General features: G+C 30.4%; 6 protein-coding genes across 11 annotated transcripts in view; 5 read left to right on the top strand and 1 right to left on the bottom strand.

The window, feature by feature from the left end:
- The window catches only part of LOC117919152 (protein LAX PANICLE 2-like), a 6,930-nt gene extending 3,918 nt beyond the window's left edge, over nucleotides 1–3,012 (top strand). The window contains exons 4-5 of one of the 2 annotated variants that reach the window (XM_034836249.1): nucleotides 2,491–2,539; nucleotides 2,709–3,012. In XM_034836249.1, the coding sequence (XP_034692140.1) occupies nucleotides 2,491–2,538 (48 nt within the window). In that variant the 3' untranslated portion in view covers nucleotide 2,539; nucleotides 2,709–3,012. The remainder of the gene's footprint in view (nucleotides 1–2,490; nucleotides 2,540–2,708) is intronic. The other variant, XM_034836248.1, reaches the window with a different exon arrangement.
- A 9,269-nt stretch (nucleotides 3,013–12,281) lies between these two features.
- On the top strand, nucleotides 12,282–22,423 carry LOC117918612. 3 transcript variants are annotated; one of them, XM_034835384.1, is made up of 5 exons: nucleotides 12,283–12,436; nucleotides 12,583–13,236; nucleotides 15,844–15,918; nucleotides 16,731–16,802; nucleotides 19,940–22,423. In XM_034835384.1, exons 2-5 carry the CDS (start codon nucleotides 13,227–13,229, stop codon nucleotides 22,099–22,101), a joined length of 2,319 nt encoding a protein of 772 aa, XP_034691275.1. In that variant the 5' UTR covers nucleotides 12,283–12,436; nucleotides 12,583–13,226; the 3' UTR covers nucleotides 22,102–22,423. The 3 variants fall into 3 exon arrangements, with proteins under 3 accessions (XP_034691276.1, XP_034691275.1, XP_034691274.1); XM_034835383.1 differs by having other exon boundaries at nucleotides 12,283–13,236; XM_034835385.1 differs by lacking the exon at nucleotides 16,731–16,802 and having other exon boundaries at nucleotides 12,282–13,236.
- Nucleotides 22,424–25,575: 3,152 nt separating this feature from the next.
- On the top strand, nucleotides 25,576–26,196 carry LOC117919250 (uncharacterized mitochondrial protein AtMg00810-like). Its single transcript, XM_034836384.1, has 2 exons — nucleotides 25,576–25,738; nucleotides 25,946–26,196. The coding sequence occupies exons 1-2, from the start codon at nucleotides 25,576–25,578 to the stop codon at nucleotides 26,194–26,196; spliced, it is 414 nt and encodes a 137-aa protein (XP_034692275.1).
- A 3-nt stretch (nucleotides 26,197–26,199) lies between these two features.
- LOC117919251 (uncharacterized mitochondrial protein AtMg00810-like) lies at nucleotides 26,200–26,574 on the top strand. Its single transcript, XM_034836385.1, has one exon. It carries the CDS (start codon nucleotides 26,200–26,202, stop codon nucleotides 26,572–26,574), a length of 375 nt encoding a protein of 124 aa, XP_034692276.1.
- A 6,805-nt stretch (nucleotides 26,575–33,379) lies between these two features.
- Nucleotides 33,380–46,717, top strand: LOC117919317 (E3 ubiquitin-protein ligase CHFR). 3 transcript variants are annotated; one of them, XM_034836480.1, is made up of 15 exons: nucleotides 33,383–33,548; nucleotides 35,015–35,165; nucleotides 36,219–36,316; nucleotides 37,909–37,970; nucleotides 38,108–38,199; nucleotides 38,317–38,440; nucleotides 39,229–39,315; nucleotides 40,783–40,876; nucleotides 41,225–41,332; nucleotides 41,750–41,850; nucleotides 43,427–43,492; nucleotides 43,583–43,670; nucleotides 44,468–44,528; nucleotides 45,545–45,608; nucleotides 46,473–46,717. In XM_034836480.1, exons 1-15 carry the CDS (start codon nucleotides 33,482–33,484, stop codon nucleotides 46,602–46,604), a joined length of 1,395 nt encoding a protein of 464 aa, XP_034692371.1. In that variant the 5' UTR covers nucleotides 33,383–33,481; the 3' UTR covers nucleotides 46,605–46,717. The 3 variants fall into 3 exon arrangements, with proteins under 3 accessions (XP_034692372.1, XP_034692373.1, XP_034692371.1); XM_034836481.1 differs by lacking the exons at nucleotides 45,545–45,608; nucleotides 46,473–46,717 and having other exon boundaries at nucleotides 33,380–33,548; nucleotides 43,573–43,670; nucleotides 44,468–44,533; XM_034836482.1 differs by lacking the exons at nucleotides 45,545–45,608; nucleotides 46,473–46,717 and having other exon boundaries at nucleotides 33,380–33,548; nucleotides 43,576–43,670; nucleotides 44,468–44,533.
- A 13,125-nt stretch (nucleotides 46,718–59,842) lies between these two features.
- Nucleotides 59,843–61,455, bottom strand: LOC117919463 (myb-related protein 308-like). Its single transcript, XM_034836671.1, has 3 exons — nucleotides 61,098–61,455; nucleotides 60,873–61,002; nucleotides 59,843–60,611 (listed from the first exon to the last, which is right to left on the bottom strand). Exons 1-3 carry the CDS (start codon nucleotides 61,228–61,230, stop codon nucleotides 60,002–60,004), a joined length of 873 nt encoding a protein of 290 aa, XP_034692562.1. The 5' UTR covers nucleotides 61,231–61,455; the 3' UTR covers nucleotides 59,843–60,001.
- Between the last annotated feature and the right edge of the window lie 10,634 nt (nucleotides 61,456–72,089).

Below are 72,089 nucleotides of genomic sequence, written 5' to 3' on the forward strand. Positions count from 1 at the left end.
TAATTGGTTATTTAAGCATTCATGCCCCTATCACTTGCATTATATATGACTTAACGGTATTAGGACTTGTACAAAAGATCCAAGTTATGAGTTCCTTACAAGATGATAAATTGTTCACGGTCAATTCATAGATTTAGGCTATCCAATAGAGACTATAGCGCACTACCTCTTAATTAAAGAGGTGACTTGTTTTGGTTATCGGGATAGTTTTCGCATGATGAATGCATTAGGGTGTATAGTTACACATTAGACAAGACTTATGATGAATAATGACACTAATTATTTGGTAGTCATGATTAATCAAACTATGATATTGTATGAATTCTCAACCTTGAGAGGATATTGAGCATGTGTTGAAGTCAACATGAGTCTTTGACCTATGAGTGACACCTTAAGGTGATCATATATTACCTATGGTTTGGGTCATTGTTGATGAAAGCTGGTGACAATAGATATTCTCAATAAAAGCACCATGATATCTCTTGGGTTTGAAATAGTGTATCCCTTTGGATGATCCAAATGATATGTGATCAGGAAAACTATAAATGATCATAGTAATTTCTTAAGTGGAATTTGATATATGTTATTTGTGAATTAAAATATGTTAATTAATCACATAATAGGAGGATTTTTAATTTAAGGATTGAAGAGATAATCTTGAGAGGTTGATAACACATACCTTGTTAGATATTGGACACTAGTTAATGGAGAATTTGCATGCAGTGGATAGTAGATCATGAACCTGAGCTTTACCTCATTATAATATCATAAGATACCAGAGTGTAGTTAACTCTCTTTAGTAGAATGTCGAGTCAACTTCATAATTAAATTCTAAGGGACTCTGTAATTTCCTATGGATCCTAATGGTCCCTGTTCGAGCTTCAAATTCATGGTGACACATTTATTTGAGGGTATTTTGCATTTGTAATTCATAAGTGTATATAAAGGTATTTTGGTAAAAACACAAGATTACACTAGATCTTATAAATTGTCTTTCTAGATTGGGCTAATTAATTAATTAGAGCTCAATATGGCTAATTAATCATTTAGGACTTGAGTAGGTTCGATGAAGTGATCCAAACCCAAGTTAGACTCAAGTCACTTAAGCCCACAAGGAAATCTATATAAACTCCCCGTAAGAGTTTAAGACTTCACTTATGCATCCTATCTTACAAACTCTAGAGAGCAAATCCTAACCACCTATTTAGAGAAATAAGACAACCCTTCTCTTGTGCCAAGTTCCTTGAAAAGAGTGATTGGGCAAATGATCATTGGGTTTATGTCTAAGAGATTAAGCAAAATTAGATCATGAAGGATGAAGCTTATTTATGTGGTAAGGTTTAAGACACCTTGAAATTTTCACCAAATGTTGTGCCTTTTTCTCTACGTCTATAAGGAGCTTTTGGAATTTATGAGTTTGGTTGTTAACAGGGTTTTCATCTACCATAATGAATTTATTAAAATTTGAAGCCATGAATCTTTGTATACTTGCATCAACTATATCATACTCGTCATCTAAGATATTCTAAAGTTATTTAGCACTAGTGGTTATATGATATACATCATAAAGGTGATTGAAGAGGCACTAAAAATCCTATTATGACAATCATAATCTATTTGTTTAGGTATTAATGAGGATGAAAACTCTTGGCCTTGGTTAAAGGCATTTCTTTCTTCAAACATCCAAATAAATCCTAAGACAGTTAACAATTCTTCATTTGTTCTTCCTCAGATTTTCCTCACTCTTTCTTGAGGAAAATAGTTTAACATTTTCCTAACTATTTTTTCCACCTCAAATTCCATGTCATTTATGCATTGAAAAATGATTTTTTTTTTCTGGCATTTTTTTTCCTTAGCATTTTCCTGAACCAAACTTACCCTTAGGTTATGTTTAGTTTTTATAAAGTATTAAATGTGTTTCTTCCTTTTTTTTTTCTTTTCTTTTATGTAGATAAAGGTGAGAAAAGTTTGAGGAAAGTGCATTACCTAATAATTTAATTTTATCTTGTTCGACTTTTTCATAGATAATCAAGTAGGATAAAAATATAATAAAGTTTCCTTTTTTTTCTTCATACTTTTCTTTTCATTCTTTTCCTCAAACCTTCTGGAGCCAAACATAACTTTAGTATTTATTTTTCTTACCTCTTGGCGTGGTATCTATGCATAAGTGAACTATTTTCCATAGCATTCTTTTCCCTATGTTACTTTGGTACTTTCAAAATGACCACACATACCACTAGGATATCATTGGATATTTGAGAATCTTCAGCCTTAGGTTCCTCTATTTTCCTATCTAATATTATCTCAAATTTGGGGAAATTTCCCACCAAATTTGAAATTATAATTACTTCTACTTCTACGCTTAAACTTTTGATATGAAAGGTTTAGGCAAATGGCGGCACCTATATACTTGAATGGTATACTATCATCTATTTACAAAGAAAAGACTTTCATGATCATTTTAATATCATTCTCCATTTTGGCATGCAGAGAAGACGGAGGAAAAGAAAAGAAAATTTGGAATCTTGCACTACTTGAGGTACTTAGAACGAGCAATGGGTGTCCTGAGATTACAAATTTTCTCCTCTCTTTCCTTTGTTTTCTTTTCCCATCAACTGGAACTTGTTCTAGATGCATCAGTCTGATTTATTGTCATGCACTCATATCTAAGAAAATTTTCGCGTGTTGGTTTTTCACGTTCATGACAGATTGATATTTCATGCATGGGGGAGAAGCTGTTGCAGTGGCAGACATTGAGGCATGTTTGGGACTCTGTTTGGCTGCCTAGAATCATCGAATCAGAAAATTCGACAGCAGCATTGGTTGGAAATCCAGGTGGCCACAGATCTACGAATTATTTGATGTCTTTGCAGTATGGAAGAAGATGCTTCTTCAACTAGGGTTTTGGCCCGTCTTCTTGTCTTTTGCCAGCTTGTGATGTAAATGAGAAATGCTATCATTCATTGATGTAATATCAATATATTTTGGATTCAATCTTGGACCATTTTGACAGCCTTTTGTTTTTTTTTTTTTACCAATCCAAACTTTGCCAAAATTTACCTGTCTTACATTTTGAAGCAATTGCAACTAAAACTTGTCCAAATGTTAAATAGCTAGACCCACCCTTCGATTAAGATTTTTTGTTATAGTAAATTAATGAATAAATTCTTATGACAATCAGATAAATAAATTGGATATATCCAAACATATCACATAAAAGATCATATCATGTATAAACATGATTTTTATAATTTAGCATTAATAAAATTATCTAAAAATGATTTCTATAATTTACCATGAATATAATTACACATTACGTTTGTCTATTTTTCATTTGGTGATAAAAAAGAAAGGAAAATTTGTTAAAAATTTGATATTTTTATGTCTCATTTATCATGAAAAACACAAAAAAGAAGTAAACAAACATAATTAAAATTAGTTTTAGTAATTTATATATTATCAAATTATTCGATTTTTATATACAAGTGAAATGATTTCAAAATGTTGGAATAAGTCCATATTTTGTAATTATGGTTAGTCTAATATGAATATTATCATAAGAGATTGTGCAACTATTATTTCCTATATCAGGGTTCCTAAAATTGTGGGAAATCTCATGCATATGTAAAGTTTCCTCTATATATATCCCTTTGGGTCTCTCAATAGAAATCATTAGAAAACATGGTTTCTGTAGGCATCTTAGATCTAAGCAACAGAAGTAATACCAATTTTTAAAAAAAATTATTTTTTAGGATTAAAGTACTAAACTTTAGGTTTGGATGTTCCCAAACCTTAATTCCAAGTGTTGAAAATGACATTGAAGTTATTGGAAGTCTCGTAAACCCACAATCTTTCACCCAATTACTCAACCTTGCTCTTGACAAAGTTCTAGTGGGGAGGAATGAGAATGAAGGCTATGACTCTCTTTCTCTCTAGATGGATGGTGGAAGACAAAAGTTATGGAAACCTTAATCCTTATGGGGTATTTATAGGGATCCTAACTAAGCTTAAGTGACTTGAGTTCACATGGGCTTGGGTCAATTAATCTAGCTTAAAATGGGTCATAATTGATTAACTAACTCAATAAGGCCCACTAATTAATCAATTAGCCTAATCCAGAAACCTCACTCACTTACCTTTGTGCAACCTTACATAATCACCAAAATACCCTTATGCACAAAAGTGAACCTAGAGCTAATTTGACCCTCATAATCCATGCTAACAAGATATATGAGCTCAAAGCAAAGACCACTAGGACCCATAAGAATATTGGTTCCCTTAGAATCCAATTCTGAAGGTGATTCAACATTTCACTATAGAGAATCAACTGAACTCTAGTATCTTACGTAAATAACAACGAGACAGTAAGTATTAGGGTTTGTGACCTCCTATCCACTGCATGCAGACTCCCCATGAACTGGTGTTCGTAATCTAACAAGGTAGTGTTATCACTTATCAAGATTACCTCTCAAATCCTTGAATTACATATTTGACTTATTATATGATCAATTGACATACTCTAACTCCAAGGAACATATGTTAAATTCCACTAAATGAATTATTGTCACCATAGATTTCATAATCACATGTCCTTTGGATTACCCAAGGGGATATACTGTCTTAATCCCATGAGATATCTGGTAACTATATTGAGAATACCTATTGCCACCAGCTTTCATCAATAGTGACCTAATCCATAGGGATATTTGACTACTTTAGGGTCTCACCCAAAGGTCAAAGCTTCCTATTTATTTTGGCACAAACTTAATATCCTTTCAAGGTTGAGAGTCCATGAAGCATAGTAGCTTGATGAATCATGACAATCAATATCCTTGCATCATGATTTACTGTAAGTCCGATCCATTGTGCATCACATACACTAGTGCACTCACCATGGGAAACCTATTCCGACGGCTAAGACAAGTCATCCCTCCAATTGAGAGGTGATGCACTATAGTTTCTTTTGGATTGCCCAAATCTATGAACCAACTATGGACAACTTATCTACTTATAAGGAACCCATGACTTATATTTTCTATGCAATTTCTAATGCACTCAAGTCATGTACAATGTCAAAGACATGGACTGAATGCTCAAATCAATATCAATACATCAAAATAATAACAAAGGGATAGTTAAGTCTAACTTTGTTACTTCATGTCTTGCTTTTAGGGATTCAATCCCAACAATTTCATGTTTAGGTTTTTCTCTTTTCTTCTGATCATATAGTTCTGCTACAGATTGTATTTTTTATTGCTTTGTTTTTACTCATCGTCTTGTTTATATCATAATGAGTGATACAAAAAATAGCAATCTAGAATCTTTAACAAAGAAAGCAAAAGTTGATCTTGTTGTTGTGCTTACCATTCATATGCAAAAAATGTCCTCACTAATTACTACAGAAAAACTTGATGGTACTAATACATTTAATGGTCCTTGGATGCTCAAAATAAAATCAAGGATAGAAAGTGATGGGGTTATATTTCTAGTGCTAAGGTTTCTCTAAAAGACATAAGTTTTGAAGAATATGAAGCTTAAGAGGATGGAAATTGCTTGGTCAAGACTCGGTTTCTTGATGCCATGATGAAGGATATCGAATCTTTTTTTCCTCTGCTTATCTACAACCAAGGAAATTTGGGAAACGACAAAATAAGCTTATTCTATTAGTCTAAATGCATCTACGGCTTATTAGTTATATCATGAGGTAATTTCTATTCATTAAAATGATGGTTTTGTAATTTCATATTTTGGCAAGCTACAAAAATTATGGCAAGAATAGTATGCTATTGAACATTTCACTATGGAGTATGCAGATGATATTGAAAAATATGCCACAAAGGTTAACTCTCAATGTGTGTATGTTTTCTTGGCCAGTCTTGACTCTCATTTGGATGGAGTCTATGGTTCTTTTCTTGCTACAATACCACTTTCAAATTTGCAGATTGCCTACGCCATGGTTTGTGCTGAGGTGAATCACCAAGATGCAATGCTTGGTGAGACATCAAATGAATGGATTGCTATGGCTACTCGAAAATCATCTTCTCATTCAAAGAGATGATTTCTTCATAAATATAATTTACCAAACACCCACTTCAGCATAATTTAACTTAAAGTCAATTTAAGTTATTAAGTAATAAGTTTTAAGTTTTACCGAACACCCTCAGACTCTATTTAAAAGTGATTTTCAAAATATTAGAAAGTGATTGTTAATATTTGAAAACGTTTTTTTTAAATGCAACAAATTTTGGAGATTTATATTTAAAAATCTAAAAATTATTTAAAATAATTATTAGACAATCACTTGCAATGTTTATTTTCAAATGATATATTGATTATTCTTGAAAGTATTTTTTAATAAAAACATTAGTAACAAAAACGGTATAGATTAAAATCAGTTAATAAGAATTGTTCGTAAACAAACTCTGATAATGATTATTATGTCATCACCATTGCTTGTAAACAAACTCTAATAATGATTATTATGTCATCACCATGTTATCTTAATAATAATATTTATGGTCGTATATTTTAAAAAATTGATCAATTTTATAATATTTGAATGTTTGACCTTATAGAGGTTAATTTCATCGGTTATATGAGATCATTTTATTGATATTTTTTTAGATTTTATATAAATACATTTATTTATCATTTATTTTAAATTTATAAAAATTATTTATTAGAAAATAAAATTTATTTTATAGAAAATGATTAAACATATTTATATAATTTTTATTTATCTAAAATATCATTAAAAAATAAATCTTATAGATGAAATAAATTCATAGGGTTAGACGAAATTTAAAATAAATAGTAGTTAAGTAGACTTTTATAAAATCTCAAAGGTCCAAATAAAATTAACCCATAGATATACCACTATAACACTTTTAAATTTTGAAAAGAAAAAACATTTAAACTTAATTATTTATATTTTGGAGCATATCTCCACTACAACACACCACACGTGAGAGAGAGGAAAAAAAAACCGTATCTTTTACATGAGTTAATAAGCAAGAACAAGGGTATATATGAAGAAATCAATCCTTTGTAGGGGCCAATAAAAAAAAAAACCAAAATTATATATATATACACGTAAACTTTTAGAAACGTATATAGAAGGTGGCGCTAGAGTCTCTACTGGATTGCCCAAATCTATGAACCAATTGTGGATAACTTATCTACTTACAAGGAACTTATAACTTGTATCTTTTGTGCAACTTGCAATGCACCCAAGTCATGTACAATGTAAGAGACATTAACTAAATACTCAAATCAATGCCAATACACCAAAGGGATACTAAGAAAATAATTAAGTCTAACTTTATTATATCATGTCTTATTTTTAGAGGCTTAATCCTAATAATATTTTCTTTCCAAGTGGTCATTGACATTATAAGAAATGATGAGGATCCCGAACTAGAAACTATGGAAGAATGCCACCATAGAAAATATTGGCCAAAATGGAAAGAATATATCCTAACAAAATTAGACTTATTGGAAAAATGAGAAATATTTGGACATGTAGTCTAGACGCCTAAAGTTGTCAAGCTTACTGGATATAAATGGGTATTTATAAGAAAGCGTAATGAGAAAAATGAAATCATGAGATATAAAGTGTGACTCATAGTTCAAGGTTTCTTGCAGAGACCTAGTATTGACTATGAGGAAACATATTCTCTTATAATAGACACGATTACATTTAAATATCTAATTTGTTTAGCAATTTCAGAAGGATTGAATATGTATATCATGGATGTCGTTATTGCATATTTATACGGATCTTTAGATAATGACATATATATGAACATCCATGAAAGATTTCAAATGCCTAAAGCAACAAATTCAAAACATTATAGCATATACTAATGAAGTTACAAAGATCCTTATATCGATTAAGCAATTTAAAGGCATGTGGTACAATCACCTTAATGAATATTTGAAACGGGAAGTATATGTGTATTACCTTATTTGCTTATGTATATTTATTATGTGAAATATTTGCAATTATTATAGTATATGTGAAATATTTGAATTTTGTTGAAACTCTTAAAGAGATTATAAGAAAAGTTGACTATTTGAAAAGTAAATTTGAAATGAAAGATCATGGAAAATAAATTGCTTTGACCTACAAATCAACTACTTTTCAAATAAAATGTTAGTTTATTAGTCAACGTATACAAAAAAACTCTTGAAGCACTTTCATATGGATAAATCACATCCATTAAGTTCTTCGATAATAGTTCATTCACTTGAAGTGAAAAAAGGACCTCTTTTGTCCCAAAGAAGATAATAAAGGACTACTTGGTCCAGAAATACTATATCTTAGTGTTATTGATGCACTAATGTATCTTGTAAATTATACATGATTAAATATTATATTCCTTGTTAACTTACTTGCGAAATATAGTTTTGCATCAACTTAGAGACATTGGAATAGAATCAAACATGTACCACGATGATATGGGTCTATTTTATTTGAAAGGATCATAATCTCAATTGTTTGGAGATGTAGATGCTAACTATTTTTCAGACCCCTACAAAGCTAGATTTCAAATGGGGTATGTATTTATCTATGGTGGTATAACAACATCATGGAGATCAAACAAGAAAATAATGGAAACATGTGAACTACCCTCCATAAGATGTAATGCTACCAAGTTATATGAATCTCAATTGTTAGGATATATAGATGCTAACTATTTTTCAGACCCTTAAAGAGCTCGATTTCAAATGAGGTATGTATGGTACAACATCATGGAGATCAATCAAGAAAATAATGGAAACATGTGAACTACCCTCCATAAGACATAATGCTACCAAGTTATATGAAGATAATGTCTTATGCATTGCACATATTAAAGAATGTTGTATTAAGAGTGGTAAAATTAAGCACATATTGCCTAAGTTCTTTTACATTCATTAGCTCCAAAAGAATGATGAAATTGTTCTTTTACATCATTTTTCATAACATTTTCATGACCTAAGGAATATTTATGAGAATATTTTTAATAACTTTTCTTATTCTATATATATATATATAATCTAATATTAAAATAATAGAAAATAGAAAATATTCTATACAATATTTTTTTTAATGAATTTATACTAATTAGATGCAACCATTTTTTTACTCGAAAAATAAATGCACATGCTAATCAATTTTATCATTCTTTAAAAATGATCTATTTTAAAAAAAATAACTTTGAATTCCAACATATTTTTTTTTCTAATTAACGTTTAAGTCAAATTTAATTTGAACTTTGAGAAATGAGATTAGATTAGACTTGAATTAAGTACATCAAATCCGAGATCGGATTTGATTGGTTTGAATTAATTTTTTATTTTATTTTATAATTTGAGTTAGGTTTGGGTTTGTGGAAAAACTTGATCTAGTCCACCTGCTTTGTACGATTAGTTGTAAATCTTAGAATCCATCTTATTAAATGCCAATTAATTTTAATACAAAATACTTAGGTTGCCAACCATGTGATAAAACAAAAAAAAATACAAGCAACAAAACTAAGAAAAAGTGAAAACCAATCAAAAATCATACATGCTCCAAATAAAGAAATCAAGAGTTGGGGCTAATGATTGAGTTAGGCGGCATTCACAAGTCTCATTCTCATGCCAAGGAATGAAACAATTGATTGAGCATGCACATAAAGAAAAATACAACTCCAATATGATAAGGTCAATTTTAGGTGAGCCTACATGCCTTTGGATTTTCTGTCCTTTTCCCAGCTACCAAACGATATTATAATCAACTCATCACTTTTTACTTCAATGTATATAAAATATTCTGCTGAAGGTTTAATTCAACTAATTTGTTTATAGTTTTTGTTGGGTTATGTGAGCATGCTCCAGGGGTTGCTAATCTTAATTTTTAGATTAATTATTTTTAAGAAATAATAATCAGAGTTAGTACTTAAAAATTACTAAAGTTTGGTCTTATTTGAACTAATATTCTTCTATGCATATCCATCCAGCTACTAAAGCTATAAAAAAGATAAAAAGTAATGGATACTAAATGGATTTTATGATTTTTTTTTTGTCTTTTTTATTTATTTAATATTAGTAAAATTAATCTTATAATTCTAATAAAATTAATTTTTATAATTTTGTATTTGATATTTTATTAAATATTTTTTCGGTGGGTTTAAGTTGGATTCTATTTTGATATTTTCTAAATATTTAGACTTTGAGTTTTTTTTTTTATAAATATTTAGATGTTTAAATTTAATCAAATGGTATTAATTTACAACTGATTTTCTAAGTTTAATAATGGTGCTATATTTATATCACTATGTTATAGATAACTTTTAAATAAAAAATTTATATTCATTTATTTCAAAATTTTAACAAAAAATTATTAGTAAAATTATTAACTTTTTTGAAAAATATCTATAGCAAAAAAATTTCTAAATTTTTAAAAAATTATTAAGATTTTTTACTTTAAAAATGTTTTTTGAATTTCTTTGATAAATTTTAAATAAAATCTATGATTTTTATTAATTTTTTGGAATTTTTGTTGATTAATTTGTTACACTATAAAAAAATATTTTTGTTTAGAAAATGTTTAAAATTTAGAAAGATTCCTCATAATTTATTTTTATTTTATTTTTACTTGTTATATTATCTAAAATCAGTATCTCAATTATGCACATTAATTAGGTGGACAGTTATACTCCAAAAATGGTTGATTTTATTTATACCAAAGAGTGGCCTACGACTACATACATTTATCCAAAAATGAAAACATTAAATGCTACCAACTCTACAAAGGCCACTCTCCATGATGGCGCGTACCATCCACTTTTCTTTTTTCATTAGATGTTATAAAATTAATATACATAAAAATCTACAATAATTCACAACTTTGATTGAATAAATAGATGTGATTAAATATGGATGAAAAATATAAATTCATGATGTTAACAAATTAATGATCTTAACAAATAGTGTTAGTGTGGCCTGTGTTTTTCACTAGCATCCTACTCGCATGGTGAAACTCATTTTTTATTTATAAAAATTTTATTATTTTTTTTAAATTGAAGTTGTCACTTATTTTAATAAGAAAAATAAAAAAAAAAAGAAAAGTTTATATTCTTTATTTAGAAAAGACATGTCTTTACAAATTAAGTACAAAAATATAAAATATAAATAAGTAAATAAAAATTAAAAATTAAAAAGGTGTAAGCGGGTTAAAACATTTAAATGTAATTGAGTTTGAATTTTAAGGATAAATTTGAGTCAAAATTAATATAAAAATAAACTTAGAGCAAATTTTGGGGTGTACAGTTAGTAATTCAATAATGTATTTATAATTATATGAATTCATAAAGTAATAAATTATTTATTTATTTTTTATCTTAAAATTATTTATATAGGCTTAAAGTCCTTAAAAAGTATATTCATCCAAGGACTAACAAATCATTTTAGGTTAGGGTATTTAGTACACAAATTTTCAGATGATTTTATTAAAAATTAATTGATAATTTTTTCTTTTTATAAATAATGTATCATTTAAGCATGACAATGGAGAGGTTATTTTCAAGTATATGTCCTATTTCAACTCTAATATACGAGTTCTAAAAAAAGATATATAAGTCAATTCGATCGAGTAATTTATTTATTTTTATAATTTGGATCGAGCTAATAATTTATTTTTTGATCAAGTAGTAAATATGTTTAAATGGTTGAGACATGGTAAATAGGAGGGTAGCAACATCAACCGAGGGACATCTTAATATTATTAAAAGTTCGTTTAGTAGTAATTTTTGAAAATATTTTTAGCATTTCTAATTCTTGAAAGATAAAATTTTTTAAGTGTTAAAAATACTAAGAGTGCGTTTGATAATAATTTTAGGGAGTGTTTTTAGCATTTGATAGATACAAATTTTTAAGTACTAGAAATATTAGAAATAACTTCTAAAATTATTATCAAACACGTTCTAAAAATGATTCCTATAATCTTCGGGTGGTAGTTGTTTTTTATTTTGCTCCTTATATATTAATTGCAATAGGTAGAAAACTATTTTTATTTTTTAAACAAGATTTTCAAAACAGTCCAAGGACGAGTAACTTTATTTTAGGCGCGTGCAGAAGACGCATGGAAATGGGGGGTGGAAAGTGTAAGGAGAATGAAGGTGGCATCAGTTTCAGTGGGGCCAGGTGGGCGGCATGAACACAGATGTAGACTTGGGTGCTGCTTTCAGCTTTTATTGCTATTATTATCACTATTTCTCCTAATAATTCTTCATTATTATACTGACTCTTTGCCTTTTTCTCCCCCTTTTTTTTTTTCTTCTCTTCTCGATCCTCCCTCTTATATCCTATATATTGGCCTTTTTTTCCTGTCAAAAAAGGCATCAATTTCTCCTCTCTCAGCTATGCAGCAGTGATTATGAGCAGAACCCTCCTTCTAAAATCATCAAAGGTGATAAACCCAGTTGAGCAATATCTTCTTCCAGTTGGGTTTGTGCCATTGAAGTGGTCTTCAGCATATACATAAATATATGTACATATATGCTTTTTATTTTATCTTAATTTCATTCTGTTCTATTCTATTATGTATTTCGACAGAGTAAGTTCTTTAGGAGGAGCTGCAGCAACAAAACCCAGTTGTGAAGTCAGAGGAAGTGTTTGTGTATCAGTTTAGCAATGTGGGTTTGTTGGGTTTTTGCCATTTGAAAGGCTTTTGAAGATCTTTATTTTGTGCTATTTCTTTGCCCTTCAATTTTGTCCCACATTTGCCCCCTGCTTGTGGCAGCAAAACCCTAGTTGCAGAATCAGGAAAATGGGGTTTTTTCTATTTTGAAGGCTTTTGAAGATCTCTTGTTTTCTCTCATCTGTTTATCTCTTCCTTTCTGTCCCACATTTGCCATCTTTGCGGCAATGAGACCCTCGAGAAAGTGCTTATGTATCAGATTACCATTGTTTGTTTCTTGGCTTTTTGCATTTTAGGAGGCTTTTCATAATCTTTCTTCCGCCCTCATTTCTTATCTTATCCTTTGAATCATGTCCCACATTTGCCCTTTTCTTGTGGCTCTACATGGGTTTGGCCATCCTCATTTGTTGTCACATTGCCAAAATTGGCTTTGAAATTAAAGAATGCTGCAGCTGCTGCTACTTCTAGGCTTTGAAATCGAAGAATCTCCACAGATCTCTCTGTCAAGTTCTCACAATCTGGTGTTCTTTCCGGTTTCATATTCTCCGTTCTCGCAGCAATGAAATTGGGTAACTTTTGTTTTTCATGAATTATTGTTAATGCTTTGACATTTTCTCGTGTATGGCACTGAACATGTTGAAGCAAATTGCACTACATTGGTTGTTTACTGATAGGGTTTGATGTTCTTGTGGTTATGATTCATGGAAACAATCAGTTTTGCTCAAAACATGGTTGAATTAGTGTGGGTGTTTGTGTATCCCGGAATTTGTAGAGGTAATGGTAGCAATGGGTGTATTTTAGAGGTTGAATGCTGTTTAAAGTCTGAATTTGAAGCATACAACTGTATATCTATGTGGAATGTACAATAATGCAGCTACCTTGTAATGAGGCATTGTAATCAATTGGTAGAGACAAATACGAATACAAATTCTTCATTTGGGTTTTAGAGTAGTAGAGGGATTAGAGTGGGGGACTGTTATGAATCTTAATTTTTTACTAAAACATAATCTAATGTTGTGGAGCTCTTGCTCGGGTGGTAAAAGTTGTTGATTGGCCTTCTCTTTATTTGAACTTGGTCATGTATGTCATGAATGGCTTAGAGGTAGAGCCTAAATTTTTCCTTAAGGTAGCCTTTTTTACTTGATGAGAAAGAATTTACTAAAATGATGCTAAACTGCCGTAACGAACATGTTAAATAAAAGAAAATCAACCAAAAGAGCCTTTCCAGTTGGGTAAGGTGAACTCCAGTAATATAAGGTCTTCAGGATAAAGATCAATACTCAAAACACCCATCTCATCCCTCCAAAGGTCATCCTAGTTGGCTCCTTCAAGGTGGTCAAACATGAACGGGCTGCCCTCAGCACCTCCCTTTTACCTTGCCTTTCATAGTGCTCATGCTAAACCTTCAGAAATTCTTGAAAATTTTCCACTTGTATTGACCTTTGTACCTGCTACTCTACTCTCTTATACAATTCATATCAATTAGTAAGCATCTCGTCTCTAAGAACAAAATTAACAATTGTCAAAGTTCTTTCCTAAGTAGCAGTGAATACAGAGAACGACACCTTGGAATGGGCATTATAGTACAACAGTGCAACAATTCAAGTTTTGAGCAAGAATGTACCATCCCTATTCCAAAGCTTCCATATGATGTCCATTGTGTTTCCACCACTAACTGTCATTTTTTCTCAAGCAAAGCATGAATGCACTCCAACCCCAATCCTGACAGGATCTAATGAGACAATTCCTAAGTGATTCCACCTTCTCCCTTCACAAATACTCTACTACCTATGTCTCATTGTTGCTTGAAATGGAAAACATCTAGGAAAATATTCTTTAAAGTCACCCTCACATATCAAATGTCCATCTAAAACCTCGCTCTTATTCCATTGCTAATCACAAGGACATGAGCTGAGACAGTCATGACAAATTTCCTTCTCTACCTTTGCATAGCCTTGACAAGTGAGGACCTCTCACCGTCCTCATCATCCACCTTTCTTCTCTCATCTTACCCAACACCAATCACATTCCTTTACACTTCTTTCAATTTCCTATCCTTTTCTTTTTGAAGAAATAAAATTATGCCTATAAGAGAAGAATTTATGAAGAAGGATCTTTCAAAGTAGAAGCAGTGAGAAGAATGAGAAAAGAAACAATGTAAAATATGATATAAAGGAACAGAGACCATCCTATACACTGCTTTTGAGAAAACAAGGTTTGTTGTTCTCAGGGAAAAGATGAGGCTTCTCTCTTGCCAAGCCTGTTGGCCTTCTAGTTTGCTAATCTAGACTTCAATGAAAAAGTAAAGCCCACTTTAATGAAATTTATGCTATTCTCCATATTCACTGGTTGCATTTCCGTGGCCCTTTCCTACCCTTTGCTAGCCAAGAAACAATTGTCATCATGTCTGTTTGAGACAATTTCAATTTTACATCTCCTTAATCACTTTCCCAAAGGCACCCTTAAAGAAATCCAGACACCTTAGACCCAAATTACCATCCTTATCCATCTTGTACATCATCTTCATCCCACCTAGTGAGTTTGAATTCTTCTCATTTGCCTCCTTGAAACAGGTTTCCCTAACGCTTTTCTGCTTTTTACATGGAATCATAAATAAGAACATGAATTAGGTTGGCAATCTAGCCATTATCCTTTTAATTAAGGTTAATCTGCCCTTGGGCCTTGCAACTCTCTTTTGAAGTGCTCTGCTGTAGATTCTTAAACAACAATGGGCTTGCATTGGGCTTGTTGTTTTCTATGATATATATGATGGACTTAAAATTTCAAATTTGAGAGTTGGGGTGTCATCTGCTTTTCTTAGCACTGGTCAAATTTATTCCTGATCACTGTTAGATATTCATAGTCTTGGTGCTGGAATATGATTTCAGCAACTTTTGGATGGTTGTGATATTATCAATTATCAAGAGCCACATGATTGGAGCAGAGAAATCAAGAATGTTAATCTTCTTTATTCTTTCTTACCTTCTGTCTGGTGGGTGGTTTCTCCTTTTTGATGACTTTTTAGTTTGATATGCGTGCACTTTAAAATTGTGTGTTTTTATTTATTTATATATTTTTTTATTTTAACTTCTTTCCCCCTTTTCAGTTACAAAGCATCAATTTTATAGATTACCTTGGAATATGATTTGCACACAACTCATACTAGTTTGATTCAGGTTTTCAACAAAGTGATTTGGACTCATCCCCAGGGCAAAGTTTGGATGGAAGTTTCAGGAAGTCATCTAAATCTGGTTAGCATTCATCTGCCATTCAATGTCTCCATATGCCTTCTCTGTGACAATTTATTTTCTCTTTTTTGAACGAAGCCTTTGACCTTTCATGTCATTCTAAATTCATGTTTATACAATATGAAGTAAAAATCATTTTGCAAGTGGATCTCTCAATGATATGAAATAAATAATAGTTCTCATTCTGTGGAAATGGAATCAACTTGCTTTATTTTATGAGATTAAGTTTGTTCAAGGAGTACATGGTGCTGAAAATACTTATAGGTCACACATTTTTTTCGCAGTTCTAAATGCTGGACTTTCTGAATGGAAGTTCATTTTTGTCCCTTCCAAATTTAGTGGTTCTGAAAGTTAATTTGATGATTGCATGATTTTCATTTGGAAAAAGAGGGTGCTGTATTTGAATGTTCATGAAAACTGAATTTCAAAAGATATTGTTATGGTATGGAAACATTGAACATTCTGAATTTGGTGTCTTACCTTGCCAATATTTTCTTCCACATGCAAGAAACTAATCACAATTTTCTGCCTGTTTTTTGTGTGCTTTTAGATGAATTACCTTCTTGTGTGGGGTGCACATATACCTTTTCAGAAGGAGCAAATACCCAATTTTTTGTTATGTCATTCAACTGTGCTCTTATATCTTCCTTGCTCATCAATTCTTTTTTAGATGTTTTCTCTTTTTTAATTTGATTGTTATTGTGTTTCTTGATTTGGTTTGTTGATGAATTTCGGTACTTTAAGTACTTTGCTAATGGGACACTTGAATTTTTATTATGCTAAAGCATCAAAATTTGACAATCAATGTGACCCAGGCTTTCAACCAAATGATTTGGATTCGTCACCTGGGCATAGTTTGGATGGAAGTTTCAGAAAATCTAGATCTGGTCTGTATATGTTCTCTTCCCTCTATGGCATTCAATGTTCTTAGAATCTTACTAATGCATTCTATATGATCTTTTCTATTCTCTACATTTTGCGATTACCATGTCAAGGAAGCAGACCTTACCGTACTACATTTGCATGTTATATCCTACAAACTAAAATCATTTTCAAACACATTTTTCACCAACATGTAATGAGAAAAGCTCCTGATTGGAAAGTATTGAACTTTTAGTTTGGACAAAATTAGGTTTCGATACCATGTTAAGTTACCAATTCACCGAAAAGCTTAAGTTGTTAGTTCATGAGCCAATGGTGTATATCAAGCTAGCTTGAGCTAAAGCCCTACCAGAATTGATTCGTGGGAGTTTATAGGTGTGATACATAAAATTTCTAGCATTGGCTCTAGTCTAAAGTTTGGTTCCTGGAGAAATGGAATCAATCATAAAACTAAATGCAAATTTGTACATGTTCAAAACCATGCCTATTGTTAGGTAGCCTGTGTAGGAATGGGTATCTACACTAACAGATGATGCTGAGGAAGCCTTCTGCAACAGAGCGATAACATCATCTTTGAGAAAACTGGATGGTGCTGTGGGTGCATGTGGTGTGGGGGTGTGGAAGGAAATTTTAAAGGAAGCTGGATGGTGCTGGGACAAAATGGAGTTCAAGGTTGGGAAAGGTAACAGAATCAGCTTCTGGACTGATGTGTGGTGCGGGGATGCAGCGCTGGCCCAAAGATTCTCGCATCTCTACAGTTTGGCAGCCAATAGAAATGCAAAGGTTGAAGACATGTATGACCAGAATGTAGGGGAAGGAGGTTGGAATTTGTGTTTTAATAGGGATTTCAATGATTGGGAGGTGGAGTTGATAGGTGAGTTGCTTCAAACATTGAAAGGAGTTAGGATTACTCGGGAGGAGGACTCAGTTGTTTGGAAGGGAGGGGGAAGTGGGCAGTTTAGAGTGAAGGATGCGTACAGCTGGTTGGATAGGGCTAGGGCTGTCAATTTTCCGAAGAATAAGATTTGGGTGGGAAGAGTTCCAACTAAAATCATGTTTTTCGCATGGGAAGCTACTTGGGGGAAGATCATGACTCTTGATAGGATCCAAAAAAGAGGGTGGCAGCTCCCGAATAGGTGTTTTTTGTGTGCTTGTGAAGAGGAAAGTGTGGATCATTTACTTATTCATTGTACAGTGGCTAGAGTCCTTTGGGACTTGGTGTTGGGCTTAGTTGGGGTCAAGTGGGTGTTTCCTTATACTGTAAAGGAGGTTTTATATAGTTGGGGGGGTTCTTTTGTGGGGAAAAAAAAGAAAAAATTCTGGAATTCCATTCCATTATTCATATTTTGGATGGTTTGGAAGGAAAGGAATAGATTAGCCTTTAGGGGGGGGGGGTCTTAGTTATTCAAAGGTTCAAATATTCTTTTGTTTGTAATATTTGGGGTTGGGCTAAATTGTACATGGAAGAGCAGCCGCATTCCCTTTTAGATTTCCTGGAGTGGTTTGCCTCCAGATGAGGGATGGTTTGTTTTTTGGTCTTTTTGCTTGTTTTGGCTTGTGCTGCTTTGTATACGTCCTGTATACGCTGAGGTTTTTTGCCTCTTTAATGAATTGTGTTTGCCTATCAAAAAAAAAAAAAAAAAATCATCTTTGAGAAAACTGTGGTATCCTCCACACCATACTCAAATAATGCACACTTATTGCATTAATATCGTCAGCCTCAGAAATGCATAAGCCCTTATTTCCCTAGCAGATTTACATCTGATAACCAAAACTTATCTGCTGTATCATCATCTCTACCCCAAGGAGAACACTCACGAGATTCACTGGCCCTACAATCAACTGCCCACCATATCTTTCAGGAGAAAGGGGAACCCAATGGCCTCTGGAGTATGCCATAGTAGTCTTCCTAAGCAATAAATCAACTGCTTGGCACAAGATCCTGTTCGTTTTCCAAGTTCTCAAAACAAGACTACCATTCACAAGAAAGACATGTATTGGATAATTTTCTTGCATTTTCTGTGCCAAGTTATGTTCAAACATCCAACGAAATTGCCAAGTATAGAAGCAACTGACCCTTACAATGAGCATGAGAAAAAAACAGCCAGTGCCAAACCGTATGCAGGCTTTCTAGCAATCTGGGCATTAGAAAAACTTGGAAAGCAGAAAAGAAAACTACATGTAGAAACTGAAACTTAAGAGAGCTTCACTATAAACAAATACCTTTAAATTGAGCATGATTTTTGGACATCTCTGACAGAAAAACAAGTCAACCTATTGCAAGGGTTAACTTCAGCAAATACCTTCCACTTTATGAAGGAGCCTTTTCAAATTTGGAATCTGCCCTGACTATCTCCACATTGATCTGATTTCAGTCAGGAAAAACCTAATGCCATCTGGTGGCATATTTGGCTCTGCCCTCTTGACAAGAATCTGTTGGAGTGGACGTCAGGAAACAATTGCATTCTCAATGAGAATAGAAATCTTGATCATTCCAATACACTCTAATTAATGACAATGTGATACGAAAGGAATTTAGAAATTGGTTAAACTGCTCAAGCAGATGATAATCTGTTACTATTGATTCTTTGGCCTACTTGCCAATTACCAAAAATGTTTTTAACTTATGTGATGTTATGCTGCATGGGTTTTGGGTGTGAATATCGGTTAAGGATTTGTGTCTAGGTGTCTAACCCTCCACTCCTACAAATTTTAGGATATGGGGACTTGGCCAAAAAGGATCTCAATAACGTGTATAGACACTTAGACATAACATAATAAGGAGAAAAAAAAAAGAAGTAAAAAATCAAAAGAAAATATATCTTTGCTAAGAACTCACTATTTTTTTTTTCCTTTTATCCATATCTTTTGTTTCTTATCCTTAAAATATTCATATAAAAGTTCACTTTGTAGCAAACTTCGTTTTTCTTTAATGTAATTCAACAAGTTAGGAGAATTAAATAAGGATCTTTCACCCACATTCATGTCATGCCATGTTGACATGGATACATTGAGTGAAGTTAGAGACCAGTTATCATAGATGTAATGTCTTATTTCAAGGTGCCACATTTAATTTGTTCTTTTTCCTTTTTACATATCACTAATCATAATGATTTATCATTTGGAATGACATGGGATGCAGGTACCTCCTCTCATGGAATGTCTAGCATTTCAGCTTCAAGCAAGTTTGTTCCTTCTTCAAAAAGAGTGTTCAAGGGCTTAAAGGACTATGCACGTAGACTTGTCGACCTTGAATTATTTACACAAAGTCTTGAAGACTGGGTTGTTGAAAATTCTAGTGCAGATTCTAACAGTAGGGAGCAGTCTTTTAGGTCTCCCTTTTCAATTGATGAATTGCGCAAGCTTGATTTTGCATTGGAGGGTGTCTTATTTCAGCAACTTTTCCGTATGCCTTGTTCACCTTGTACTTCTGATGATCTGAAAGAAGATGAGTATCTTGCTCTAGAAGACTTCCTCCATGCCATGATGGATGGTTTGTGGCGTACATTCTGGCATAAAAATGGACCATTGCCATTCTTTGTAGCTTGTCCCCGTCATCCTGGATCCAAGTTCTATTCTGTAGAAAAAGCAATATCGAGGGGAAGGCTCGGAGGGCTTTGTGGTGCAGCTTTGATATCAAAAACTGGGAGAGATCTACAAATTCACTGGGATCAGGTGGTGGAGTTTGCATTATTTAAACCAGATACAATGGTGGGAAATGAGTTGGGATTTTCTTCTAACACAATCTGTGAAGCCCTGTTTTATGGTTTTCATATTCTTCTTTCTAGGTGTTTGAGCAAGTACAGTTTGGTTAACAGTGATTCCGTTTTTCTTCTAGTTGTTGATTCTAAATTTGGCGGGGTGGTGAAATTTGGGGGCAACCTTAGCAAACTTGAACTTAATACTACTAACCCATACCAGTCTGTGGCAGAATGGATCAAACTTCATGCTGAAGTCAGTGTTTCCCCTGTGGACAGAATATGGAACAAGCTAGGCAATGCAAATTGGGGGGACCAAGGAACTCTGCAACTGCTTTTGGCAACATTCTACTCCATTGTCCAGTGGAATGGACCACCAAGAAAGTCGATTGCCTCCCTTGCCTCAGATCATGGCCTCCGTCTTCAAAAACGGAGGATAGAATGCCGCCTCATTGAGAATGAGAACATGCTAGTCTCTTTCGAACAGGCCAGCCATCAACAAGGAGAAATAGTTGAACTGGACGACAATGAAAGTCCATCTTTCAGAAAGCAAGCATCGCGTTTGAAGCTTAAGCAGGGTGAGATATTGCTATTGGATGATCAGCGGCAGGGGCAGAAAAGTTTCCAGATTCAGGAGTCTCTTGTAGGAGGGAACTGCTTGTCCTACAGTGCTGTTTCTCTAGAATACCCAACAGAGTTGTTGACTTTATATGTGGGTGCTCATCCATCTCGACTGGAGCCATCCTGGGAAGATATGAGTCTCTGGTACCAGGTACAAAGGCAAACCAAAGTACTAAACATCTTGAAGCAGCAGGGAATTTCAAGCAAATATTTGCCAGAAATAATTGCCTCTGGCAGAATCTTGCATTCTGGTCCTTGTAAAAAGCAGAGCCCAGGTGGGCGATGTGATCATCCCTGGTGTGGAACCCCAATACTTGTGACAACTCCAATTGGAGAGCCCCTTTCATCTATAGTTGCTCGGGATGGCCCATTTTCAAGCGAGGATGCAATCCGCTGCTGCAGAGACTGCCTAGCTGCTCTGAGAAGTGCAAAAATGGCATCTATTCAGCATGGGGATATCTGTCCTGAGAACATCATCCGTGTTTTAGACACACAAGGTGCAAGAAGCAGTTTCTTCTACGTTCCAGTCTCATGGGGCCGTGCAGTTCTTGAAGACAGAGATAGCCCAGCGATGAACTTGCAGTTCTCGTCTTCTCATGCACTTCAGCATGGTAAGCTTTGCCCAGCATCTGATGCTGAGAGCCTCGTCTACCTCCTCTACTTTGTTTGTGGTGGAACAATGCAGCAGCAGGACTCCATTGAATCTGCACTGCAATGGAGGCAGAGATGCTGGACCAAGCGCTCGATCCAGCAGCAGCTTGGTGAGGTTTCAGCTCTCCTGAAGGCATTTGCTGACTATGTGGACAGCCTCTGTGGCACCCCATACCCAGTGGACTATGACATTTGGCTGAAGAGACTGAACAGGGCTGTGGATGGGTCAGGAGACAGGGGGAAGCAGATTGAAGAATTCCCTGCAAATGTGAGAGTAGAGGATGTTGCTGAATCCTCAGGAACTTCTGGGGGTGGGACTTCATATTCCTGCTGAAAGATTGAAAATTTCAAGGTAGGAGTTGGTTTCTGGAAGCTGAGATTGAAGCCAAGCTTGTGTTGTTTGATGGGTTCTCCCTCAAGTTTCCTCAAATCCATATACTGGGATTTGCCTCTTATTTTCTAAGCATTGTGATTGGTTTTTTTTAGAGAGTTTGAAGCTTGGGTGAACTGCAAAATTGGGAGAATCCTACTTGTCATTTTTTGTAATGGAATGTAGATGTTTCATTGTAATTGTAATTGTTTCATTGTTACTGCATTTGTGCCTCGTTTCTCTCTTTTGGTTCAGTTTTCAACTTGAAGTGAGTGGTTTCATATTACTACACTGTTGGGAAGGTGGTTCGATTGAAAAAACAAAAAAGGAAAAATGAAAAATGAAGAAAAAAAAAGCCCAAAGGGTAATGTCAAATGCTATAGCTACATTTTTGTTATAAATGGTCTTTATGTTAATGTTACCATATACAAATTAGGAATGAAATTGGTTGTACATATAGGAAATGTTAATGTTACTATATACAAGTTAGGAATCAAATTGGCTGTACATATAGAAAAAGATTGACAGATTAACTTACTATGTATTTGTTAATTTACCATATACAATTTAGGAATTTAGACTTCGTGTATATATATATATATATATGTATGTATATAGATGGATGCAGAATACAATAAACTAATTAGAGTTCTCAGAGTTCTCGGTTTCTATGGAGTTTTTGAGTATTTTGACATGGTATCAGAGCAAGGTTTGGGCACCTTCTAAGTGGAGTTCGTGATCTTCTACCAATCAAACGCTTCGCATCGAAAACAGTGTTGATCGGGTTCATCGCGACCTAGTTCTTGGCCGTTTTTGTTCCAATTTTCTGGTGGGCTATTTCCTTTGTTTCTCGATTGCATCATGTCATTAGATAATTGGAGTATGAGATAACTAATTTTACACAAGGAAGTCTCTCAATTGAGGAATATTTTTATGGTTTTCAAACTCTTTGTACTGATTATTCCGACATTGTTTATGCTAATGTTCCTACTGCAGCTCTCTCTACTGTCCAAGTAGTGCATGAAACTAGCAAGCGAGATCAATTCTTGATGAAGCTACGACCCGACTTTGAAATTGCAAGGTCTAATATGATGAATCATCATTCTGTACCATCTCTGGATGCCTGCTTGAGTGAACTTTTGCGTAAGGAGCAGCGTATCGTAACTTAAGCTACCATGGAACATCGGGTTAATGTTAGTGCACCTGTTTCTATAGCTTATGCAGCACAGGGGCGGAATAAGGGTCGAGATATGCGGGTTGTCCAGTGCTTTAGTTGTAAAGATTTTGGTCACATTGCTCGGATTGTCCTAAGAAGTTTTGTAACTATTGCAAGAAAGAAGGTCATATCATCTCTGCTTGTCCCATTCGGCCTGAAAGGAAGCAGGGTACTGCTTATCATGCCTCCATTGGTGCCTCTAGTTCTACTGCATTGCCTGTTGCCTCTTTAATTGTTCCTATTCCTGCTCCTACAGCCTTAGCAAACCCGAAATGGTACAACAAATGATCATTTATGTTTTTTCTGCTTTTAGGCTCTCAGGTAATCATACGATTTCTTTTAAGCCATGGTATTTTGACTCTGGAGCTTCTAACCATATGACGAATATTGTTCTTTCTCTTTCCAATGTCAGAAATTATGATGGAAATCCAAAAATTAACACTACTGATGGCAGTTCTTTGCCTATCAGTGCTGTTGGTGATCTTTCCTCTTCATTAACTGATGTTTTTGTGTTTTCTGACCTCTCCACAAATCTTTTTTTTGTTGGTCAATTGGTTGATAATAATTGTAATGTAAATTTCTCCCATTCTGGTTGTGTTGTGCATGATCAAGTGTCCGGGAAGATGATCGCAAAGAGGCCTAAAGTGGGATGACTCTTTCCTCTTCATGTTTCTCCTTCCACTATTATTCTTAGTTTTCCTTTACTTTCCTTTGCATGTAATGTTGTTGGTTCTGGACATAAGATGTGGCATAGACGTCTTGGCCACCCAAACTCTGATGTACTTCATACTTTGTTTAATTCTGGATTATTGGGAATTAAAACATGTTCTTCTCTTGATCTTTCTTTCGATTGTACATCATGCAAACTTGGCAAAAATAAAGTTCTACCTTTTCCTCATTTCGCATCTCATGCCTCACAATGTTTTGATATTATACATAGTGATGTTTGGGGGATTGCACCTATTATTTCTCATGCACATTACAAGTACTTTGTTACTTTCATTGATGACTTTAGTCGCTTTACTTGGGTTTACTTCCTCCGGGCTAAGGCTAAAGTTTTTTCAGTCTTTAAGCGATTTCTTGCACTTATTGAGACTCAATTCTCTGCCAGCATCAAGGTCTTGCGCTCTGATTTTGGCGGAGAATACATGTCTAATGAGTTTTAGGACTTTCTTCAAAGCAAAAGGATCATCTCTCAGTGTTCTTGTCCTTCGACACCACAACAAAATGGTGTTACTGAGAGGAAAAATTGCCACCTTCTTGATATGGTAAGAACTCTTTTACTTGACTCATCAGTTCCTCCTTGTTTTTGGTGTGAAGCACTTTCTACTGCAGTTCATTTGATCAATCGCTTACCCTCTCCTATGTTAAATCATGTTTCTCCTTTCTCTAAGTTGTTTGGTCATTCTCCTTTATATTCTGATATTCGTACATTTGGTTGTGTTTGTTTTGTGCATCTACCTACTCATGAATGACATAAACTTATTGCCCAATCTGTTAAGTGTGCTTTTCTTGGTTATGCTATCTCTCACAAGGGTTATGTTTGTTATGATCCCCATGCTCGTCGTATACGAGTTTCCCGGAATGTAATTTTCTTTGAAAATCAATATTTCTTCCCATCTCATGTTGAGCTGCCATTTGCATCTGTATCTCTTCTGCCTAGTTTTTCTGAATCTCCAACAATTGTGGAAATGTTCAAACCTGGTTTTGTGTATGAAAGACGTAGTCGACATGAGTCCAATTCCACTTCCTCTGTGCCTCCTTCCAATTTTAACCCAGCGCCTGATCTTGCTTCTGCTTCCACCACTTTTTGTCGGTCTACTCGTCTTTCTCGACCCCCTGATTGGTATGGATTCTTTTCTCCTGTCTCTCTTGTTGCTACTTTATCCACTATTTCTATTCCCTCTTACTACAAACAGGTCATGGAACATGAGTGTTGGCAAAATGCAATGCAAGCAGAACTTCAAGCACTTGAGGAGAATCATACTTGGGATATTGTTCCTTGTCCTCTTACAGTAAAAGCTATTGGGAGTAAATGAGTTTTCTCTGTAAAACTTCGTTCTGATGGCTCTTTGGATTGGTACAAAGCTTGCCTCTTAGCTTTGGGTAACAAGCAGGAATATGAGGTTGATTATGAGGAGACATTTGCTCCTGTTGCCAAAATGACCACTATTTGAACCATCTTAGCTATTGCCGCTTCACAATCATGGCAACTACATCAGATGGATGTGAAGAATGTTTTTCTTCCTGATGATCTCCAAGAAGAGATTTACATGAAGCTTCCCTCTGGTATGACTAATTCTTCTCCTCATGATGTTTGTAAGGTAAAACGTTCTTTGTATGGGCTCAAGCAGGCGTCCCGGGCTTGGTTTGAGAAGTTTCGCAGTACAATTCTTTCCTTTAGCTTTACCTAAAGTCAATATGATTCTTACATCTTCTTCCACATGTCTGCGTCGGGTATAGTCATTCTCTTGGTTTATGTGGATGATATTATCATTACTGGCACTGACTATAGTTTGATTACTAAGCTTCAACAGTTGTTACATACAACTTTCCATATGAAAGATCTTAGATAACTCACATACTTCTTAGGATTGGAATTTCATCATCGGGCTAGTGGTATTTTCGTGAACCAGCATAAGTATATTCAAGACCTTATCACTTTGGCTGGTTTAGAGGACACTTCTTCTGTTGATACTCCTATGGAGGTAAATGTCAAATACAAGAAAGATGAAGGGGACCTTCTGGATGATCCTACTCTCTATCGGCGCCTGGTTGGGAGTCTTATCTACTTGACCACTACTCAACCTGATATCTCTTATGTTGTTCATCAGGTCAATTAGTTTATGACTTCTCCTCGGCATCTCCATCTTGTTGTAGTTCGACTCATCATCCGCTATCTTCAAGGTTCACCTACTCGTGGGTTGTTCTTTCCTACCGGCTCATCTCTTCAACTTGTTGCCTATAGTGATGCTGATTGGGGTGGGTGTCCAGATACACGTCGATCTACTACGGGTTGGTGTATGTTTTTAGGTGATGCCTTAATTTCTTGGAGATGTAAGAAACAAGATCGTGTTTCTAAATCCTCTACTGAGGCCGAGTATCTTGCCATGTCTATTGCTTGTTCTGAAATTGTATGGCTACGCGGTCTTCTTAAGGAGCTTGGGTTTCCTCAGACTACTTCTACACCTCTTCATGTTGATAACACTAGTGCTATTTAGATTTCCACCAATCTTGTTTTTCATGAACGTACCAAGCACATTGAGGTTGATTGTCATTCTATTCGAGACACCTTGGAAAGTCGGGTGATATCTCTTCCTCACATCTCTTCTGATCTCCAAGTGGCTGATATCTTCACCAAAGCTTTGACTCGACAACAACATCAATTTCTTGTTGGCAAATTGTTGCTGGTTGACTTACCAACATCAATTTGAGGGGGGATGTTAATGTTACCATATACAAATTAGGAATGAAATTGGCTATACATATAGGAAAAGATTGACATATTGGCTTACCATGTATTTGTTAATTTACCATATACAATTTAGGAATTTAGACTTCGTGTATAGGATATATATATATATATATATATATATATATATATATATATATATATATATGTATATAGATGGATACAGAATACAATAAACAGATTAGAGTTCTCAGAGTTCTCGGTTCCTGTGGAGTTTTTGAGTATTTTGACACTTTAACGGTTTGTAAATTAAAATATTAACATTATTTATAAAATAATGAAAACTTGTGTAAAATTTATTTTATATCAAAGAATGCATTAGTATTATTTATTAATTTTTTTAGCTGCATATAATATGATTTTCAATTTTGTTAAATGGTTCTAATAATGCTATTTTGTCATATATGAAAAGTTGTTTAACAGTGTTGAATATCATAAAACTAGGATTTGTGGCTCTTTATGTTTCGAGAAAGGAACTATCAATTTTAGATCTTGATGTTGAAATACATCTTGATGCAATGAATTTTGGAACTATAATCAAGAAAGAAAATTAAGCATCCTTGTAAGTTTGCATGAAAGGGTTGATTTTATTTGTCATCGTCTCCATAAAGGTTTAAAAAATGAATACATTACAATTATGATTCTCCGAAAAAGCTTGATATAACTGGATGTACCTAAGGCTGCAAAATTTAAAATTGTCAATGAATACAATTATGTATTGTTCAAAATCAGCTTTTAATTAAAGTTATGTAGAGAAAACAATTATAAAAGATGTGTTACAATTTTTTTCTACATTTTATGTCTTAAATGTCCTCCTATAGTAGCAATAATGAGGGTGTAGATTTACAAAATACTTTAAATTAACATCATGTCTTCATGCTGTTGAACAAAATAATGAGCTTTTCATGATAAATCACTAGTTTTGTCCAATTGGTTTTGAACCATCCTCCATAATCATGGGCATGGACAAGGACATGGCCATGGTCATGGAAAGAATTTTTGATACCATGGTGCTTACAATAGTCATTTCTCAAAGTCTCATTGCACCACTAGTAGTGGAGCAATACTAAGGTAATATAAGAAAATGAGAAATGCTTATAAGATAAACCTCTCGAATACTATGAGAATAATTATTATAGATGTGACATGAAAGGGCGTTGGTAAACCTAACATTTGACCAACCTTTATTGAGCATCAATGAAAGCCAAAAAAAAAAAAAAAAATTAGAGATGAACTTCACCAATGGTAATGGATTAGAAGAGACGACATTGATCTCTTTAGAGGTCTTAGTGAAAAAACTTATCATTTAATAAATGATAGAAATGCTTGTATTGATTGACATTACTTTAAATCTTATTATATCAATTAATATATCACTATGTCTTATGTTTACATTTTGCTATTACATTTATTATATTATTATTTATTTTATGTTTTATGTTTTATTTTTTACTTAAATATTAGTTATATTTAAAATCCATGTGCTATTATGTCTCAAGATAAATGAGGATGATGTATGTATTGTAGACTATGTAACTATACTCACAATTCTTCGAGATAAAATATATTTCTTTAATCTAACATTAACAAAAAATAAATGTAAGTACCATATTTAGTGCTATAAACTTGATTGAAATCTATGAAAAAGTGAACATTATGCTACCAAATGGAACTAAATTCCATATAAATGATACTTTATATTCTAGTACATTTAAAAGAAATTTACTCAATTTTAAAGATATCCACAGAGATGGATATCATATTGAAATTGTTATTATATTAGACTAGGTATTTTTATATTGGAAATTTTGTTCCAAACATTATGGTTTAAGACTTTTCTAGATTGTGTCTTATTCTCCATTAAAAACTCGAGATTGCTACGTCATCAATTGGGATGACCTAGGTAAGTATAAAAAGGTCTTAGGAAGGTAAATTGGATTTAATTAAGGCATGAAGTGGATTACTTGTTTTTAAAATTGAGCAAAAAATATTCTTAAAACTGCTTTAAGAACTCCTCAAGTGATTAAGAATTGCTTGGAATGCTCAGGCACTCACATAGAGATTCCAATCTTTGCAAATATTTTTATTACTATTTTTTGATTGATTTTATTTTGGAAATTTGAGTTTGAGTCCACCAGGTATTTGTATCCTATAAATACCATGCTAAAAAGGGTTTTGAACTTTTGATGCACTTTTTGGAAAAAAAAACTAATTAGCCTTCCATATCCTAAACTCTAAAAAACATTTGTCTTTGCATTTGTTTGGTTGAAAAGGAGATTTGTATCCCCTTAGGCGTTGAGGTAAGATCGATCCACTAGGAGCACACATGATACTGCATCGCAAACATGAAGTTCAACATAGGTGTTAAGGAGTAATACTTAAGAATAACATTGGCTAGGTACATTTACGTACTATTTTTCGAATAATGAATTTGTGATTGGAGGTATTTGACCTCATGGTTTTTAGATCCACATAATCTTTAAGAGACCGCATGAGTGGTTTTCCACATAAAAAAATCTTTTGTGTTTCGCATTGATTTTATTTACTCTTATCCCTATAACAAAGGCAAAAGTTAAAAGATTAAGATGATTAATTGATTAAAGAAGTTTCTAACAACTATTCACCCTACTCTAGGTGTTCCCTAAACTAGACAACTTTTAAAAACTATGAATAAAGATAACATATAATATCTTTACATTACTTTTATCATTTCTAGCCAAAAGCTTATAATGGAAAAACGTTGAGCTTTCTCCTTTAGGTTGTATCATACAACCATAAAGCCTATTGAGTCATAAGTTGTCATGATCTAGAATTTCAAAAATCTAAAATTTTTATCCTTTAACATGATATACTAGGTTATTTGGGGTCTTCAATGATGTGTCAAATAATAGAATACTCATATAGGCATCCATAAAATAACCAGGAGATTCTTTTGCACAATGTTGCTTACTCACAAGGAAAATTGATAGTTAAACCATCTTTTATTAAAGTCATATCTAAGTCATTGATCTAGTGGACTATTCCACCCACCATGTGGACAATTCCATTATTTTTCTGATCTTAGTAGATGCCTTTACTAGGTAGTCACATGGTTGTCTCCTTTCTATACGTAGTGTTGCTCTTGCTAGACTCTTTACATAAATAATCATATTACAAGCACAGTTTCCAGATTATTTAATAAAGAGAATACATCTTGATAATGCTAACAAATTTATTTCTCAAACATTCATTATTATTGTTTCTAGTTGGGTTTGATATTGGGTATTATGTTGTTTATACTCATAACTAGAATGGTTTAGTAGAATCCCGGCCCTTATTAAACATCTCTAATTAATTACTCAACCATTATTAATAAAAACCAAATTACCTACTTTTGATTGAGGACATGTTATTATGTATGTTGCAGCTTTAGTTCATACTTGACTTATGGCTTACCATGAATACTCAGATTCACAACTAGTGATAATTCTACAAATTTATTTACAAAGTCATTTCCAACCTCTACATTCAAGAGGGTAATACATAAGATTGGAATATATTAACTCAAGGCTATCAATATGAGGGGAGCATATTTATAAAAGGATATTAATGTATTGTATTTTTTTCTTTTCATCCAAGTTTTGTCTTATCGAGTTTTGTTGGCAAAATTTTCGAGGAAACAATCCTAACAGACTAAGAGCAACCTAAAGAATTATAAAAATATCATATTCTTTTTTTACTTCATTAGATTTTTCTCATAGAGTTTTTTACTTGCAAGGTTTTAATGAAATATATTCTTTTAATATAGTGGGCATCCAAGTGAGAGTATTATAAATGGTCATTAGTGATGGATGAACACGCCTTCAGTTTGTAAATTAATATTTTTCACATTACTTCATTTACAAAGTAATGAATTTGTAAGCTTAGGTTCCATTTATGAACCTATAAAAGGGGTATCCCATCCCATAAATTACACATCAATATTTTGAGAAGTATTCTTTCTTCTCTCTTTTGCTTTATTCCACTATTTATTTCCTTGATTATTTTAATTTTGTATTCTTCTATAACAATATATATATATATATATATATATATATATATATATTTTTTTTTTAAGAAGTAAAAATGCATTATCATCCTTATCTTCTTCGCATATGTTCATACCAATGTTTAAAAAATGTAGTTAGTTTGGGCCTAAAGCCCAAAGAATCTTTATTTTTGACAAAAATTCATAAGATATGATGCAACATGGAGAATTGATCTAATGACTTGAAGGTTATAATACAAGGGTAATACCACTCCACCATTTGGACTTCATGTTTATACTTACAAAACATTAAATGAAATAACAAGATTTCTTTCAAAATTTTTATAATAATAAAACGTAAAATAGTATAAGTAAAATAATATAATTTTTTTAAAACTATAAAATAATAAGATATAATGATATATATATATATATATCCTTGCTGATTCACATAGGATTCCACATGCCCTATGCTACTGGGGTCAGAGCGTAAGCTCGTGATGCTTTCAGATATTGGATATATATATATATATATATACACTTGTTGATTCATATGGGATTCCACGTGCCCCATGCTACTTGGGTCAGAGCATAAGCTAATGATACTTTTAAATACTAGACTCTTGCTATCTAGGGACTAGAGTACAACATTCTGCCCCTTTGCCTAGCAGCATGATGCTTGTATTACTTTCCCACAACCTTGTTTTCAAAGTTGAGGCTACTCCCATTTCGCTTGCCGCTACAACGGGAATCACTTTTGCATTCTTTTTCTTTGACTACTAGGATGTTTCGGTTTGCCAAGTTGTTTCTTGCCGGCCCATGGATTTAGCAGTAGTTCAAAAGGTTGACCTATTCAGAATGTCTGGATTTGTGCTTATTTTCAACTCCTCGAAGCATTTTGTTGTTTACTACGCCCTTCATCATCTCTAAGTGCCTAGGTATCCACCATCCAATCTTGCCTGCACAATGGAAAAAGACAATGGTTTATCTTTCCATTGAATCAAATTGGCCAAAGGTGTACGTTCGTGAGCCCATGCTAAAGTTTCAATCAATTTCTGCCAATATGCCTAGTAACATCATAATGTCAATCAATTTCATTCTTTTAACTAACTAAGAAAGAATTTGCAAATTGATAAAACCTAATGGTCCAATTTTCCATCTCTAAGGAAAAACATTTTGATATCCTATTAGAAAAATTCTCAACTCTCCTTTTGGGGCTTCGACTCTCACATAAAGTTCTTGTTTCGACAATTCAAAAGTAGGTGAAAGCTTTTTACTAATAAATTGATATTCAAAATCATTCAATTTAAGATCCCTTACTTTATCAAAGCATTAGATTTCTAAATTCTCATATGGCCCACCCAGAATTCCTTCCAAAGCCTGTTGAATAATTTCTATAGATTCCATCATTTCACCGATAACGAGATAATGAATCTTCTTTTTTTTTGCCATTATATATATAGAGGTAAAATTAAATAATTTTCAATAAAAATGTTCACGTTTAGATATTATATATGTTTTATTTAATAGAATATTAAAATATTAATACATCTATATATTTAATTTAATAATATCAAAGATGAAAAAATAAATATTAGTAATTTTTTATTTTTTTATATATATATATATTTAAAATTTTCTATAAATATTTTTAATTTTAATAATATATAAATTATATATTTATGACATCATTAGTTCGACCATAGTTTAACCACTGATTCAATAGATAAACCATGAACTGGTAACTTTTCTAATTTCATGATCGGTCCAATTCTAAAAACGTTGGTTCATACTCATTATCAAATCCTAATGCCTTGCATTTGCTTCCAATGCTTTATGAGAGTAAAAAAATATCTTTTGACATAAAATTGATGAATATGGAGAAATAATAGACATAAATGACGGTGTTATAGCGAAATATATCAGCTAATCAAATCACAGATTATTGTATCCAAAAGTAATTATGTTTTATTTTTCGGCCCTAATTTTCATGTCATGATATGTGATAATTTTGCTTTTGGATTTGAATGATGGATAATTTAAATGATGACTTTTAAGGATCTATAAAAAAAATCAAACATCATAAAGAGTTTAATCAAAATTTAACTATTTACATGCGATAAGATAGTCAAAACCTCGATATCAAATTATGTCTTAAATTTTATGATACATTTGAATGATTCAAATTATGTGTTGGGTGTGAGATTTAAAGTATATTTGAGAGTGATTTTAAGAAGTGTTTCTAATTTTTTTAATACTTAAAAAAAAAAAATTTCAATTATTAAAAATTGTAGAAACACTTTCTACTATATTTACCAAACTCAATCTTAACAAATAATAGAATTTGACAAGTGGAAACACCTTTGAAATACTATTTTGAACATAAAAAACGGTTCTAAACAATTATAATTGATAAACCTGCTGTTTGAATAATTTTTTCTTTCTATAAAGTTTTTTTTCTTTATAGATGGAAGAAGTGGAGAGAGAAACTTTCATGGGAAGAAATAAAAAGTAAAATAAAATAAAAAATAAACTCCATAGACTTCTTCCAAAGGAAGCTTTGAGAATTAGAGACTATGTATGTATATATAGTTGTGAAATTCTATAGTGGGAAGCAAAAGACTGGCATCTGAATCAAAGAATCCAAGGAATGAAGATGGAATTTGGAGAATCTTCTGCTGCAAACCCTTCTCAAGAAATCGTCTGGGCTAAACTTGGTCGGTTTTCCATTTTTCTTTTCTTTTTGCTTCCATAAAATGCCTGGTTTGCCTAGAAAAAAAATGTAACAGTGGTAGAAGAAAATGAAATTTTGAATCTTGATATTGCCCCTAACCTTAAAACCCTGTTTGCAGAAGATTCCTTCTTTAATTTTTTACCCATTCCCTTCGTTTTCCCAGCGTCCAAACTTTTTTCTTCTTCTATTTTCCTGTATAGAATGTTCTGTTTGGTTGCGAGAAATTTTACTAGTAACTGAGATTTTGACTCTTGATTTTCCCGTCGTTTTGAATTCAAGAAACTCAAATGCCCATTTTTAAAATTTTTATTCATTTTTCTCTTCTGGTCTAAAGGCTCTGTTTGGTGGTCAAGGCAACGTTACAAGCAACAAGAAATTATGTTTCTTCTTGTTCCAAACTCTTGATATGCTCTGTCTGGTAGCCGAGACAATGTCCCAAAACGTCAAGGAGCTGAAATTTTGAATTTTGATATTGCCTATAGTTTTGAATTCAAGAAACTTAAAACCCCGTTTACAGATGATTCCTTCTTTAATTTTCTCTTCATTCCCTTCATTTCCCAGCATCCAAACTTTTCTCCTTCACATTTTTCTCTTCTTTCTGTTCCGTGGTGTAGAATCCTCTGTTTGATTGCGATAAAATTTATGAGAAATGTGACTTTAATCTTGATTTTCCCACCGTTTTGAATTCAGGAAATTTGAAAGCCATACTTAACAGAAATCCTTTGTTTTTCATTTTTTTCGATTACGGTATAAAAGGCTCTGTTTTTCCAAGAAACGTCCCGAAACAAAAGGAAACTAGAACTTTGAATCTTGATATTTTATGGTTGTTTCAGATTCAAGAAACCTAGAACCACTTAATTTTTTTACTTTTCACTTCATTTCATTTGTTTTCTTTTTGAGCTTTTCCCCCCTTTCTTTCTTTTAAGAAATGCTTTGCTTGGTTGTGGAGACAATGTCTGACAACAAGAAGGAACTGAAATTTTGAATCTTGATAATTTCCAATTCAAGAAAATTGAAAATCCACTTAGCAAGAAAATTTTTGTTAACTGTATAATTTCTTGTATAAATGATCTATTTTGGTGGCCTAGAAGAAAGAAACTGAAAATTTTGAATCTTGACATTTCCAAGGGTGTTGAAGGGGAGAAACTTAGGATCCCACGTAACACAGTATTCCTTCTTCAAATTTCTTTTCTTTTTTTCTTCTCATCATTTATTAATTCTGCTGTTCCATTGCCTAGAAAATGTGGCAAAAGAGAAAGAGACTGATGTTTTTAATCTTGACATTCTGAAGATTGAAAATTACATCATGAATTAGAGTTGCTCAGTCCTTACTATATGTCAAGCAAATATAGAGACCATAAATATTTTGTGGAGTTTAAAACTACTGACAGTTGCCAATTTATAGGCAGGATTTTGTACCTTGATAGATGTTGTTTCTCCTTGATACAGTGCCATCGGACTCGAGATACTCAGAGGTTGAGCTAAGGTTGGATGAGATGGTAATATGCTCGGATGTAATGTTCCCTTCTTTTGACAAGCAAGAATGGTGCAAAGTAACAAGGAATTCTGATCTATGTTCTGCCACAATTCAAAATAAGAGGTATGTCGCTTTTCTTTGAATAAATCATCAGAAGTTGTTCATTTTTTTATGTCATGCTGTTGAATCAGAAGCTTGTCCTATATTGCAAAATTGATGCTGCCAAATCGTAGTTCTTTGTTTTCTGCATTGAAAGTTCCAACTTTTTATTGACAAACTGGTCATTAAAGTAGCTGCATTTTTGGTGGTGTCGATGCCCAGTAAAAACTGCATATCTTGGCTTGATGCTGGCTAAGATATCTACAAACATGGGTTAATGTTAGGGAACGTGTTGAGTTAATCTGGAACCTACTAGTCTACCCCATCCCTACTTGGTTTGGTTTGGTTGGGGTTTTAATACATGATTTGGATTGAATGCCTTTTACAAGATTAATGTTTATTGTGCGATATCTTTTTCCATTATACATATTTATTCAAATTAATCTACTGATTTTACTGAAAAGCCTCAGCTTGTAAGTAATAGGCAAGGAATGTATGTCAAGTTGCTATGGGCTATAGCTTAGGTCTCATAGGCATCCTTGATTAGGAGAAATAAACAAGTGGTGATGTTCAAACTCATGATCTCTTGTAAAACAAGACTAATATCTTATTAAGCTACCAATTTGACCTAAATGCTCAAGCTGTTAGGTAGTGGTTAACAATGTGTATCATGTTGATATGAATTAGCTATACACACATAAATATGCACTTCTAGTGGAATCAATAGGGAAAGCCTCTCCATCCTGCTGCTGTTTGACAGGATTTGAATGTGTTTAATGTGCTGGGTGTGGGTTTCTTTTGGTGCTCTCTCCACAGCTCCCAAACAATCATAAGGAACAGCTCTCCACAGTCTGCTCCTTCCCCTTTGCACAATTTTGTGTGTGCTCTTAAGTTCAGTTAACAAACATGAAGCTTTGGAATTCTTTTACTTATTTAAAAATATAAATCTGTGCTTCTCCCTCACCAGTTAAATGAAAATATAAATCTTGTGAACAGTATTACTTATTTAACAATTGTATTCTTTTTATGTTCAATTGAAGATTTACTTTTTATTTTTTGCTACTAATTCGGTGATAGTTCAAACACTATACTTGTTGATGAGGTTGCCATCCCAAGTGAAGATTCTATTGTTGTCAAATGTGGAAGTGAAATTATTCCAGGTCCAAAAAAAGAAGGTTAGCATATATTTACATTGGCATCTTGTGTTTTTCATATTAACTTATTTTACTTACCACTTAGAACAGATTTTAGGTCAAAACTTTTGGAACCTGTTAACTGTGTAGCTTGGTTTGATTCATCATACTATACTCTCTGATATCATACTCCATAATAGTTACATTAAAAGATTTAAGGATGTTGTAAGTCCCTGAGGTTAATCTTTTAGGGGTTCTAGGTTACATTTCAATAATTATTAGATGCAACTCGTTGTAAGTCCCTGAGTTTAATCTTTCCAAGTTGTCTTTCCTAAATGTAAATATTTGCCACATCTGATGTTGTCTTTTTGTTATCTTATGTGTCCTTCAATAAATTATTTTCTGAAAAAATAAAAAAGGAAAGGATCTGTCTCTTTCAGCTTTGGATCTCAATCGACATTGATTGGATTTCCTAGATCATGTTATCAGCTCTCATTATTCATTAATACTGAGGCAAAAGTTGGTATAATGTTTCTAGGTGTATCAATGCTTGGTGATTCTTTATCTCACTTTTTTTCACTATGATTTTTTTTTTTTGATAGATAACTTTTTTTCACTATGATTGTTGACACTGTAGGAGGATTTGTAGGTACCAATGGTTTTGGCTTAATAGAACAATATGGAGTAGCAAGAAGAACTCTGTTTTGTCCTCTTCTGCTTGTGAATGATAACTATTCGTTTTCTTTTCAAAAGAATAAACTCTGTAATCTTAGCATTATCCTTAGAGCTGCTAGGTGGATTTTGAACATAAGTTTAGCATTCATAAGAGCCCTCTATTAGGCATCAAATGTTCTTTAGGAGGAGCTTGGTAGAATAGTTCCAAGGCTAGGTTGTAGAAGCAGGTAGACTAGTTTGAAGGAAGTCCTCAGAGCTCTTGTATTTTGTGATCCTGTTATATAAAGGATTTCTAAAAGACTTGAGGATTGGAGAAGAGCCTAGTGTCCTTAAGGGGTAGAACGGTTCTAATCAACTACTCTTGGGAGCATTTTCCTACCTACACAATGTCTATTTTGGGATCCTGGTTAGTGTTGCTGGATTGAAAAGTTAAGAGGGTTTTCTTCTAGTCAGGGTCAAGAAGGCTAGTAGGGAACCTTTAATTTGATGGAAGGTGGTGGGCTGTTAGAAGAAAGGAGGTTCAACCATTTAGGCTTGAGTAGTGTGACTCTATGGAGTAGGACCCTTATTAACAAGTGGCTATTGAGATTCTCATGGCCTAAAATTCCTTGTGGCACTCTGTTTTTCAAAAGAAAGCTTCATTTGTAACCTTAGTGATAGGTTCTCTTATCATTTTCCATGAAATCATCATTGTTGGAATCACATAATACCAACTCTTATTTTGTTGGAGCTTCAACAATAAGCTACTCCTTTTATAAACAGGGGGTAATTTTGGTTGATTAATTAAACAAGTAAATATGGGGTTGCAAAAATACGTTTTCAAGAGGGATTGTAAAGTCTTTGAATTCAATGGCAACCTCGATGAAATGTAATTATGTGATATTTGGTTCAAATTACTTGATTTCAAGGTTTTGATTGCTTATTTTGTATTATTTATTTATTTTACTTGATATCTCTAGGGTATTTGAGCTACAGATTTGAAGTAATGTCTCCACAGGAATGCATTAAGGAACAACTAAAGGTGAGCCATTACCAACTATATCTTTTTTATTTTTTTTATTTTGAGAAGTTCATTATCAACTATATCTTATGCCTTTATATATAATCTTTTCATAGGTATGCTGATGACCAAAGTATTTCTTTGCTTGGTTGTGTTAGATTTGTTTAGACGTTGAACATGCAAAATGCAGCATTTGCTTAAACATTTGGCATGATGTTGTAACTGTTGCTCCATGCCTCCACAACTTCTGGTTTGTAACTTAAAACTTTTTTTAACAATGGCATTCTTATTTCAAATTATTATTATTATTTTGTGGTGGGTAGAATATGATTTGGCTTTTAATTGAGTTCCCTTGATTTATTTCCAGCAATGGGTGCTTCTCTGAGTGGTTAAGAAGGTCCCAGAACAAACATTCAAATGTGCTATGTCCTCAGTGTAGGGCAATTGTGCAATTTGTTGGAAGAAACCACTTTCTGCGTACTATTGAGGAGGTAACATCTTACGTTTTCTCCTCTGTTGTAAACACCAGCTTTTGGCTCTATGAAAGGCTTTTGCTAAATGTGTGTGTGTGTGTGTGTGTGTGTGTGGGGTGGGGGGGTGGTGTGTGGGGTGTGGAGTTCCTTTAATCTGTAACTGGTGGGTTGACACCTATTCTTTACTTTAGTTGTACGCCTTAACGTAAATATAATTCAAAAGTTCCACAATGTTAGTAGGTGTTTCTGCCTCATACTATGTGTGCCTCATACACTCATTATGCTTTCTTTTTCAAGGTTTTAGTTTCAACATATTATATGCATATAGAACCGTTAGTTCTTTGTGTGCCTTTTATTTATTTCTGATGATGGTTGTATAAAATGTTAAATTATTGAACTCTTTATCTTACTACATTTTTATTTATTTATTTATTTTTTTATGATGACTAATACAAATGATTGAATAAGTTCTGAAACTCTAAAATAAATAATATGTTATAATTTATGAAGCATTACATTTACAGCGGTTGTGTCTAACTACTTGTAATTCTTAAATTGAAAATTTAAACTCTATATTTGACATTCTAGTGATCATTGAAGTATATCCATAATATTATTTAAACCAATCTTGGAATTCTCTCTTTATAATTTATTTCTATGTATTAAATCTTCAATTTAAACCTTTCATGCATTTATTGTTTTTGTTCATTAGTATTCCAATGGTTTTGAGCATGTTGTTCCCCCTTTGTGTGGTTATGATTTATTGGGTCTCCTCATTTAACCAACTTGCTACTTGTTTTGTGTAGACTATACTGCAAGCTGATCCCTCCTTAAGACGTTCTGATGAAGAAGTTGCGGTTTTAGAATCCCATGCATCAATCCAATCGAATCTTGTAAGTGGTATTATTAATTGACTCTTATTATTGGCAAGAGTATCATTGTTAGCTTGTAAATAGAAATTTGGTTGGTATTATGATGTAGGTTTTTCTTATCAGCATGAAGATTTAGGGAAGCAAACAATTCCTAGAACAAAGCTTCATCTTCTTCTCCTTCTTTCTTTCTCCTAATATAAACTCAATTTTTTTTAGTGACATAGGAAACCTGTAACAAATAAAAACCCTTTTTGAGATTGTAAATCTGTTCTGATTTCAATTGGGATTGAGGTTTTTTGAAAGTTCTATAACTTGGAAATTGTATAAAACTATGGTTAGGGTCTTAGTATTGATGTTTTGCCCATTAGAAGAAGAAAAAGGTTCTTAACATTGATGTATTATGCTGGAATCCATATTAGAAGGAACTGGATTTTGAATTTTAGAAGGTTTGGAATAAGTTTTGGGTTTATGGGTATTAATAAAGGATTGCAAAAGAATGGTTTTGAAAGTGTAAGAAGAAGAAAGAGAAGATTTATAACCTAGGAAGTCCATCCAGACCTTGAATTTCAAATGAATCCACTCTCAACATGCATGTCATCAACACAGCAAAAAGAAGTGTGGTGGAACTGCAACAGTCATGCAGTAACCTAATTGAATATCTTACAACCCTAGAAAAACACTCCTGAAACTGCTAGTGACTTTGATGAACAGAACCCTCAAAACTTATATTGGACAAAGGAAAAATAGAAAGAGGAAAGCCTTGGTGGGCACCTCCAGTGACTAACGGCTCCACCAGGTGAGCCTTAGTCCAGTTTAACTGAACATGAACTAAACAACTTGACTTCTTGAGCTGCTTCTAACCTTTCTCTTAACGTCTGAAGATTCTTGAGCAACTTGACATCTCTCTCTCTCTCTCTCTCTTTCTCTCGAATCCTCCTCAAACCTCCCCCCTCAAACGAAACCCAAGAAATAACCATTGCAAAATTCCCTTCCATAAGAAAGTTCCCAATGATTATACCATAAGCTAAAATCAGAAACACCAGATACATTGTGGGTTGCATGTGGCACAATAATAAGAATTACAGGTAGTTCATCGCTGCTTCTTTTGCATTTTGAATTATGTTTTTATAATTCCACCTCCAATACGCCTTTTTTATGTTAGTGTATAAACTACCTGTGACAAACTATTCAGTTGTTTGGGCAGCGCAATAGTTTGTTAAGTTTCTTTTTGCTGCACCTTGAAGGATAGCTCACCATTCATTGTGTTGCTTATTTCTCAATTAATGAATCGTTAGTTTTTCATAGAAAAAAAAAAAAATGTTTGAGAATTGTTTCTTTTGTGAATTAAATTGGTAATGAATAAAAATTCTGTATGATTATCATATGTTATCACATGATTGATTCGATATTTTGCAGATTTTACATGCACTATTTGATTTTTAAGACTGTTCACAACCTTTTAATAATTGCACTTGCAATTCATGTTAGGTCCTTAAGACTGGAAAAAAGCTTGGTCGGAAGCGGGCACATTCATCACTAAATGAGGAAAGTGAAGAATTGGAGTTTCCATGCCCTCAATGTGGTAATATTAACTATCTACAGAATCATATGTTCGGAAATTGTATGCTTAATTGATTTGATCGACTGCAATATGGCATGCACACATTTACTTACCATCAATCTGAACTGGTTGTTCTGTTGCATTATTTATTAGTAGTATTACTGCAAGAAGTTGCTATCATGTATTGATGACTGTTACTTGCATGATTTAGATAATCTCATGAAATTTCTTTTTTAAGTAATGATATAGACAAAGTGTAAGGTTCATTCAATGGCTTCTTATGAATTGTGAATATTTGGTCCTGAGATGTTTTGCTGCTTGATTTTTTTGTTTGTAATCTATTTGAACTAATTCATTTACAAACATCAGGTGCTGAATATGCTGGATTCCTGTGCAACCCTAACACTGTCCATCTACAATGTCATGCATGTGGAGGAATGATGCCTTCCAGAAATGATATTGGTGTACCACAACACTGTAAATACTTACCAACACTATTGTTATTTTGTTGGTTTTATTGTCTTGATGGCTATTTGTGAGTTTGCTTTCCATATTACAATTTCTATCTTGAAATCAGGCAAGGAATCTGCTTGTATCTAGGGTACTATCTATTATTATGTAAATATTGACCAACAGTTTGGGTTGTTTGAATCGAGGTTTTGGACTTTAAACTTTGGTTTAAATTGTAATCTTTCTAAAAGTGGAATAAACAAGTTTATATTTGAAGTCAATATAGTATTTAAGGGTATCCTTTGTTCTAAACTCAAAATATTTTCATATTCTTTTGAAGTAGAATTAATTGCTTGAGGAATAAAATCATGATCATAGATACTTTGAGATATGTTGAAGTGCTTCTAGATATGCAAGCATTCCTTATCTTTCCTTCTCTTGCAGGTTTAGGATGTGATCGGGCATTTTGTGGTGCTTATTGGCATACACAAAGATTTGGTGGAAGTGACTCTCACCCAGTGTGCTGTCATGAAACTTTTAAACCAGTATGTGCTGTTGCTTGCTTTTATGGTTACAGAAGTTAGTTGCTTTCAATAACTTGCTTATCTGGATTATATTTACCTTGCCCCTCTCTATATGTATGGGAAAAAGTTTTTAACATCTCCTTTGAAGGGGCTTTGTCCTCTTATCATACCATGGGGCATTGTTGTGTGGATGGTTGATGTTAACGAACCATTGGCCAACCAGGACACATCCAGCAGCAGACTCATATGCTACCCAACCAGTCTGGTAAGCTATTGAGCTGGATATGGGCTAACCTGTGGAGTCCATTAATAGGGACAAGTTTCAAGCAACCTCTTAGAAGACCATATTGATATACTTAGCATTAATATGAATGAGTTTTTAGCATATGTTTACTTGTACAATTACTCACAGATTAATACTTGAATCTGTGCACTCATAAACATATGATATTAAGTGCCCAAATAAATACATGTACACATACTGACATACATATATAGTGCTAAACAAATAAAAACATGAAAGCATACTTACATAAAGACGATAATAACCATATAAAAACATCCTCACAAACACATAAATATATTCTCATTAAAAATGTATATGTGTGTGTGCATGTATATTAATTTTAAAAACTGCAAATTTACTTTATCTTGAAAAGACCATCAAAGTTCGGCAGCCCCTCAAACCTGCAGATCATCCTCAACATCGTGATTGACCACGTGTGAGCCCTTTGACAATCACTAATTGCAGCCTCCATTTCAAGGCCCAAATTCACAAGCAAGTCAATCTCACTGTTGAATCCATTCTTTGTTGTTTGATAGAGTTACCTAACGAGGATGCAGTAGTGTGGGCATATATGCTTGTGGGTTATGCACAGGAATGTTCTTCTGAGGGTGGCATTAGAGTTTCATATAGAATTCAGAAAAAAAAAATGTGGGGATTGAAATCTTGAATTGAATGAAGTTGCCTTTGTTGATTCTGTTTGGTCTTGCACAAGGGAAGGCATCCAACTATGCCTTCTAGATCCTGATAATGTGGACTCAGCTAAAGTTTTGCTGTTGGACTGGCATTAATAGATATGTGTAATTGGTGTGAGAGTGTGGAGTATGTTCACATTTCAGATGCATGATTTTACTGATTCAGGAATTCAAAAGTTTTAGGAGATGATGTGGAAAGATGAAACCAAATAGATATTTAATTAATGGAATATAAAAATTGGGCAAAATTTTCTATTTATGTGCACCAGCTCTTAGTTGAACCTTTTATTCTATTTTGCTTTTCAAAATTAGAAGTATTAATGACAATTTAACTTCAGCCTTTCAGAAGTCCCTCTGGATGTTATTTTGTTATAGAATTTAAGCTTTGTCTTATAATCTGCTAATAGCATTGATGAATGGGTCTATGCTCCATGAGCATTGGTTAATATTTGTCTCAATAGTTACTGACATACTGTTTCTTGCAATATCTATATTGCTGTTGTTGGAAAAGTAATGCTTGTCTTCAGGTACTGTCTTAAAATATGTACGATGTGCTCATGTAAATAGTTGTGAATCTGCTGTTGCTTTCTTAAATATGACATTTCTGTATGCTTTGCAGATATCAGACCATACTATCTCCAGAATTCCAACTTTGGCTCATGAAAACAATTGGCATGAACAAAATGTATTGATATCTCTCTTCCAAAAATATTCTTCTATTGTAGGTGTGTTATCAATAAAGGGTTTAATTTTCTTACATCTTAGAAGTTTCCAGATCACAGAGAGGTGCATCAGACAAATGGGGAAAACATTGCAGGATGTTATCTCAGAATTGCTTATTAGATTGAGCAACAGGGAAATTGGTAATTTTATGAGTTGTTTATTTCTGCACCTTGATCTTGAAGCACAGAGTTGGTCTGTTTATGAAATTCCCATTTATGTGATGCAATAAACAAATCATTGGGCAAAGTTATTCATAATTATCTCTGATCAGCGTTCCTCTTATTGCGATAGTTTTTCCTCTGATCAACCAGTGGATAATTATGCTCTCTAAATCTTCTGGTTAACCCTCTTTTGTTCTCATTTGTCTGCAAACCAATGATTCATGAGTATGTCTGCAAACCATCCTCATAGGTGGCATATATTTGGCCTTTAAGTAATTCCTTAACTCAAAATAATCATTTTTGTACTTATAATTTGTTCATTGAGAATCATTCTCTAGAGCATGCCATCAAATTGATAGCTCATTGATCTTAATTGTTTATTGGATTTGAATTGGCGGATGAGGTTTGCATCATATCTCAATGTTTCTTTTTCCTTTTTTCATCCTGGTGTTTTCCATGTTATCATGTTGTGCATATGAATAAACGCACTCTCTCTGTTGTAGCTTCATTAAGGAAAAATTTGAGCAGTCCATTTCGTTCCATGTTCCCTCACATCATGCACCCATTAGGGTCTCCCTCCAAGAGTGTCATACTATCTTTTTCCAGTCTACCTTTTTCCCCTACATTTTCCCCTGATGGTTTATGCTGTTAATGCTTATTTGCCTGGATAATGGAATATAAATATACTGGAATATTAGTATAATTAATTGCTCAATTTCCTTTTCTGCTGAAGATGTAATTTAGTTTTTATCTGGAGGTGATTGTGTTGTCTGCAGATCGAACAAGGATGCAACTTAACCATTCTGAGATGATAACTGCTGGCACATATGTTTGCAAGTAAGTTTTGTTTTGAGTCCTTGTATTCTTATGAAATAAATTAATTTTATACTTGCAGTTACTGGTTGTTCATTTGTTGTGTTGGTTAATTTATCTAATATTTCTGGGGTGCTAAAACAGAATCCAAGTTTCTACATTTTGTGGTAGGTGTAGTGTATCTCTAAGATTGAGATCTGCATGCTTCCTCATTTTTGTGTAATTGAGAGAGTGTTTATTTCACCTACAGTTATCGAATCCTTCTCCTGCTGCTTAGGTTTAGTAGGAGAAAGCTTGCTTTGTAGACACAGCAACACTCAAAAGTCAAGGCATGAAAACACGATTATGTATGCGTATACACATACATACACTATAATAATGATAATAATAATTGTATAGGGTGACAAGCGCTTTTGACTTTTCATTTATCAATATGAGTAAAACTTCCATATTTTTCATGTATTGTGTTGAGGACGTATGGTGATTCATAGGGGTGAATTTTCCAAGGTTCTTGGTGATTGGGGTAGGTAATATACGACAAATAAAAATAATAATTTTAAATTCAACTTCGATATTCAACGGAATATGAGGATATTAGGTTAGTAGTGAAGCATACAAGGAAAATGCCTTTTGTTAAAGAGTTGATTTGGGGAAAGACACTTTCTCCCTTTTTCTTTCTATGGATTTCCTTTCTCATCTTGCACCATGTACTGCACATGGATCCGCTTGAATGAAGTGGGGTCCAACTGAATGCATGATGGAAATGGGATGGTAATGCATTGGAAGAAAAAGTGCTGGATGAGAAGATACAGTCATGCAGAACCAATAGTAGCAAACAAGATTCTTTCGATGCAATTGTCCTTGTTGACATGGTTCCTTGTTCTTGAACTTGTGAGATCTTGAATAACAATCACATTTCTTTGATCATGGTGGCATAGTGGTTCATACGAGAAGTATTGCTAATTAAAACTTGTTGATTGATTTTGGGGTTCATGTACTTACAGTCCATTATGTCCATCTGCATCTCTATTTATATGCAGTGAGTGCTATGACAAATTGGTCTCGTTCCTCTTGTACTGGTTTCGAGTTTCAATGCCAAAATCTGTAAGTATCTCCAACATAAAGCAGTATTATGTGGAATTAGTAGTCATCTACGAAAATTTTCCGATTCTGATTATTTTCCTGGGCCTGTCGATTAGGTCCTTTACATGTTTGTTGAGCAAGAATATTAATCAGCATCATTATGCTTGTCATTTGTTTTATACCCCTGGTGCTGCAGTTTCCTCATTATATACTCAAAATATTAAAATTTTGAGTTGTGTTAAATCATGGAGGAGGAACCCTTGAAATCAAATTGAAAATAGATAGGGTATCATTCTAGTGGTATCTCCTGTATCCTGTGAAAAAAGGATTGATGAGGATGAATCTCCAAGATATACAACAAGAAAGGGAATTAGTACTCCTTAACCCTAAAAGATAAAAACCCTAGCCCGCCTATTTGATTGTACGCAATCATCGTAGGGTTGTCCTACATTAAGGACACTCCATTTCTTGTGATTTCGGCTTTCCCTGCACGCTATTTACTCATCCCATGTATTAAAAGGGATAATATATGTAATCCCTACACCTTTGGTTAATCAAGCTTTGATACCATTTTGATCTATTAACTTTTCCAAAAGCTTAAATTATTAGGATTTGTACTCATAATGCATATCATGCTCTTAACACTGATAATTATATGTTTTTTCAACCTTCTATATGTTGAGTTACCAGCCTTCAAAGAAAGCAAACCATAAAATGGCGATTACTGTTTGTGATAAGTAGATGGAGGACTTCATAAACCGAGACCTATAGTTAATAAGAGCTCTAATACTATATTGAGTCATCAACTTTCCTAAAGCTTAAAGCTATTAAGGATTTTGGGTTCACAATATATATCATGAGCTAACACCAAATGTATTATTGTAGTTTCTACCTCCAGATGCATCTAAAAGGGAAGATTGCTGGTATGGATATGCGTGTCGGACACAGCAACACAACGAAGAACATGCCCGGAGACGGAACCATGTTTGCCGTCCAACCAGAGGCAGTAACATGTAGCTTGCTGCTTCTTATCTGTCGATAAAAGAATCATCTGTAACAACAGTTTATAACTGCGACAGACCCTGCTGTTTATATATCCCTCAAGGCATTTGGATTAACTTGATTTTCTCTGTGGGTGTGTAGAAAATTTTCTTGGCAAAATTTTGGATCAAATCTGCTAATCTAGCTAAGTTTCTGGGCATATAAAATAGAAATTCGGTAAACTGCTGCTATCTTAGCTACTAACTAATTGTACAAATTGTTGGATAAGACATTTTAGCCACCTATCCCAGAAAGAAGTCCGATATTTTTAAAGGGTTGGTAGATTTATGTTATTATCATTTTTATTACACCATGAATTCCATGTGAACAAAGACGATAAGACATATTTTAGCATTGAGCATGACCTTAGGACCCAATTTTAAAGGCTATGTTTGGTTCTCAGAGAAAATGCGAGGGAAAGAAGAAAAATGAAAGGAAAATAAAAATTAGATTTAAAATTAATAAATTATTTTATATGTTATTTTAAACTCATTTTATTTATTTTTTTTTCTTTTTATTATAAAGATTAAATAATTTAAAAATATATAAGTTTTTAATTAATTTTAATTATATTATATTTTATAATTGGGTTCCAAGAAGCAAGACTTAAAAGGTATCATGCTGAGAAAATCCTGAATTTTAAAATGGTAGATGACAATAGAACAAGCCGGCATGTTTCATAATCTAGTTTATGATATTATAGATTGAGGTATCAGAAAAAAGTTTGGACTAGCTCCATGTTAGGTTTGTAGAAAGACAAGTCATAAGGCAAAAGATTGTTTTCATAGAAAAAGGTCAAACTCCGAAAGTTCCTGGCTCTTCAATGACTCAAAAGCTACGAGATAATGTGGTAATTATGGGACCAACTCTTCTATCTCTTCTAAAAGATATCATATGAATAATCCTAAGTTAAACTTATTTATGATAATAAAAACTTATTGTTTTTATATAGTGTGTTGTTAAATGTACCCATTAGTTAAATATGAATTTTCTTTTCTTTTCTTTTCTTTTTTTAGTTGCAAATGGTAATCTCTCCAATGATTGGTGTAATGGATTAGGACATGTCAATTTGAAAAAAATTATATGGATAATAAATTTAGATCTTATTCAAAAGTTTGAAATGAATGCTAAGGCAAAATGTAAATGTCATGTATAAGTTAAACAACCTAGGAAACCGGTTAAATATGTGGAAAGAGAAACTAAATTATTAAAATTGATTCACATAACATGTATGATTTGAATGATACTATTGCCGATGTTAATAAAAAGACATTTTATAACATTTATTGATGATTATTCAAAATATTGTCATTTTTTTTATTAACTTTGAAAATGAGTTGTATGATGAATTCAACATATATGAAGCTTTGATAAAAAATCAATAAGAAAAAAAATTAAAAGTGTGAGGTTAGATAGAGGGATGAATATATATATATATATATATATATATATATATCAAGATAAATGATTGAATTTTATGAACAACATATGCTAATTGATCAAATAATTGCATCCTATTCACCTCAATCTAACAAAGTTAGAGAAAGAAAAAAGAGAATCTTATTAGATATGGTAAATGATATGTTGACTAGTTTAGAGTTTATCAAATAATTCATGAGGTGAAACCTTATATTTGTTGGTCACATCCTTGCAAAAAAAAAACTATGTAAAATTTGGAAAAATTGAACATTTATGTGATGTCCCACATCGGATAGGGGAGAATGTTCCTAGCGCTATATATGTAGAGACTCCTCTTAACCAAGTAGACGCGTTTTAAAGCCGTGAGGGCTCCTTTGGGCCCAAAGCGGACAATATCTTCATGGTTGGGTGCGTCACAATTTAGGTGGTATTTGTTTTTAGTATTAAGTATTAGATTGTTTGTTTTTGTAATATTTTATTTATATTAAATATTAAAAAATAAAGAAAAATCAACATATTACTTTTTGCATTTAGAAAAAACTAAATATTTTAGTTTTTTCTATTCAATAAAAAGTTTATAATAAGTCATGAAAAAATAGAAAAACAAATAACTTAAAGTCTGAAAGCAAATTGCTTTCAGCAAAAAGCTAAAAAAACAAACACCCTCTAATATAAAAATATTTAAAAGTATGAAAATATCTAGTTAAAGTCAACATTTCAATAAATAAGAGGAGAAAATTATGTCATAAATGGCTAACTGCATATTCATTAGATATTCTTTAAATAGTGTGAGTTATAGATTTCTAACAATAAATTCTAAGATTCCTCAAATCTCTAATAGTGCTATATACCAGAGAGTCATGTGATGTATTTTTTTTTTTTAAACATATCTTTCTTACGAATAAAATTTAAACTTAAAAAAATCAAAATCATTCTAAATCCAAGGAGAAGTGAATGGGAAGAATTGAAAAGAATTTAGTAACTAAGTTTTTTCACATACTTAGTTGAAGCTAATTCTAAAACATGTGCTAAAGTAGAGTTTTCTTTAGATGCTCCTATTTGGAAAGAAGTAGTAGATAGTGAAATGAACTCAATGACTAGCAATAGGATTTTTGGTTTTTAATTGATCTACATGGTTGTAAAATAAATGGACAACAACGTTAAGAACATATAGAACTATAGGAAAATTAAATTGGATAATGCCACTATTAAAAGAAAAAGAAAAAAGATTTTTTTTTCTCTATTTGGAAGGTCTCTCTCAAATAACAATAAGAAACACATTTCTTTCTATCTCTCTTCTCGAAAAAGTTAAAACAAAAAAAGAATGTCTTTTTTTTTTTCTCCGTGACAACAAAGGTCAAGGCTCTTGTGTTGTGAAAAAGAATAGTTTTTATATTTGTAATTTCATTCATGATTTGAGACAAGAAAATTGATTAGTGAAACAACCAATCAAAATTTTTGGGCATTTCAAAAGGTAACCCGGAAAACTTATTTTGCATCAAATATTTATTCACATATAACTAGAATTACAACTATTAGAGTGTTAATTGTAGTAGTTTCAATTTATAAATTAAAAGTGTATCATATAGATGTAAAAACAACGTTTTTGAACAGTGAATTATGTGAAAAAATTATATAAATTAACTCGAATGATCTATTATTTCTAGGTAAGAGAAGAAAGTGTGTAAAATAATTAAATTACTTTACGATGATTAAAACAAACCCCTGCATAATGACGTAAATTTTTTGGTGAAATGATATAATCTAATGGTTTTCACTATTAACGATTTTGACAAGTGTGTTTATTTCAAATACTTTAATCATGCTTGTATAATACTTTGCTTATATGCTCATCATATCCTTATTTTTGGAACAAATTTAGAAGTTATTAAAGAAATAAAAAAATTATTCAATAATTTTGATATAAAAAACTTAGGACCAATTGATGTTATGTTAGCTATCAAATTAATAAAATCTAATAATGAGTTTATTTTAACTCAATCATATTACCTTGAGCAATTGTTGAAAATTTTTAACTATTATAATGTTAAGCTTACTTCAACTTTTTATGATCCTAACTTGCATTTGAGAGAGAAAAGCATTAGAGAGAAAATATATTTCAAAACAAATATTTTCAATTAATAGGATCTCTACCGTATTTGACTAATTACACAAGAACGGATATAACCTATGTAGTTGGTAGGTTCAGTAAACATACTAGCAATCCTAACATAGAACACCAAAATGCACTAGAAAGGGTATTTGGATATCTTAGTAGAATAATAAATTATAAGATTCATTATTTGTGACTCCCTATAGTTTTAGAAGGATTAAGTTGTTAGGAACTTTAGATTGCTTCGTTCCTTGGCCTTGGATCTTGTAGTGATATCAATTAGTGTAGTGTTATCAACCTATCAAGATTACCATTCTAATCCTTATATTACATATCTTCCTATTATGTGATCAATTAACATACTTTCACTCATAATAAACATATGTTAACTTCCGCTTAAAAAATTACTACAATCATGAATTTCTTGATCACATATCCTTAAGATCACCTAGGGGACACATTATCTTAGTCTTATGAGATATTATAGTATCTCTATTGAGAATACTTGTTGTCATTAACCTCCATAAACAATAACTCAATTTGTAGGAATCTATGACCACATTAAAGTTTTACTTATAGGTCAAAATCTCTTATTAATTTCAATACAATGTCAATATCCTTTTAAGGTTAAAAGTCCACGCAGTATAATAACTTAATGAATCATGACAACTTGATAGCCTTATGTCATAATTTATCATAGGTCTTGTCCAATGTGTAACCATACATATTAGTGCACTCACCATGGGAACCTCATCTTAATGGTCAAAATAAGTCATCCATTCAATTAAGAGGTAATGACAGTCTCTACTAAATTGCCTAAATTTATAAATCAATTGTGAGCTACTTATCATTTTGCAAAAAGCCATTACTTGTACCTTGTGTGCTTGGAACCTCATATTACTTTGTTCCAAGTCCTTGGATCTCGTAAGGTGCATACATTTATCCCTAGGCATTCATTGTGAGGTTTTGGATTTCGTAGGGTGTATGCATTTATCCCTAGGTATCTCTAAAGCATTAAATGACAATAAAAAAAACATTATTAACTATAGAACTAGAGATATAGTACTCACACATTTGATCTGGATGTTCCCAAATCAAAATCCATTCGATAAAGATAAAGTTCGCAATCTAGAGGTCTCGTTCACTTAAGATCTTTTACCCGATAACTTGAACCATGGTCTTGATACTTCAAAGTGTGGGCTTTGGAAGGGTAGAAACCTAGGTTCTTTCTCTCTCTCTAAAGGTCGAAGACAACTATTTAAAGCCATTGAAATCGTAACCTTAACCCTTAAGGGGTATTTAAAGGGTTCTCTTATTGGGTTTAAGTAACTGAAAACATATTTTATAAATTAAAAAAAAAAACTAAAAAACTTAGAAAATTTTGAAAAAAATTAGAAACAGTTTCTTTCTTTTAAATTCAAAAAAGATTTAAAGATTTATTTTTTAAATTCTTAATTTAAAATTATTTTCCAAATTAAGTTTATTCTAAATTTCTATATAAGTCTATTTTATCCCCTCTACATCATTATTCCCAATTAATTTAACCATATTTATTTATGTAATCTTGAGTTGATTATGTAGCAACCTTGAATTTTTAAAAATGAAGTAAATCACTTAAAAGTGCGTAGAGTCTTAAATCAAAATGAATGTAACAAAATTGTCAACTTAATTTAAATAACCTTATGTACTAATAATCTCATCTTTTAACAATTTTGTGACAAAATTACATGTATATAAACTCTCAATACTCTCAAACAAAGTTTACAAAAAGATTTGGAAAGCCTTTTTTTTAAAAAAAAAATCTCAATTTGAAATTTCCTAATTAAGTTTATTTTAAATTTTCATAAAAGTACATTCTATGCATTTTATGTCATTATTCCCAATTAATCGAGTCATTCTTACCTATTCAATCCACAATCGGTTTTTCAGCAATCTTAAATCTTCAAAGATAATATAAATCATAAAAAAACTACATAAAGTTTTAAATTATAATGAATAGTACAAAATTACCAACTTAATCTAAATAGCTTAATGCAGTAACAATCTCCTTATGAACTAGAATTTTTCAAATTTTGGGATCTACACTTTATATATCACAATTTTATGATAAAACAATGATTACATTAAGCTTATGCTAAATTTTCATATAAATATACTTTTTAACTTCTGTCCCATTACTTCTAAGAAATTCTTTTGTACCTACTTCAAATTTATTTCTTATTTTCTTTACCTGCAAAAACATTTATAAATTTTTAATGTAAGATTTTGAATTCTTTTGTACTTTATTATTATTATTATTTTTCTTCCACTAGGACTACTTGAAAGAGCCCTTGAGTTTCATACATTCTTGTTGTGTTTGGATTCAATGACAAAAGCCAAAACTTGCATCTCCAAAAGAATTATTGTGACATTTATAAGAATTGTACAAGGCATTGCAGCCACCTAACCCTGAAAGAAGTCAGACTTTTTAAAGGGTGGATGGATACATGTTATTATGATTGTTGTTATATCATGAAATTCACATAAACAAATGAAATACACCCCATTCAATGAAGCCCCTTTTGCAGATTCTAGCATTGATTGTGACCTTAGGGGACCCCCATCTTTTAGTATTTGCAGATTTTTCCTAAAAAAAAACCATGGGCCATTGGTTCATGTGTTCTAGAACTTATTTTTAAAAATATTTAGAAGTTATAAAATAAAAAAATAATTTTTTTTTTTTTTGGTATTTTTAGAAAGGATTAATTTCATTTACCTCCTCAAGTTTTGGCTAAATATACTTAGCCCCCATTAGTTTCAAATTTCATCACATGACTCTCGTATCATTCTCATTTGATATTTTCACTTACCCCCCTTTAATTAAAATTAAGAAAGGTATTTGATGAATTTTTAAACTAATAGAGTTAGTTGTATTTACCTGAAACCTTAAAAAATGAGAGTTAAATTAATCATTTGTAAAAATCATGGTGTTATGGGAAGTTATTTTTAAAAGCATTTTCTAAAAATATAGAAAAGAAAAAACCCATTGTGATATTAGGTTTTTTTTTAAATATTCTATTTTGATTTTCTAAAAAAATTGAAAATTCAATTTGTATAGTATTATTCAATTTAATTCAACTCTTGTTAAAAAGAAAAAATATATTTTTAATTACAAATAAATTTAATAATAAATAGTTTCTAGTTAATATGAGTATTCGTATTATAATAAAATCATAAATTATATTTCATGTTAAAAGATGATACTAATTTAGTTTATATTTAAAAATAATAATAACATCTTCATAAAGAGAAAACAAATTTTTTTCAATTAAATAAATAAATAATAATGCTTAATAATGTTTTATTTAAAATGTTTTAAAAAATAACAAACAAAAGTTTAATTCTTTTTATGTATAAATAAATCAAAATTTTCTTTGGTTTACAATTAATTATTTGAATTTCAAATTATTAAAAAAAAATAGTAGATTCGTTAAAGAACCTAAAACTTAAGCACTACTTATTTAAAATTTATTCTTTTTAGTGAGAGAATTCGGAAAATATAGTTGCATATAAAGGACTAGGGTAGAATCAACTCATTTAGGTTTATTTTATTTTATTTTTATACTAATCGGGTTTATTTTTAAGTTATAAATTATTTTAAAAGATTATTAAATTCATTAATAAATCCAATATATTAAGTTTTCCTTTATTTAAAGTCATTTATTCAAGGATAAGGGCATGTTTGGTAAAACTTAATAGATATTACTTAATAACTTAAGTTGATTTTAAATTAAATTATACTTAAATTATTAACTTAAAACTTATTATTTAATTTTTAATTTAAGTATTAAAATTGTTTTATAAAATTTACTTAGAATTTATTCTAAACCATCAAATTAACATATTTATCCTCATAAATTATAACTAGGTTAAAAGATATCCAATAATAATGGAGGTTGTGGAATGGTAAAAAAATCATAGAGGTAATAAGACTAAATGAGAATAAAAAGGTAAAATGAAAATGTGAACTTAAAAATAAATTAATTGTTTTTATTTATTACTTAAAATTATTTTTTATTTTAAGTCATACCATTAAATTATTTTACCAAATATACTTAATTTACTAAATGACTTAAATTAAGTTATTAAGTTATTTTAAATTATTAAGTTAGTTTATCAAACAACTACTAAAATTCATAAAAATACAAAGAATAAAAACAACAAAGTCATTTTAAACTAATTCTAGTTTGTCAATAATTAGTAGTGATTGGGCTAATTTTTGAATTCCAAATTATATTTTAAAATGAATAGACTTATTAACAAACACAACTTATCAAGTCTTATTTGATTCGAGGTCTACTTGTCTTGTGACAATTTTTATTTTTATTTTTAAAATGGTTCAATACAGAAGAGAAATAACATAATTATTTTATATCAATTTTTTGTATTAATTGAGTTAATATTTGGGATTTCAAATTATATATATATATATAACTATGAAAGTCATTCGTGACTTTTTAATATTAATTGGATTGATTTTGTTTTTGTGTTCGATGATTTCTAAGTGTTAATCGGATCAATATTTGAGTTTTAAATTATTTTTAAATATGATTTGATAGTGCTTTTGTACAAAAAAAAAAAATTAAATTAAATTTTTTTTAAAGAATCTCCAAATTTCTATTAGGGTAAGAACAACAACTATGGAACAATGGACAACAACTATGGAACAATGGCTTAATCACATTCTTTATAGGAAGATAAAGTAAAGTTTTATTTTATGTGTTGAAGTCAGATTGGAGGAGAATATTTAATATGATATTAACAAGTCTGTTTCAGTCTGGTAGGGAAAGGCATCTTTTAATATCAAATATGGACCCCTTTGTGATAAATTTATGGCATATTTAATTATTAAAGTAACACGTTCGAATGATTTATATTCGCTCCCCTAAGAAAGAACGGTTTTGATCGAAATTATTTTTAGAATTCCATTCTGTACAACTCTTTTTTTTTTTTTTTTTTTTCCGAGTTTTAAATTTGTATCTTCTTCTATACTTGCTTGTACCTTTTGAATTATGTAGACAAATAAATATTTTTATTTATTTATAGATAAATACATCTTTATTTTTCTTTATTATGGTGGTTGGGGAAAGCATATACATTAGAATCATTATTTTTATTTACTTCATAAAATTCTTTTATTTTAAAAATACTTAAATTCTAAATAAATTAAATTACACACACTATATATATATAAATTGAAAAAAAAAACTATTTTTATATTTAAATTCTTAAATAGAACTTTGTTTACAAAAACAATTCAAAATTACTCTCAAAACATACTCTTATTTTCTTTTCATAGTACTTTATGCAATCCAAATATAATAAAGGTTTTATTTCAAAATATATTTTGTGGTGTTTTCAAGTGCATTTTTATAGTCTTCCAAGAAATAACTAAAAGTATGAAGAATAACTTTTACATTATAATACTATTTTCATAAATAATTAGTTAAAAAAGGTTATTTTTCATATTTGAATTCTCAAATGGGATTTTATTCCTTAAAATAATTAAAAATTATTCCGAGAAATTGTTAATAAAAAATCATTCTTAAACAAGACTTCAAAAAGTTTTACTTCTAAAAAATAATGAAAGTTGATTTCAATTAAAAAAATTAATTTTTAATATTTCGTAACTATTCTAAGTTTATATTTGTATAAATGAGTTAAAAATAATGAAATAATCTCGTATACGTGAATCTAACTCTTTTTTGTCATTTCAAGTAAATTGTTATTTTTATAATAAAAAAAATTGATATTTTTATAAAATTAAGGTAAAAATTAATAAAAAAAAATAAAAGGTTAAATATTTAAATTTGGATTTTTAATGACCTTCTAATCAAATAATCTTTTATATATTTTTTTAAAAAAAAAAAGAAAAATAAAAATAAAACAAAAGAGAACACTGCCATGTGTAGACAGTTTGATGTGTCATTTTCTTTAAATAAATAGAAAGCCTCAACTTCTTTGGTTGTCAAATCTCCATAAAAAAACAAATAAGTTAGGTATGGGTAATATATGATGTACCCTCACATTCTAGAAGAAGCCCTTACTCTTATTTTGTTTCCATATGGTTATGGACATGCCACTTTTTGGTAGGATTAGGTGAACATGATTATGACTCGAAAACGATCTATAAGAAATATAATAATATTTTTATATTAATTTTATTTCTTTATATATATATATATATATATATATATATATATATATATATATATAAATTATTTGATATTTTCTTCCCTCTCAAATTTTGAACTTTTACATGGAAGTGTACAAGGAGAAAATTAGTCAAACAAAAGAGAGGAGTGATGGAGAAGAGAAGAATAGTCCATGGAATTTATTGGAAGAGACAGGGGTGGTTGTGTGGCTGACACCATCCACCCACCTACCAAAAACTTATTTATTTTATTTTAATTTCATTATTAATTCCAATCCACACACAACACAACTCAATCCATGCCCACATCATACTCCCAAATTCAACATCACTCAACTCATTTCCACAAAACCCCTTTCCAAATCCAAGTGTGATTTTCAAGTTTTTGAAATTAATTTTAATTTTATAAGTATTTATAGACTATATCATTGAACTTATTTCAGAATTATGTTGGTAAGATTGAATAGTATTTTATTTTTCAAATTTCAAATTACTACTTACCATAAAATTGCTTAATATTTTTAAATATTAAAAGGTATTGTTTGTTTTTATTTTATTTTATTTTTGTTAAAAGTAACTTACTTAATATAGTTTTTGTTTTTATTTGTATTCTTTTTGTTATCTTATTATTACTTATTTCTTAATTTTTTTAACTAAATAAAAAAAACTAAAATATTTAATTTTTTCTAAATGCTAAAAATAATTTATCGATTTTTCTTCACTTTTTAATACTTAATAAAATTAAAAAAATAAATAATTTAATACTTAATATTATTAAACACTATTTAGTTTTAAATTCTATTTAAAATTAAGTCAAAAAAAAAAAAAAACAAGCATGGTTCTAGTTTTATCCATTTAAAAATAAAAATAAAAACATATTTTGTAACATGTAAAAAGAAGTAGAAAATAAAATTTTTCAATGCTCACATATAAGACAATGTAGATTTAGTTAAAAAAAGAAATAAGAGATCGGTGAGTCCTAAATGTTAATTTCCCATTTTAGAATTTATTTAAAAATTTAAATAAACTTTTATATTAAAATTTGAAAATAAAAATATAACCAAACATAATTTTTCTTAGTACTAGTAAATTTTTTCTTCTTCCATGTAATTGAAGAAGAAAGAAAACCTTTTAAAATAAGACTACTCATATTTTGTATATATATCAATTTTGGATTTTTACTAAATAATATAAAAAAAAATTGAAATATTTTTCCCCCTTTTCTAGTATTTTCTTTGGAGTAAGTCTTCAATTGACATTTTTAATATAATTTCAAAGATTCCATTTACTTTATTTATTTTTAACATAAGGAAATTATTAATGCATTAATTCAAAAATGTAAATTATTAGACTCTAGATCACTTGTTAATTTTCTTCATTTATTTTTATTTAAAAAAAACACTTTTAAATTGGAAACGTAATATGAGTAAAAACTTCTATAACAATTAAAATCTCACTAGAGTGATTTTACTTTTGATTAAAAGTTAAAGCTTATTTTAAAAGAACAAATTAGTATATAATACAACGAAAAGAAATGGATTTAGGGAGGGAACAATGCATTAAGATCTTTTTAGTGCTAAAAGCAATTTTATTAGAATTAACTAATATAAGTGTTTGATAAAACTTAATACTTATTACTTAATGATTTAAGTTAAATTATATTTAATTTGTTGAATTAAAACTTATTACTTAATTTTTAGTTTAAATATTAAGGTTGTTTAATAAAATTAACTTAAAATTTATTCTAAATTATCAAATTAACATATTTATTTTAATAAATTATAATTAAAGTAAAAAAAGTCAAGTAATAATGGATATCATGGAGTAGCAAAATAGATTATAAAGATAATCAGGGTAAATGAGAGTAAAATAGTAAAATAAAAGTATGAATTTAAGAATAAGTTAATTATTTTTACTTATTACTTAAAATTGTTTTTGACTTTAAATGATACTATTAAGTTATTTTATTAAACATAATTTACTTAATGACATAAATTAAGTTATTAAGTCGCTTTAAGTTATTAAGTTGGTTTACCAAACACCTATTAAATATAAATAAAAAGTTTTATTAATAAAAAAGGGAAAGAAAAATTATTTTTAGCTTTTAAAATGCCACTCCAATTGTAACCTGGTATATCATGAAATATTATTTTAATTGAAATTATAATGATGATAAAAAGTTTAAAACATAATGATAATTAATATGTTATGATAGTATTTAATAAATTTATTAATGGTATTTGTTTTTTGGCTGAATAAAAAAAAATTAAATATTTTTTTTATTTCATTAAAAGTAACATGTTATCAATTAACATAAATAAAATAAATTTGTTATTAATAGGTTCAATTTAGTTATATTATTTAACATCAACATATTACTTTTAGTTGAATAGAAAACATAAAATATTTTGATTTTTTCTATTAAGTCAAAAAACAAATATCACATACTTTTATATTAATATCAAATTTGTAATTAGATTATCCTTAATTTATACAAACTGCTTACAACTTAAAATTATGATTATGAAGGGGTTAGGATTTTCCGTCCAAAATTTTAAAATTATGTTGAGTTTGAAAATGAATAATAACTTTTAAGGATATTTAAGTACAAAACTTTCAAGGTGGGTTCTATGCTTCTCAATCTTTTATATATGTTTATTTATATATTTATTTTTAAAATGTGTTATGATTTGTTTGGGAAGTATTTTTTTTAAATAGTTTTAAAAATAATTTATGTTAATATTTTTTTGTTATTTTGTAGAGCAAAATTTTATCGGAAAACTTAGAAATATTCTTGATTTGTTTTGTACATTTTAAAATATTTTTTAAAATTAATTTTTATTTGTACTACTTTATTTTTAATTATTTTTAATACAAAATAAAAACCAATTTTAAAACCGGAACTCATCTTTTTCCTCAAACACCAAAAAAAAAAAAAAAAAAAACCTTTAATAAAAAAATTAATGATAAATATAAAATCAATTGTGCTGTAAAAATAATTACTTCAACTCCCACTCCTCCTACTTCTGGTGTTATTAAAAGCAGTAGTTAAAAACTATCTCATGTGGTATTAAAGCCATGATTGTTGGTGGAGACCAACTCGTAGCAATATGAATTTTTGAAGTTAGAGATGATGTCCAAAAATGAAAAGCAAAATGTAATGGTCTTACTCTTGAAAGTGGGGTGCAATGGGGTAGGTAGAAGTAGGAGGGATTCAAGCCAGTCCTAAAAGTAAATAAAAGCACCTCTACCCACACTTTCTAAGAAGTTTTGAATATTTTTTTATATTAAACCCATTCCATATGATACAATTATTTTAGTCTCAAAGCTGTCCCATCCTAACTCAAATTATTGGAGGCCTTGTCATATGTTAAGCCAAATAAAATAAACCCAAGATCAAAAGCCCATGAGCTTCTCCCTCAAATTTCCATTTTTCTCTTCATTTTTTTTTTTACACATTTTCTCCTTCCTAATAATGCACCGGTTTGATTGCCAAGAAAGACAGAGAGAAAGTAAAAGGAAAAAGAAAAAGAAAATTTTGGAATGTTACAACTATTGGGGTCTGGTTTAATTTCTTTGCCTCCATCCAAACAAACAAACAAAATGGAGATATTACATGTGAGCAAAAGGCACTTTCCTAAGCTTTTTTCATGAATCCAAGGCCGTGTAATATCTGTAGAGATCATCTGCAGGGATCATCCTTGTCACTGATTTGCAGTTACATTCTTGGGTTTTGTTCTGATACCCTAGATTTTGACAGAAACATGAAGATTGATGGTTTTTGATTGAGGCTGATGAAGCCCCAAAGAACTGAAAAGGAAGCTGCTCTTGCGGTTGTTTCTTTGGTTCCTTTTCATTTGTAGCTTGAATCTGAGGGCGATGAGGAAGGCCTATGGAGAGCTCAAGGTTGAGTTGTGGGTAGAGTTCTTCAGTGGTGACACCACTGCTGCTGTTTGAGTACTCTTCCGCCGAATCGGCTTTGATGTTGCCATTGACATTTCTAGTGTTCAGAGGCTGCACTGGAGGAGTTTTGGCAGCTTCTGATTCAGAATTGCTCGTGTTCTTGCTAGTGCTGTTGCTTCTTTTGCTGTTGTTAATGGTGGCGGAAGTGGCCGCAGTGGAGGCGGCGGCGCTGAGGGGGCGGTGAGTTTGGGGGTCGATTCCCCGGCTGTAGAGCTTCCTCTTGATGTGGGTGTTCCAGTAGTTCTTGATCTCATTATCAGTTCTTCCCGGTAATCTCCCCGCAATGAGAGACCATCTGGAAATCCCGAAACAAATATTTTGTTATGAATATTTATACATATTATAGGTTAAAAAACCTCAAAATTCTAAGGAAGTAACCAAAATCCAGTTGGGAGAAGAAAAAAAAGAGGGAAAATCCAAGTTTGGTTTCACTTTCGAAGTACTTTTTAATCGGAAATTATAGGAACTTTATATCAAAATCAGGAAAAGTAGGTTTATAATAGCAGTAGCAAAGACATAGAGCTGAAGAAAAAATGAGGGTAAGGGTGAGTAGTACTTGTTTCCAAAGAAGCTGTGGAGGTTGATGATGAGCTCATCTTCTTCGTCAGTGAAGTTCCCTCTCTTCAGATCAGGCCTGAGATAGTTTATCCATCTAAGCCTGCAACTCTTCCCACATCTCAGCAGCCCTGAAGAAAGAAGAAGAATTTCAAAATTCCATTAAAATAAAAAAAAGAAACCCAGAAGGAAAAGTCAGATCTCAGAAAGAGAAAGAGAGGCGTACCGGCAGCTTTGGGGAGAGACCTCCAACAGCCTTCACCATGAGTCTTGATATAGGCCATAAGGCGCTGGTCCTCCTCCTTGGTCCATGCACCTTTGTTGGTGTGTTCCTTCTCACAGCAGGGAGATCTACCCATAACGCCACCTCCACCACCACCAAAAACAAAAAGGAACAACAAATGATGGAGAATGAGTGTGTGAAAGTATGAGATAGGACTAAAGGAGCGAGGGTTTCTTCTTCTGAGGGTGATGATGAAGGGGAATAGGAGGAGGAGGAAGAAGAAGAAGAAGAAGGAAGATATTGGGGCCGGGGGCCGGGTGCCGGGGGTGCAGAGGTTTTAAGCAAACAGAAATTAGAAAGAAGAGAAAATGGAAGAAGGGAATTTAAATAGAAAGAGAAGGAAAAGCGGAGAGGTTGAGGTTGGCAATTGACTCGGGACAATATTGCTTTTGCAGGTATTTGACCGAGTTGGTGAGAAAGACGAGTGGTTGCAATTAAGTTAGTGCTGGATTTGGTAGGTAGCTCTACTTTTCATGTAGTTGGAGTTATTTGCTTTTTTTCTTTCTTTCCTCCCTTCCTTCCTTCCTTTTTACCTTCTATTTCTATTTCCACCCATTCCCTCCTTCCCTTTTCTTCTATTCCCCCACCTTTCTCTCCACCCATCTTTACTTTTCACTTATGCCCTCCTTTTCTTTTTCTTTTTCTTTTCTCTTTTTGTTTTAAATAAATAAATAAAGAGATATATGATGGAAAATAATTAAAACCCATCATTAATTTTTTTATATTAAAATAAATTGATCACAAATGAGTTTGAGATTAAATTAAAAAAAAAAAAACTTGAAGTAGGTTCAAGAGGGATTTAGTATTATCTTGTTCCATTTCATTTCATTTATATATGATTAATTGTCTTTATCTCATCAAATTTTAAAAATAATTGAAATTTTTATTTTTAATACCTATAAAAAATAAAATAATTATTTATAAAAATTATAATTATTATATAATTAACATTTTTAAATAAAAAAATAAAAAAATGTTTAAAAATAAATGAGGCTTATACGGACTCCATTCTATTTTATGTCCTTATCATTCCTAATAACTACTTTTACTTCCTTTAGACCTTGTTTAATTGTTATTTAAAAGAGGTTAGAGGTGTTTTCTAAATATTGAAAGTATTTTCTTATAAAAATCATATATTTAACAAATTTTGAAAGTTATATTTAAAAATCTAAAGAATAACTTAAAATGATTCTCAAATGAATCAATTTGAGATGATGGGAGACTCTGAAAGGGGTTATCTTGATAGATTATTTTTTGTTCATGTAATACATGCAATTTTGATTATTGATTATATCGTTTAATGACTATATGAATCAAAACTCACTTTTTTTAGTTTATAATTAATTACTAAACGGTTTTCTTTAAAAGGATCGTGATGAAAGTGTTTTTAACTAATACCTCTTATTCTGAAAAAATATTGTTCCAAATAAACCTTAACTATTTTTTATCTTTAAAAACAAAAAATATTTCAAGATTAACCATCCTTGACCTATAATAGTTTTCTCAAACTTTGGATGAGTTGGGTTGGGATAGCCTTTGAGAAAGTGAGAGAGATTTACAAATAGGAAGAGGTTTGGGGGCCATAGAAAGAAGGAAGACAAAAAGACAAAAGAAGTAGTCTCAACCTCAACATCCCAATCCTTAAAAAAGAAAGAGAGAAATGGGGGAGTGGGGCATTTGCAAACAAGGTGTGACACCAAACATTTTTGGTACACTCCCCCAACTCATCCTCATGTGTCTTGATTCTCTTCTAACTTTTATATGCTCCTCACATTTTTTTATTAAACATATACAATATTTTTATATATATTGAGAGGATTTCTAGAAGATCACATCAACTTACTCCACTTACTCTTGTCAATTCAGGACCACCCAACTCAAAGTAAATGCTTTTTGCTCCCCATTTGTCTTGATAAACAAACAAATAGGAAAATAAAATTAATATCTTGCTTTTTATAAATAAATAAACATATATATATATATATACACACTTTTATTGAATGTAGATTTTGTTGTGATTTTTTTTATTGTTTTATTCTTCTTTTTCCCTACTATTTACCAAAATGTCATCCTTCCTTATGAATTTTTTTTAAAACCTTATCTTTATTATAAAAATCCTTCTTAGTATAAATAAAATGAAATTAAAATATAAAAAATTATATCTAAGTACAAATAATCAAAATTATTATCGTATTGTAAAGAAAATAGAGTTGATAATGGGATTTTTAATTTATTTCTTATTTTTATTATAGTATTAAAAATTACCTTATAGTACCATAGAAAAATCCAATAAATTAATTGTTACAAAGTAAATAATTTTTTAAGAGAAAAATGAGTTTTCACTCACGAAAAAAAATATAAAAAAAGAATCTCAATTTTTATAAATCAATTTTATCTACACTCATTTAAAAATATTATAAAATACATGTACTTTTTCATAACTCAAATAATTATTTTCTTGAAATAACCTTTTTATTTGTGATGTTAATAACATCAATTAATAATTTTTTTTACTATGAAAACTTATTTGAGATTAATAAAATGAGAAATTTTAACAATTAAAAATATAATTAAAACTAAAAAACCTTTAAAGCTAAAGATATAAAAATAAAATATTAAATTTTCACAATGATTTGTATCTCATATTAAATCATGGGAGTAAATATAGATAAGGAGAAAGAGTTCCAAATACAATGAGAGTAAATATATTTTTTTTTTCAATTTTTAAGTTTTTTTTTTCTTTTTAATTGTATTTTATTTATTTATTTTAGTTTTAATTGTATTTTAAAATTTTAAAATTTCTTATTTTATTGTTGATGTCAACTACCAGAATTTTTATTCAATTTAATTAAAAAAAATGTGAGAAGATGAAGCGATTTATATAATACAAGATATAAAATCATTATTAACTAGGAGATTAGAAAGATTTTATTTATCACTTAAAGATCTTGGAAAATTTTTCCACAACAATTTGTATATCATATTATATAATAAAAAAATTATAATATATTTATTTTTAAAATACTTTTATCAAATTAAAATAATGAATTAATTTTGGATAATTTTATTTAATATTATCAAGTAAAAAAGTATTTTATGAAATAATTATTTGAGTTATGAAAAAGAGCATGTATTTTAATTTTTTTTTAAATGAATGAAGATAAAATTAATTTATGAAAGTTAAAGGTTTTTTTTATATTTTTTCCAAATTAATGAGTCAAAACCTACGTTACTCATTTTTTTAATTGACTTTTAATATCTCGATAAGAGTTTTTGAATGTGTTTAGATTATTTCAATAAAAACAAAAAATAAGCTTTTGACTTAAAAATAATATTATAAAAAAAGGTTATTTCTTATACAAGTTTTTGTTTTATTTTTATATAAAATTATTTTTAGATTTAATAAAAAAAAATTTATATTAATAAAACTATTTCCTTTAAATTAAATTTTTAGATCTTACTTTATTTTTTAAAATTAATTATATTATTTGATGTTCCATATCAGATAGGAGAGAAAGTTTATGATATTATAGGTATAAGTTCATCTTAACTTTATAAATATGTTTTAAAATAACGGATAATATCTATATGATTAGTTTTGAGTTGCCCATTACAAATAGTATTTGTGATGTTTGATAAAATAGAGTAGATAACATCTACACAGTTTAACATTAAATTTTAAGTATTACAAATTACTTGTAATGCTTTTGAAAATCATTTTCAAACCTGCTCGAACTAAAAAAAGGTAAAAGACGGAAATATGACATAAAACATCAACGGCTGATCTTAATTCTTAACTGAGTCGAGCATGCCAAGGAAGGAAGTCACGTGCGACTCACTGGGAGCATCTAGAAGGTTTAGAAAAGAAAGAGATTAAAAAAGGTAAATAAATAAGAAAGGATATAGAATCTTGATGGTAGGTAAACCACCTCCCATGGCTTGCCCACCTCATTCGATGGAACAAGTGGGCCTTTCTTCTTTATCCTCCTTTCATCCTATTCCCATTTCCATTTTTATAAGCTCTTCGTTTTTTAATTATTTTATTTAATTTTTTGAGGTTTTATTATATTCTTTTTCTCATGTTCCTTTTGACTACCATATCAATCTAATCTTTCCATGTTGGGTCCATGTCAGATTAGATTAGGAACACTAAAAGCAAAATTGGGATTTGACTTTTCTTCTTCTTTCCTTGCCCAGTATTTGTACAATTTAGTGTTTTTTTCCCTAGAAAAATACTATGTTAGTTGAATAATTTCATACCCAATAATACAAGTAAGCTCACGAGTGTGGGAAAATGAATGGGCAATTGAGATATATTTTCTATTTTCTTTTCTTTTTTAAAAAATATAAGATAAATTATTATTATTTTGTATTTTTTAAAAGAGAAAACAAGTGGTGGTGTTTTTTTTTATAAAAAAAAATTATAATATTTAACTTTTTTCATTCATTAAAAATAGTCTATAAATATCAAATAATATAACTAAATTGAATCTATTGATAATAAATTTATTTTAATTATGTTAATTGATATCAATAAGTATTTTTAATTGAATATAAAAAGTCAAATATTTTGATTTTTTTTATTCAATAAAAAAAAACAAACACTAAGTATAATCAAACCACATTTTACTATTATATATATATTTTTAATTTTTTGTTAAAAAAAAAGGTTCAAGATTTGGCCGAGTCATAATTGTTAATTTTTTTATTTTAGATTTCATTTAAAAATTTTCAGAACCAAAAATTTTTTGTAACTTTATTTAAAAAAAAATTATTCTCATTTTCTAAAGGTAAAAAATAAATATAATTATAATTAAATATGGTTTTTAGAATTTTTAATATGAAATCAAAAATCAAAGAACAAAGGTACAACCAAACGTGGAATAAAGATTTTGAAAAAGATGAAAATATTGTTATTTTCTGAAAAGAAGAAAAAAAGAATAAATATATCACCACCCTCACCTAAAATATGCATTTCCTTCAACATCATGACAATTTTAAAAGAATAAAAAATTATTGAGAAATTTGTAGTTGGTAAATAATGTCTCCTTAGCTTTCTATTATGAAACCACTTGTTTTCAAAGTTGTTATACTATCATAATCCCCCACGTTTTGGCCAACTAGCAATATGGAGAATCTAGAAATGTGAAAGAAGCTTGTAATGGACTACAAGACATCTTCACTCGCAGCATCTAGTCAAAAAGCTTGGGCTTTGTGGCCCCTCAAGCAATTTTATTTATTTAATTTTTTTTTTTGTAAATATCATAATATCGGATATCCTAGGAGGTTTTCTTGACATCTTGAAATAGAATGGGAAAGTCAAGGAAAAATCAAGGAAAAATCAAGAAAGTGTGTTTTAAAATAAATATAAGTCGGCTAACCTTGAAAGAAAAGGAATACGAACAATCTAAGCTTCCTTTTTTTGAAATAAAGAATCCTTTTACTTTGATTTAAATTATGGTTTATGATTTTTATTCAACCATAATGTTTAAAAATGAAGGTATTATTGCTGAAAAGTCTTCAAATTTTTATGGAAGAATTAGGTAAGTGGGAATGCAATTCAACACCACACCTTTACCAACTAAAAATCTTTCTAACACTATCGAAATTAAAATCAAATTTGACCATATTAGTATAACGTAACCCTTAATTATGAATCTTCTTATTTCTATAATTTGACCAATTTACACTTTTTTTTTGTTTTTTGATTTGGTCCTATCTTAATTTAGACCCTAATTTTTTTTTTTTTTACCCATAAGAAAAAACTCATATGACGAATATATAAATAAATTGATGATATTCAAATATATAATGAAAAATTTATACTGATATCCCCATATTTATTACATGAACTTCTCCATCAATTGCTAATAAAGAATTTAACAAAATAATTTATCTAAACATCGGTTGAAATTATACCCGAGAAAATATAAAAGATAATTTTTATAATTTCTAATAATAAGGATAGGCAACATTAGAAGCAATGAAGTAGCATGCCAAGTCTAGTTCATTCCATTATTAATAGATCTCAACCATCAAAACTACTTCAACAAGTTGAGTAAATTCCTACGATTGCTTTTATAAACCAACCCATATATTATTACTCTAATTATTTTGTATGTAACCAATATTGGAAGTTAGGAAAGAGCATGTGAGACCGCTTCATCTCATTACTCTAATTACTTCTCTAAATAAATACGTATCAAACATATTTTACAAAATATTTTTCTAATAAAATAAGAAAAAAATATGATTATTAAAAATAATAATAATAATGTTCATTCCTACTACCATACAATTGATCGATTGATTGTAAGTAATAACAAATCAAAACAACTCCACATGGGTGGAGGCATTACATTGGACAGCTCATAGATAACTTCCACACCCAACACGTGAAAATTGTTGGCACCATCATACTTTAAATGAAGATGGATCAAGTTTGGTGTAAATTTTGTACCAAATTCAAACCGTTTCTTCCACATTGTCTTTGTTTTAATGACTCACAACATCCACACTTTAGTAAGCTTAAAGTCGCCTCATATGCCTCTAAAAGTATGGAAAAGAAAAAAGAAAAAAGAAAACTAACTCATGCTAAAGCTAAGAAAATGGAAATTTTAATATATTTTCCTTTATATATAATAAAAAGGGAATATTTTGGTTATAATCACAAAATAATTTTTACTCTAAAAAATAATGTGTGTGAAGTATTTGATAAACCAACTAACAACTTAAAGTGACTTAATAACTTAATTTAAATCATTGAGTAAACTAAGTACATTAAATAAATATGACTTAAAGTTAAAAATAATTTTAAATAATGAGTAAAAATAATTAACTTATTCTTAAGTCTACATTTTCATTTTACTTTTTACCCTCATTTGTTCTAATTACTTACACAATCTCTTTTACTATTTTACAACTTTCATTGTTACTCGATCCTCTTTGTCCTAATTATAATTTATGAAGATGAATATGATAATTTAATAATTTAAAATAATTTTTTAGTTAATTTTATTAAACAACTTTAATACTGAAAATAAGAATTAAGTAATATGTTTTAAATCAACAATTTAAGTTATTAAGTAATAAGTATTAAGTTTTACCAAACATCATTTAAAGTAAAAATATATTGTTGATATTATACTTGAGAAATCATATTTCTCTATAATCCAAATAAATTACATGAAACAAATTAATTTCAAACACTACTTTTAATTTAAATACTAAAAAATATAATAAAAATTATTTTTATTTAAAAAAAATCATATTTTATGGATTATTTTATGGTTTTTAATCAAAACATTGGAGTTATAAATTTATAGCACAACCTAATGTTTGTTGTGTCCTACACCAAATACATAATGAAACTAAATTTATTGTCTCATCTAAAAAGATAAAATAGAACAAGTAAAATAATAATTAGCTACCCAATAATCCAACTTGGAGTATTAAAAACACCCAATGCATATCATTCAAGTGGAGTAGGTGAGGAAGCATCCATAAATTTAGGTTTTTTTTTAAAAAAAAATATTAAAAATAATTTTAAAGGTGTTGGTAAAAAATTCAATGCCCAATACAATTTGAAAATGACATAATATCTCTCTTTGGCAAATGTAATTAATTAAGTGTAACATTGAATTCGGTATTTATTCATTTTCATAAGTCAAGTGAATTGGGCCCAATCAATTTCCACAGGGCCCAAACCGCATCCACAGGCCCATGTGCACAAGAAAAACAAACACACCAACCACCAATCCCCACCACCTGTCGCGCCACGTCACCGATCCACTCTTCCAATCCTGCGCCCCGCGATTTCTCCCCCTAGGATACAAACACAAAATGGAGAATTACCCGTTGGGGTGGGCTGGCTGGGTTGGAATAATTAATGGAAAGTGTGGTCTCTTCTTATTGGGGAGGATAATAATTGGCTTAAATATCAAAACTATCTTTAAACTAAAACTTTTAAAATTCAAAATATTTAAAGTACTTTACTTGATTTGTCAAGACATTTATAGTATGTAGGCCTCACATTTATAGTAATTATTGACATTCAAATTTTAAATCAAAATTATAGGTTTAATCATTACAATTATTATATATAACGATTGTATAATTTGTTATTTAAATTTACTATTTAAAACAAAAATACTTCTAACACATATTTTCAAAATATCATTTGTTGTTTTTATTTTTTATTTTTATTCTAATTTTTAATTTTATTAAGAAAAAAATAAGTTTTATAATTATATGATAAAAATGATATATATATATATGATCATTTTTTATTTTTTATAATAAGTCATTTTTAAAAATTTATATGATTTTTTTTTACCTTTACATAGTATTTTTTTATTTATTAATTTTCATATATAATTTTTTGTTTGTTCAATGCATCGAGTGGATGATGTTAATACATTTGATATGTTGAATATTAATGAAGTATAAAAAGTGATCTTCAAGATTATTACTTTTATTATAAAATGCAGGTACAACAAATATATTATAATTATAATATAAATACATTTACATTACAATACATTACAATAAAACCTAATTACGAAAATTTTGAATTTTTTTATAAAAGTGATAATTTTGTATGATCATATCATATTTCACAACATACTTATATTATAAATAATTTTTGAAACCAAATTAAATACTAATTTGAATTCACAAGACTCGTAGTTTTATTTTTATATATAAAAAAAAATTATTAAATAATTTCAATGCACTGAATGAATGTTGTTAATATATTAATATGATGTGTTAATATCAATAGGGTATGAATAAACATTTTTAGAATTGTTATTTTTGTAATGAAATATAGGTACGACATAAATGCATTATACTTACAGTACAAGTACACTATCATTTTAATATATTACAACATAATTTAATTTATTTTTGTTTAATTTTTTCAAGTGTTATATTACATAATAAATAATTGTGAGTTATTCCATTTAATAGTTGTGTGTTAGTCAATTGAATATTTATATATTATTCAATTGATGAATGCTCGTAAAAAATAATTATTCATTCTATTATGGTAACAAAGTTTTTAATTGTATGTTCCATATATAAAACGATATAATAACCTTAGGATATGGTTTTTATTTATGAGATATTGGAATTTTTTTTTACAAGGTTCTTTAAAAAATCTCAATTTTTTTTGAAAAAAAAAAAGAAAAAAAAGCAAAATTTTAAATTGTCACTTGATTGTTCAAAAGTGAATAACAATTTTGTCAGACCTGAGAAATGTACTATTGATTACCTGTACTTATCATCATGTATGGGTCCCATATCATTAACAGTCTCAAATTTATTTATAAATAATATAGAAAACATATTAAGGGTAAAATTGTCCTCTAAAAATCATTGAGATGAGTGAGCTTTCCTAGTAATTATTCCATCAAGCCTACTCTATTGGGTAATTCTCCCAACACAAAAAGGCTTGATCGACTACTGCGATTTTTCTCCCAGCTGCGCTAACTCCTCCAATCAGAGAAGCAAAACCTATCGCCAACCTCCATTGTGCTATGCTGCTAAGTCATCCGAGCGCCACCAGTTTTTGGGTATTACATTTTGTGGGTGTTTGAGGAGTGTTTGATAAAACTTAATGTTTATTACTTAGTAATTTAAATTGATTTTAAGTTAAATTATACTTAAGTTATAAACTTAATATTTATTATTTAATTCTTACTTTATAAGTATTAAGGTTATTTGATAAAATTAATTTAAAATTTATTGTAAATAATCAAATTGACGTATTTATCATCATAAATTATAATTAGAATAAAGGAAGTCGAGTAACGACAAGGGTCATGGATTAGAAAAAGAGATCGTGGAGGTAGTTAAGACAAATGAAGACAAAAAAATATAAAATAAAAATATAGACTTAAAAATAAGTTAATTGTTTTTACTTATTACTTAAAATTATTTTTAACTTTTAGTAATATCAAACATACTTAATTTACTTAAATTAAATTATTAAGTCATTTTAAGTTATTAGTTGATTTACCAAACACCCACTAATAAACCAACTTAATAATTTAAACTAACTTAATTTAATCATTAAATAAATTAAGTATGTTTGGTAAAATAACTTAATAGTATAACTTAAATTAAAAACAATTTTAAGTAATAAGTAAAAACAATTAACTTATTTTTAAGTCTACATCTTTATTTTACATTTTTATCATCATTTGTATTAATTACCTCCATGATCCATTTTGCTACTTTATAATCTCCATTGTTATTCAATTTCTTTTACCTTTGTTATAATTTATGAGAATAAATATGACAATTTGATGACTTAGAATAAATTTTAAGTTAATTTATCAAACGGCCTTAATATTTTGAAGTAAGAATTAAGTAATAAGTTTTAATTTAACAACTTAAGTATGATTTAATTTAAAATCAACTCAAGTTATTAAATAATAAGTATTAAGTTTTATCAAACATCCTTTTACTCTACTAACATTATTATAATGCATTAAGAAGGTTACAATTATAATATGATTAACGAGGTAACTACTGCAAAGCACAAACAATTATTGATCATTCCACTTAAAATTAAAAATCGCTTAAATTCATTTAGTAAACTATTCAATAAATTATAATAAAAACATAGTAAAATTATAAATTTGTATAACTTTTCATTCTATTTTTATTGTTGAATTTTTTTTATAATAAAATTTAATTTCTTTTAAATTAAAATCTTTTATTATTAATTCCTTGAGATTATAAAACATATCTATTTTAATTTCATTTATGGGATTCGGTTTTAATGGATTTCTTTTAAAACTTAATAACTTTTTTTATTTCATTTTTCTTCTTTTATAAAAGTCTTTGTTTTATAAAAATGATAATGTGAAATAAAGATTTTTATACTTTACATAGTTTTCATTAATATTAAGATTAAGAAAATTCAAT

Source organism: Vitis riparia, chromosome 7 (genome assembly GCF_004353265.1).
Source record: "Vitis riparia cultivar Riparia Gloire de Montpellier isolate 1030 chromosome 7, EGFV_Vit.rip_1.0, whole genome shotgun sequence".
Classification (NCBI taxonomy): domain Eukaryota; kingdom Viridiplantae; phylum Streptophyta; class Magnoliopsida; order Vitales; family Vitaceae; genus Vitis; species Vitis riparia.

Bases quoted from the DNA above. Each gene is read 5' to 3' on its own strand.
- LOC117918612 (XM_034835383.1), top strand. The intron at 15,919-16,730 runs GTTAGCATTCAT...AATGTGACCCAG, and splicing joins CAGGAAGTCATCTAAATCTG to GCTTTCAACCAAATGATTTG. The intron at 16,803-19,939 runs GTCTGTATATGT...CATGGGATGCAG, and splicing joins TTTCAGAAAATCTAGATCTG to GTACCTCCTCTCATGGAATG.
- LOC117919250 (XM_034836384.1), top strand. From the start codon at position 25,576: ATGGATGTGAAGAATGTTTTTCTTCCTGATGATCTCCAAGAAGAGATT. The intron at 25,739-25,945 runs GTACAATTCTTT...CATACTTCTTAG, and splicing joins TTGGTTTGAGAAGTTTCGCA to GATTGGAATTTCATCATCGG.
- LOC117919251 (XM_034836385.1), top strand. From the start codon at position 26,200: ATGACTTCTCCTCGGCATCTCCATCTTGTTGTAGTTCGACTCATCATC.
- LOC117919317 (XM_034836480.1), top strand. From the start codon at position 33,482: ATGAAGATGGAATTTGGAGAATCTTCTGCTGCAAACCCTTCTCAAGAA. The intron at 39,316-40,782 runs GTAAGTGGTATT...AATTCATGTTAG, and splicing joins CATCAATCCAATCGAATCTT to GTCCTTAAGACTGGAAAAAA. The intron at 44,529-45,544 runs GTAAGTTTTGTT...ATTTATATGCAG, and splicing joins GCTGGCACATATGTTTGCAA to TGAGTGCTATGACAAATTGG.
- LOC117919463 (XM_034836671.1), bottom strand. From the start codon at position 61,230: ATGGGTAGATCTCCCTGCTGTGAGAAGGAACACACCAACAAAGGTGCA. The intron at 61,003-61,097 runs GTACGCCTCTCT...TTCTTTCTTCAG, and splicing joins GTCTCTCCCCAAAGCTGCCG to GGCTGCTGAGATGTGGGAAG. The intron at 60,612-60,872 runs GTACTACTCACC...CGGGATTTCCAG, and splicing joins CACAGCTTCTTTGGAAACAA to ATGGTCTCTCATTGCGGGGA.